This window comes from Lithobates pipiens, unplaced genomic scaffold (assembly GCF_037356315.1).
Source record: "Lithobates pipiens isolate NorthernLeopardFrog02 unplaced genomic scaffold, aLitPip1_a1.2 Scaffold_19, whole genome shotgun sequence".
NCBI classification, from domain to species: Eukaryota; Metazoa; Chordata; class Amphibia; order Anura; family Ranidae; genus Lithobates; species Lithobates pipiens.
Window position 1 is genome coordinate 534,856,295 of NW_027507764.1, and position 72,089 is coordinate 534,928,383.

Genomic DNA, 72,089 nt, shown 5'->3' on the forward strand with positions numbered 1-72,089 from the left:
AGGAGAGGAGCAGGAGGGGACAGAACACTGATCCCCCACCAGGTGTGCGTCATGGATATGGGGATAGATGCCGATCCCCCCCAGAACCGGGAGAAGCGGGCGGCCGCACACTGGCCCAGAAATGAGCCGACGAAGGCTCTGATGGAGGAGGAGGAGGAATTTAAAGCCCTCAGACTCCTCCTACAAATTCAGGCTAGCCTGCGGCCAGCCTTCCAACATATAATGAAGTGGTTCAACTCACCCTAATGCAGAATCAGTGGGAGTCCTGGGCGTGCCATTTGCCACTTCACCTGCCACCTGCCACCATTTGCAGATTGTCACTTGCCACCATTTGCAGATTGTCACTTGCGACCATTTGTAGATTGCCTCTTGCCACCATTTGCTAATTGTCACTTGCCACATCACCTGCCACCATTAGCAGATTGTCACTTGCCACGTCACTTGGCACCATTAGCAGATTGTCACTTGCCACCATTTTCAGATTGTCACTTGCCACCATATGAAAATCTTCATTTTGCAAAGAATTCTGGGGAAAAATTACAACTTAAAAAAACTCACCTTGCTACTTAAGTCACATACACACTATCAGATTTTCAGCTGATTTTTTTCCTTCATATTTACCAAAACCATGTAGTGCAAGGGCCTGCCTGATTGCATACAAATTGAAACTCCTAAGGTTTGACCTCATATTTTATGGTTTTGGTAAATCTGAAGGAAAAACAGCAGAAAATCTGATAGTGTGTATGGGGCTTTACTTAATAACTTGGAATGTCTACTTTCTAAAACAGACTTTTCTCAATGTGTGGGCAAGTCCGTTCATTTCAAAAGTTCAGTCGTGTGTGGGCGTATGTGGGCAGGTCCGCTCGTTTGGAAAGTCCGGTGGACCTCCGCTGCAAAGTCTGGTGGGTTGTCCACCGGACTAAGTCTGCTGGATAGTCTGATTGTGTGTACACGGCATTAGTGTCTCAAGAAATGAGATACACCTGATGTGCTGAAGGCCTGATCAGATGCGATTTGTAGACTAGTTTGTAGACTCTATAACTTTCACAAAGACCAAATAATATACAGTGGTGTGAAAAAGTGTTTCCTCATTTCCTGTTCCTTTGCATGTTTGTCACACTTAAGTGTTTCGGAACATCAAACCAATTTAAACAATAGTCAAGGACAACACAAGTAAACACAAAATGCAATTTGTAAATGAAGGTGTTTATTATTAAAGGTGAAAGAAAATCCAAACCATCATGGCCCTGTGTGAAAAAGTGATTGCCCCCCTTGTTAAAACATACTATAACTGTGGTTGTCCACACCTGAGTTCAATTTCTATAGCCACACCCAGGCCTGATTATTGCCACACCTATTCACAATCAAGGCATCACTTAAATAGGAGCTGCTTGACACAGTAAGGTCCACCAGAAGATCCTTAAAAGCTACACATCATGCCGAGACCCAAAGAAATTCAGGAACAATTGAGAAAGAAAGTAATTGAGATCTATCAGTCTGGAAAGGGTTATAAAGCCATTTCCAAAGCTTTGGGAATCCAGCGAACCACAGTGAGAGGCATTATCCACAAATGGCGAAGACATGGAACAGTGGTGAACCTTCCCAGGAGTGGCCGGCCGCCCAAAATTACCCCAAGAGCGCAGCGACGACTCATCCAAGAGGTCACAAAAGACCCCACAACAACGTCCAAGGAACTGCAGGCCTCACTTGCCTCAGTTAAGGTCAGCGTTCATGCCTCCACCATCAGGAAAAGACTGGGCAAAAATGGCCTGCATGGCAGTGTTCCAAGGAGAAAACCACTGCTGAGCAAAAAGAACATCAAAGCTCGTCTCAATTTCTCCACAACACATCTTGATGATCCCCAAGACTTTTGGGACAACATTCTGTGGACCGATGAGACAAAAGTGGAACTCTTTGGAAGGTGTGTGTCCAAGTATATCTGGCGTAGAAGGAACACTGCATTTCATAAAAAGAACATTATACCAACAGTAAAATATGGTGGTGGTAGTGTGATGGTCTGGGGCTGTTTTGCTGCTTCAGGACCTGGAAGACTTGCCGTGATAAAAGGAACTATGAATTCTGCTGTCTACCAAGAGATCCTGAAGGAGAATGTCCGACCATCTGTTCGTGTACTCAAGCTGAAACGAACTTGGGTTCTGCAGCAGGACAATGATCCTAAACACACCAGCAAGTCCACCACCGAATGACTGAAGAAAAACAAAATGAAGACTTTGGAGTGGCCTAGCCAAAGTCCTGACCTGAATCCTATTGAGATGTTGTGGTATGACCTTAAAAAGGCCGTTCATGCTCGAAAACCCTCTAATGTAACTGAATTAGGACAATTCTGCAAAGATGAGTGGGCCAAAATTCCTCCAGGACGCTGTAAAAGCCTCATTGCACGTTATCGCAAACGCTTGGTTGCAGTTGTTGCTGCTAAGGGTGGCCCAACCAGTTATTAGGTTTAGGGGGCAATCACTTTTTCACACAGGGCCATGATGGTTTGGATTTTTTTCACCTTTAATAATAAACACCTTCATTTACAAATTGCATTTTGTGTTTACTTGTGTTGTCCTTGACTATTGTTTAAATTGGTTTGATGTTCCGAAACACTTAAGTGTGACAAACATGCAAAGGAACAGAAAATGAGGAAGGGGGCAAACACTTTTTCACACCACTGTACACTAATTTGGGTTATTTTGATCAAAAGCTATGTAGCAGTATAAATTTTCGACAAAATGTATGAAGAAAAATTACTAATTTGCTAAATTTTTTTGACAGAAAAAGAAAAAGGTGTTTTTTTTTCACAAAATGTATGGTCTTTTTTTTATTTATAGCACAAAAAAACACTAGTGATTAAATACCACCAAAAGAAAACTCTATTTGTGTGCAAAAAAGGACGCAGATTTCATATTGGTACAGTGTTGCATGACTGAGTAATTGTCATTCAAAGTGTGACAGCCCTGAAAGCTGACAATTGGTCTGGGCAGGAAGGGGGTGTAAGTGTCCTGTATTGAGGTGGTTAAAAGGGCTGGTTTAATGTTCTTCTGAGTCTTATTGTCATACATACTCTTCTAATTAGAGCTAGCTTCCCCTCCCCTCACTGAGGCCTGGCTGTTGAATTACAAGACGAAACAGCTACACTGACATACCATAGGAATCCCTGGAGATTGCTGCCTCCCTAAAATACACGGGCTGCGTTCAACAACCCGTGTTAAAAAAGTAAATAGTTAATATGGGCTACTGGCGCTACCTCAAATTTATTTCTATTCAAAATATAAAAGGATTGAAACTAAACTTATTTTAATCACCGTTCTCTGGCCCTAAGGCCTATGATACACTCAGTGTTTGGTGCTTTCAATCAACTAATGTGTATAGGCTGAAAAATTCCTCACTATTTTACTCGGAGAAACTATATTTTCTCAATATTTTATACCAAATCCCATAAGTGACCTAAAACATCCTCACTCTTAATCTAAACAATTCTGTGACAACAAAAAAGAAAGAATTTTTTTTTCCTTATATAGGGAATATAACAACTAGATTCCCAGTGTTTAAACAAGGCCAACTACATAAAACATTCCAAGTGATAAGTGTACAGAAAAAAATATTCCAAATGATAAGTATACAGAAAAAAATATATATATATATAAACCACAATCCTACACCTTCCTTAGACTACTCATAAAGTAGCAGTGTTGTAATGTGAAATTATATATATGGAAAAAGTATATAGTATATGGTAAAAGTATATATATATACTTTTTCCATATATATAATTTCACATTACAACACTGCTACTTTATGAGTAGTCTAAGGAAGGTGTAGGATTGTGGTTTATATATATATATATATATTTCTGTATAATTATCATTTGGAATATTTTTTTCTGTACACTTATCACTTGGAATGTTTTATGTAGTTGGCCTTGTTTAAACACTGGGAATCTAGTTGTTATATTCCCTATATAAGGAAAAAAAAATTCTTTCTTTTTTGTTGTCACAGAATTGTTTAGATTAAGAGTGAGGATGTTTTAGGTCACTTATGGGATTTGGTATAAAATATTGAGAAAATATAACTTCTCCGAGTAAAATAGTGAGGAATTTTTCAGCCTATATACATTAGTTGATTGAAAGCACCAAACACTGAGTGTATCATAGGCCTTAGGGCCAGAGAACGGTGATTAAAATAAGTTTAGTTTCAATCCTTTTATATTTTGAATAGAAATAAATTTGAGGTAGCGCCAGTAGCCCATATTAACTATTTATGTTCAGCATATACCTATACAATATAACTTTATCTAACATCTAAATCAAATATTACATATACCTATATATATGTATATATATATATATATATATATATATATATGTATATATATATATATATATATATATATATATATATATGTATATATATATATATATATATATATATATATATATATATACACATTATATTCATTGAAAACTCAATATTCTTATTAATATCCTAATCAAGAAATATTGTAGCATAAAGATATACCCCACTCATTAATTTGTTAATACTGTTATTGATAAATAATAGATATTAGATTAAAGAAAACTTCTAACAATTCTTCCCCGCAATCTCTTGAAAGTTTGTTGTTCGTGAATCTTGCTATTATTTTCACCTATTTTGGTTTCTAGTTTGACATCTGCTTTATTACCATCTTACCAGTGTGAATATATATATATATATATATATATATATATATATATATATATATATATATATATAGTGGTATTCTTCCACTAGACTGAGTGCACTTGCCTTTTGGGTGTGATCACCAAAATTCATTTGTCACTCTTTTCTTTTGGCCTGTCCATGGTGCTCCAGGTTTTCACACTGGCCCTTGCCCTGGTCTTGGCTCTGCTCTGTTCCCAGGGGTTGTGTGGCCCCTTTCACATGAGAAGCCTGCTTGGATCCGCATGTCCGTTTTTCTGGCGGATCCGAGCAGGCCATCCATTGACTCCTATGGGGAGACAGATGTCAGAGGAGATGTGTCTGCTGACACCCGTCTGCCATTCAATCCACTCAAAACGGACGTATGGCAATATGTTCACTATCTGTCTTGGCAGATTGGATCAGATGAGATCTGATGAAAATGGACATGCTGTCCATTTTCATCCAATCTCTCCGTAGGAATCAGCAGTGCTCTAACAGGCCCCTCTCAGTGAGCAGAGACGGACCGGATCCACCTCATGTGGAAGGGGCCTTTTTTGGAAAAACTCCTGGTGAGGAACCAGTCAACCCTACCCCTGTCAGCTGATGTCCAGTGGACAGTGCAGAGCTTCAGCTGGACTCTCAAGATTCAGAAGTCGTTGCTGGAACAGACTCACTGATTATATTACCAACAACTGCCAGGACAAATTTTCCCCAGTTAAAAATTTTGGCCCTGCGCTCACATGCCCAGGCCTTTAACTCTTAGTCCTTGTACACATGGTCGGATATTCTGATGGACACTGTCCGATAGGACCGTGTTGTCGGATAATTCGACAGTGTGTGGGCTCCATCGGACTGTGTCCGTCGGAATATCCGATGGACCAAGTTTTACAGCAGCGCTATAAAATTTTCCGACAACATGATCCGATCACGTCCGATCCGATTGTGTGTAGCCTAGTCCGACGGACAAGGTGCCACGCATGCTCACAATAAAATTCGGAGACGGAAGCGCACGCTCAGGTAAAACTACCACTCGTAATCGATATAGCACATTCGTCACACTGCAATGTTAAAAATTCTTTCATGCAGCGCATTCTCTTTTTCTTTACAATGCTCCAAGAATGAAGAATGAAGTTGTTTTGCTGCTCATATTCACACACACTTCTCCCAATTGTATTTCTTTATTCTTTTTACTTATTTCAGCAATACAATATTTTAATTCGTCACATCTCCCCAATCATTTTAATTTTTTTTTTTTTATTTTGTGGTTGGTTTTTTTAATCACCATCTCTTTTTTTGACAGTTTGCAAATTTTTGCATTTTTTTGGTGTGTTTTGTGTGTCAACTTACCACAACACCATTATTATCTTTTTAATTTATTGTTTTCTTTTTTAATCTACAGGAGGTTGTATGGTGATGGTGCCCCTTTTTATTCATTTGACTTTGTATTTTTGAAATGTACCTGCCTACTCACAAATAAACTGTCCTTTTTGAAGTAAAACACATATGCAAGTATTTCTTCAACCAAAAAAAACCTTTATTTAGGTGTCATTAACAAATAAAGAGGGAAGCAGCGCTGGAGAAACTGGGGAGATTAGCAAAGCCTTTGACCCCCAGGGCACACATCAACTATTTGAATGCAAAAATTGGTGGCCTGAGGAGTACATGTCTGAGGGAGAGCAGTCTGGTCCTGAAGTCCAAGAAACCCGGAAAAGCAGCAGATAACATCTATGTTCCCAGGCTGTGGTCCTACAAGAGACTGCATCTTCTGTCAGACCAGACTGAACCAAGGTTATCACACTCTGGTCTTCCTTCCACACTTCCTTCCAGGCTGTGGCTGTGGTGCTGGAGGTGTGGCAGAAGGAGGAGGAGGAGGGGCATGGGCCAAATCACACAAGTGTGTTGCTTGTGTGATTTGGCCAAACAGCCCCTTGTTGAGGGTGTGGAGAATTAGCTCCTCACACAAGATCTGTTGCCCCTCCTCCATTTGCTGGAGTTTGCAGGCAGCCAAGGCCTCTTGATAGGTGGGGGTGGCTTTGAGGGCCGCGGAAGCCTCCCTGATCAGTTTCAGAGCCGACTCCTCCACATCCCCCCCCTTTCTGGCCCTTTTACGTGGAAGGCGGAGGGACCTGTGATTCAGTCAGGCTTCTCCGCCCACCCACTGCTTGGCTGCCGCTTACCCCTGCCTCCTCTTGGCTGCCACTTTCCACAGCCACCTCCTGGCTGCTGCATTCCACACCCTCCTCCTGGCTGATGTCTTCCTGTGTATGAAAAAGGGACATCAATTTAGTTTTTGGTTCATCAAGCACACACACAATTTTCAGCTCAAGACTGTTGCAAATTGTTAACAAATAGAAAAGACTATCATTCTGAGCCCAGCATTTTTCATTCTTCGCCCAAAGGTTTTGGCCACTACTGTCTATTGATATGTGAAACACTTTCTAAAATCAGCAATTAGAGAGCAAAAATCAAGTTAACATCATTCATTTTTACTCCCAAAATATGTAGAACAATACTATACCTGGCTCAAGCTGGGCTCCCCCAGTTCTTCCTCAGTGGAAGGCCCAGGTTGGGCGTCGGAAGACTCAGCAGGTGTGGAATGTAGCATAGAAGGACGCGTGGAAGGAAGGGTAGAGAGGCATTCCCTGACCTCAGCCTGGTCTGACAGAAACTACATACATCATAATACCACAGCCTGGGGACATAAACGTCATCGGCTGCAGCTCCAATTTGCATGGACTCCAGCACCTTCTTCCGCTCCCTCAGATATGTACTCCTGAGGCCACCAATTTTCACTTTTAAATAGTTGATGTTTGCCCTGGGGACCACCGGCTTCACAAACTCAACCAGTTTCTCCATCGCTGCCTGCCTCTTTAGTCTGTTACTGTAATGTGGATGCGTAGATTGTCACAGGCAGGGCAGCTCCCTGTACTTATCGATAAACAGAGGGAGGAAACTGTGGTCATTAAACCCATCCATAATCTCTGCAAGACACAGCACAAGACAAACCCTAATGTCAGGCTAAACTCGACTAAATCTTGTCCCAATGCAGGCCTCAATCTAGAAGCAGTATAGGCTAGTGATGTACCAAGTTAAAAATTGTACCTTCCTTTGCACGATCGGCACGTCAGAGCCTCGCTCTGTTCACAGATCGTACGTACGACACACGCGTGTTGCGTTTTATATACAGTGCGCATGCGTGAAACTCTGCACGCCCTGATGTTCTTTCTAGACTATTTCCCGCCCCTTCTCTTTCGGCGCAGTGGGGAAAGCACATAGTTCCACTAATGAGGAGGAGGGTGAGGAAAGCCTAGAGCCTGAAACGTCCCGATCCCGGGGAGAAGATTTAAGGCCTCAAATATGTCTTTTGGAGAGATGTTGGAGATGGTGGACATATTGAAGAGGAACGACTATGATGGGAAGCAAAAGAAAAGCAAAAGAAAATAAAACCGCACTGAAACCCTCAAAAAAAAGGGGAAACAATTCCTCTTTCTTGTTTTATCGTGCTAGGGGAAAAAATATCAAGCAAAAAAAATAAGTATTTTCCTCAAATGAATATCCCCAAAAAAATTAATCTTAGACATAAATACAAATAATCCAAAAAATCCAAAAATTACAAATGAATGTTTCACAGAATATAAGGCTGCTGCTCCACAGTGGGATACACACACATAAATATAGATAGAAAAAAGAACAAAAGAGCTGCGCCAAATAATATATAAATCAAAAAAATATAAAAAATCAAAGGAACAATTTATGAAGAAAAGTCCATGAAAACTTTATGTTATCCAAGAAAGGAAAACGATCGCACCACAGTGATCCCACACTTCCTTATCGCTATAGTGTCCCACCACCGACAAAACAGTGCGCTTACCAGATGGTAAAAGCACAAGGAGCGTTTAAAGTACCAAGTCACCGGCAGCTCCTCGCTTCCACTGAACACTTTATCCTTAATCCCTCAGGAACGAACGATCCATACACTGTAGCCGCTCCACAATCTCATAAGTAACCCAGGTACACGTTCGTAATATAAAAAGAAAAGAAGCCTCCCATAGTGTAAAAAACGTCAATGCTTTTTTAATTAATAGAAATACACTTAAAAATGTAAAATCAAGCCGGCCGGAAAAAACGAGAGCCCGTCGTCCTCTCGTAACATGTGGTGACATCACAGCGTGCCCTCCCATACGTGTTTCGTCATACGTGACGTTTTCAATGGGGAACGGGCCCGCTGTAACGCACCACCATTAAATAGAGCCAAACCTCGTTCTGAGACTTAGAGGTCTGGCAAATAAAACCATCTTAGTTGTGGGCAAGACGTCTAAATCTCCCAACAGAAAGTAAGGGCAAAAAATGTATAAATAAAAAGAACATAGTAATCTGGATGTCACTCCCCAAAAATGTTCCACGAATTACAGCCCCTGAAAAATTTATAATTAGAAAACAAAAAAGTGTATACTAAAAGATGATTATATATGTATTAAATACCCGAATTGTATAGGTAATGCATCCCATACAGAACTATGAGGATACATTACCAAAAATGTACCTCATATCCCTATGTGTCAAAAATAATAAAATACAAAAAAGATAAAATACAAAAAAAAATTCTTAAAGCTAAACTATCCCCAAATATGTAGAATATACAAAAAATATATATGTATATAATATTTCTGTATTCTCCATGTATATATAAGTAATATACAGAACATAAAAAATCACCCACATATACGGACCCCCTAACAAAAAAGGGGGGGTTAGGTATGTAAACCGGAATCACTTAAATGTGCTATACTAACCATATACACAGCTATCATAATTACCCCTCTAATAAATAAATAAAAATAGTGATGGCCAATAGCCAAAATAGTGCCACCCCATAATTACTATTTTACTTTTATAGCAACAGAAACAAGAAAGACCCCAAAAAAAGGAAACTATTTTTATATAGAAATATAAAAATAAAGATAAAAATAAAAATAAGGATACCCCCAAAGATTTTGAAAGTTGGGCCTCTACTGAAAGAAAAAACGCCAACCTCCATGTCTCAGAAAAAGACATAGCGATGAATATCGTGAAAGATCGCAGAACTTATTAAAGATCCTGGAAAAGGAAGATAAGGAACAGAGGACAAAGAAAAAGAAAAAATACAACAGGGATCTGGCTGATTACAATGGGAACATTGTTTTCGAGTGGCAAAAAAAATTACTGGAGGATCTGGCGAGGGAGAATAATGGGGAGATGGAAATTACACAACCCATTGTGGATAACAGTAGCGTGAATGCACAGGGTATTCAATCTACTATCCCTAAACGTACGCACTCCAGTAATAAGCCCCCACCTAATGGGAATTACTCTAACTATTCCCATCAATCCCCTCGGAGGGGACGGGGCAATAATAGAGGTGCCCCTTCTTATCAGGGTCCCCAAAGGGGTTATGGTTCTCAAAGGCCTAATCAGATACCCTATGATGGGAATCAGGGCTATCAGGGCCCACCTTACCCACCAAATGGGGGTTCTGTACCCCGAGGGAGGGGATGGGGTTATCAATATAACCAACGGGGTAGGGGCTCGTATGTTGAACAACAAGGAGGGTGGAGATACACTAACAACAGGGGTTATGAGCCTAATTCTCCCTCTAACAATTTTTTGAGTGGGCGTCCGGATTGGGAATTTAGTATCCCCATACAGAATTCTTTTTTCCCATTAAGGGATATGTACGGCCCAGATGGGGATCACAATTTCAATCCCCATTCTCAACCTTCAACAAGTGGAACCATGTTTGGTATGGCACCGCAACCTAATAGGAGCGAACATGGAGGGCAGGGTGCTCCTGTCAGGGGGGGACAGAACAATTGGGGTTTTTCCAAAGCCCCGCAGGGCACCAAAAGATTAGGCGAAAGAGGAGAGGAACCCGAGGGGGGAGGCGGTCCCGAGCAACAAAAAAGACCCAGGGTGTAGCGGGTAAGGGAATTTTCAATTTAAGTTCCAAGCCCTTGTCTGATTCAGAAAGACAGATTTTAGATAAGGGGTTGAAATTTGCACCCCCGAGGGGGTTAAACAAATTTCATACCTTTATGGATGTGCATAGATTTGTTAGGAAACTTAGTATAAAAAGGTATATGACCAATAACTCAGGATCAATTTTGAGAAATGGAAATACCAATGGGGATGACAACAGGACCACTGAGGTTGTTCATTCAGGGCTTGCGAATGCTTCCCTGTTTAACCCTCCTGGAACACTTGCACCTTCATTGCGAGTGTTCAGAGATTTAGTTTTGAAAGATTTGGATCTTTTAGAAAGTAAAAAGGTTAGAATGAATAAAACACTACGGGATGGGGTGGAGTCCCTTTGTGAGAGGAGAGACCTGGTCATTAGGCCCGCTGACAAAGGGGGTGCTATTGTGCTAGACAGAGAAGTGTATATGACCGAAATGAAGAGAATTGTCAGCGATCATGATACCTATATTGTTCTACCTTCTGATCCGAAGATCCAATATGTTAAAGAATTGGAAAAAATAGTGTTGAAGGGATATACAGCTGGGATTCTCAACACTAAGGAAAGGTTATATTTGATTCCTAAAGCCCCACGCACTCCTGTGTTGTACTACTTGCCCAAAGTACATAAGGATCCTATCTGCCCCCCGGGACGTCCAATAGTGAGTGGAATTGATTCCCTCACATCCCGGGTGGGCAGATATATTGATTTTTATTTACAGCCCCTTGTGGGTAAGATGCCCTCTTTTATTAAGGATTCCAGGCATGTGATTAATATTTTGGCTGGGATCTCTGCTAAACAGGGTATCTGGATGGTAACAGCAGATGTTACCTCCCTGTACACGATTATCCCACATGAACTGGGTATGGAAGCTATTCATGGATTTTTGGTTCGGGATTCTAATCTCTGAGGAACAAATAGATTTTCTTATGATTTTACTTAGATTTGCAGCTTCCCATAATTATTTTTGGTTCAACCAACAATTCTATAGACAAGTTAGGGGAGTTGCCATGGGGGCCAAGTATCCCCCGAGCCTGGCCAATTTGTTTATGGCCAGGTGGGAGGAGGATGTCGTCTATGCCCAGGAGGTCCCACAGTTGGTCCTGTGGGCAAGATACATAGATGACATCCTCCTCCTCTGGGAGGGTAATTTGTGTGACCTTTCTAACTTTTTGCAATCCCTCAATAATAATCAGAGGGGTATTCACCTGAACTATGAGATGAGTCAGGACAGAATTAATTTCCTTGACCTGAACATCACGGTGAAGGATGAGGTTTTTGTGACGTCTACCTACTTCAAGGAGACGGACAGGATTATTTTATCCCCACAGATAGCTGTCATCATGCCCCCTGGCTCAGAGCAGTCCCCAAGAGCCAATATATGCGCCTGAGGCGTAACTGCTCGGATCCAGGGGAATTCTGCACTCAGGCAGGTGTCCTTACCTCCAGATTTCTAGAAAAAGGATATGAACGCGAGTCTCTGGCCTCCACTTTGGAGGGTGTCCTCAATCTCGATAGAGCTGATTTATTGAGTGAAAAAGGCCCGAGAAATAATGTTGATTTTCGAGAGAATGTTCCTTTTGTCACCACTTATTCCTTACAACATAGGAGTGTAAAACATCTGGTGGAGAAATATTGGCACATTGTTACGGGGGATACTGTGTTGGGGAATATTTTACCGACCAGGCCTAGAGTTATTTTTAGGGGTGTCCCTTCTTTGAGACACCAACTGGCTCCCAACGCGATTGATCCACCCAAGATGGGGAAGGGCTTTTTCGACCAACTAACTGGATACTACAGGTGTGGAAAATGTAGGGTTTGCTCTCTCAATATATGCACTCAGAGATGTACTACCGTGTTCACTTCTACGGTAACACGAAAGGAACATGCTATCAAACCCTGCATTACTTGTTCCACAAAGGGTGTCGTTTACATGCTGCAGTGCCCATGTGGGCTGCAGTATGTGGGACGGACCAAACGGCCCTTACAAATAAGGTTGAATGAGCACATCACAAACATTCTTATAGGGTTCCCCAATCACTCGGTGTCTAAGCATTATTTGCTTAAACAGAACAAAGATCCTTCTAAAACTTTATTTCTGGGCATAGACAAGTTCAAACCACACTGGCGAGGAAGCTCATTGGTCAGAGAAATTTCTAAATCTGAAATGTCCTGGATCCATCGGTTGAAATCTTATGTCCCTTACGGACTCAATATAGGTACAGATGTGAACGCATTTATAGATAATTCCTAGGTACAAAGTTTTATTTATCTACTGGTTAAATTAAATTATCTTTTATTAATTTTAAGGAGTTGATTGATTTAATTGTCCATAAGCCTTGTATTTTGTAAACTTTTTCTGAGACATGGAGGTTGGCGTTTTTTATTTCAGTAGAGGCCCAACTTTCAAAATCTTTGGGGGTATCCTTATTTTTATTTTTATCTTTATTTTTATATTTCTATATAAAAATAGTTTCCTTTTTTTTGGGGTCTTTTTTGGGGTCTTTCTTGTTTCTGTTGCTATAAAAGTAAAATAGTAATTATGGGGTGGCACTATTTTGGCTATTGGCCATCACTATTTTTATTTATTTATTAGAGGGGTAATTATGATATCTGTGTATATGGTTAGTATAGCACATTTAAGTGATTCCGGTTTACATACCTAACCCCCCCCCTTTTTTGTTAGGGGGTCCGTATATGTGGGTGATTTTTTATGTTCTGTATATTACTTATATATACATGGAGAATACAGAAATATTATATACATATATATTTTTTGTATTTTTTGTATATTCTACATATTTGGGGATAGTTTAGCTTTAAGAATTTTTTTTGTATTTTATCTTTTTTGTATTTTATTATTTTTGACACATAGGGATATGAGGTAAATTTTTGGTAATGTATCCTCATAGTTCTGTATGGGATGCATTACCTATACAATTCGGGTATTTATATATATATATATATATATACATATATAATCATCTTTTAGTATACACTTTTTTGTTTTCTAATTATAAATTTTTCAGGGGCTCTAATTCGTGGAACATTTTTGGGGAGTGACACCCGGATTACTATGTTCTTTTTATTTATACATTTTTTGCCCTTACTTTCTGTTGGGAGATTTAGACGTCTTGCCCACAACTAAGATGGTTTTATTTGCCAGACCTCTAAGTCTCAGAACGAGGTTTGGCTCTATTTAATGGTGGTGCGTTACGGCGGGCCCGTTCCCCATTGAAAACGCTGTGATGTCACCACGTGTTACGAGAGGAGGACGGGCTCTCGTTTTTTCCGGCCGGCTTGATTTTACATGTGAAAAACGTTCGTTTTTATGTAAGTGTATTTCTATTAATTAAAAAAGCATTGAAGTTTTTTACACTATGGGAGGCTTCTTTTCTTTTTATATTACGAACGTGTACCTGGGTTACTTATGAGATTGTGGAGCGGCTACAGTGTATGGATCGTTCGTTCCTGAGGGATTAAGGATAAAGTGTTCGGTGGAAGCGAGGAGCTGCCGGTGACTTGGTACTTTAAACGCTCCTTGTGCTTTTACCATCTGGTAAGCGCACTGTTTTGTCGGTGGTGGGACACGATAGCGATAAGAAAGTGTGGGATCACTGTGGTGTGATCGTTTTCCTTTCTCGGCGACTATGATGGGAAGTATGGACCTTACCCAAACCCAAATATCAGAAAGGCCAAGATCATGACTAAAGTTGTGAAGAGTCTTTTGGGGTACAAAGTCCAAGGATCCAAGGATCACCTGAGAAAACGCTGGTCAGACCTAAAACTGAGGAAGCACGATCAGTAAAGAAGGATCAAGGGAGTTCTTCAAAAAAGTAAGTAGTTGTGTGTTCATATTATTATTTTTGCTTGCTTAGTACTCCATGTGTTTTGATTTAATGTTGTACAGTTTAAAATGGCCACTTTCAAGTTCATGGGTTCAATCGTTTGTAATAAACATAGTTCGTTAGCCCACTCCCAAAACGATGTTTTCCCAAATTACTCTTCACTACATTTGTTCACACTGCAGGTAAGTATTCCAGCTTTAGAAAGTGTCCAAAATAATAATAAAAATAAATAAATAAAAATAATAATAATAGGAGAGATTGTTGAAGTTGGACAAATTGTCACCACAACAGGGGAGTGTCGGAGACCACAGCTTCCGGTAAGCTAATCAATGTATGTTTGCATATTTATAATACATGGTGTGTTTATTTTTTTGTTTTAGGTGATGTGGAAGAAGAATCACATTTTACCAGTGAAAGTGCCCAGATCCTCATTGGGGTGATAATGGGGTGCAATCGCGATTTAGAAAACATACAGAAAAACATCAATGATGTTCAACAGAAAATGAAGAACATCATTGATGTTTTGGGGAGAGTCTGAAACACCCCAAACTAGCTAGCATAGTTTTTTATTTTTTCCAAAAACGTTTATATTTTTCAAAAAGCCAAATTTGGAAGATGCACACAGTGTGTCAACATGTACTATCTTCCATCATGGGGGATCAATGTACGTATTTTGTGGAAAGTGGCTGAGATAAAGGGGTTGCACCCCCAAAACATGTACATTGATACCCCATGATGGGAGATAGCACATGTTGACATTAGGCATGGGATCAGGAGGAAAATGGCCACTTTTGTATTCTCAGTGTGTGCATCTTCCAAATTTGTCTTTTCCAGGGGTGACACCCCATCTGATGAAGGCAATATCAGCACAGTTTGTACATACTCATGTCTGATATTGTCTTCACTTTTCAAAGTTGAACTTTGTAAGTTCCTGTGTACTGTATGTTATGCTTTGATACATGCCTGTTTACACAAAAACGCCAAGTTATAAAAATGTTACCCAAAATTATGTTTTCTATACACAAAATATGTTGGTTTGTTGTAAAACCCTTTTCTAAACGCACATGTGAATGTGCTTTGAGTAAAAAGTTAAATTATCAACAATGTGTGGCTTCCTTTTTCAATGCGCAAAAGCAGTATTTGGAGTAAAGTTGTTGGTTTCTGTGGCAATGGGTGTTATTTACTAAAGGCAAATCCACTTTGCACTCCAAGTGCAGTTTCAGGTGCACTTTTGCAGTGCACTTGTAGTGCATAGTGGATGTGCCTTTAGCAAATAACACCCACAGTGATGTTTACATTTCCACAATCACGCCATTTTCCTGACCCCACATATTTCTGCCATGGTGCTGAAAATGAGCAATATTTTTGTCAGTAATGCACTACATACATTAGCAACAAAAACAAGGTGTATGTAGCAGACCCACAACATAATAAGATTATCTGAAGAAGAGACTGTCACCTCATCTTGGTCAGAACTTGGGTTTGCACCGTTGTAGAAAAAGGCCCAAAAAACTGCAAAAATACTTAGGAGACACCTAAAACAAAGCCAAGCAGTAAATGAAAACAAAGATTATTGTAGTTTCAAAGAAAAATGTATTAAAAAAATACCTCTCAGACATTGTCTGGCATATCAATGGCCCCCCTACCCACAAAGTACTCCATGTATGGGGTTCTGACCTCGCGGGCGCTTTGGGGGGAGGGGGGGCAAGCCAGGACGAGCAGCTTCAAGGGCCGTGAGATTGTCATTTTTCGGCAAGTCTGCATCTGGGCCAACTGAGACCACATAGTTTGAGGAATGTTTTTTCAAAAAATTGTGCAGAACACAGCAGGCAAGCACTATGTGATTTAGTTTATATTCCGCCATGTGGATTGGCATAAAAAATAGGCGGAAACGGATGGCCAGTATTCCAAAAGTGTTCTCCACGACTCTTCTGGCTCTGGCTAGCCGGAAATTAAAGATCCTCTGATCCGGGGGTGAGGGTCCTCATCGGGAAAGGCTGCATCAGGTGGTTTGCCAGGGCAAACGCCTCATCCGCGACAAAATCGAATGGGAGTTCTTCTACATTCTCCTCTGGGGGTGACAAGCCCAGACTGCCACTCTGGAGACGTCAGTAGAATTCTGTCCGTGCTAACACTCCACCAATCCGACATCCGGCCATTTTGCCCCACGTCCACATAAAGGAAGTCATAGGTCGCTGACACCACCGCCAACATCACGATACTATTAAACCCCTTGTAATTATAATAGTACGACCCCGAGTTGGGGGGTGGGACGATGAGGACGTGTTTCCCATCAATTGCACCTCCACAATTGGGAAAGTCCCAACGGCTGGCAAAGTGGGAGGCCACAGTCTGCCATTCCTTTAGCGTTGAAGGAAACTGTGGAGTGAAACAAGAAAAAAAATTAGTAATTTGGCACATCAACATTGCAAGCAGATTAGACACAAACATTTTTGAACAATATCAGTATAACATTTTGGGAAATGAGTATTTAAAGCCTAAAGTATAAGGTCCCCTTATCAGAGTCATCAGAACTTGAGGTCCTGAAGGCTTCTCCCTGTCGCCAAGTAGCGCAGTGATGGCTTGCCGCATGCAGGTAACCTGCCTGCTGATATAAGGGGACAGCAAAGCCAGCAGATGGTGAAAAACGGGGTCCATCATCCGGAGATAATTCCTGAAATCATCAGGATTATTCTCCTGGATCTCACGGAGCAAAGGCATGTGCGAGAACTGGTCACGCTGGCGCAACCAATTCTTGGTCCACAAACTCCTCCTCGCCCTGTTCATGGACCGGGCTTTTGTCAAAGCTAAAAGCCCAACACCAAGCACCTGCACAGCACAAACTCTACGATGAGTACGTACACGAAATATGGCTTAAAACGGTCGGCTGGTCAGAACGGACAACGGAAAGCACAGATAAACAGCAATGCCTGAAAGCACAACCTGAAAAGCAGAAACGTGCAGACAATAAGCAATGCAAATCAAAGCGTACTATACCAAGATATAGTCCACAATGAGCAACAAATGCTTACCTGACTACACGCACTGATAATCAGATACGCACCGACAAGCACAAACTGAAGAGAAGTAACGAACTGAAGCACAAATCTGAAAAGCGCGAATCGTCTCTAACCAAACTTCTACTAACACACGATAAACACGAGATCAGCAGAAGGAGCCCAAAGGGTGCCGGACGTGGTGCTGAACTTCCCTTTTCTAGTGCCGTCGTACGCAGCTTACGTCACCGCGTTCTTGGCAACTGGAAATTCCAACAACTTAGTCCGACCGTGCGTATGCAACACCACTTCCGGACCACTTCCAGACTAAATCGGTCGGAATTTATCCAACGGATTTGGTTGCCGGAATGTCCGACCGTGTGTACAGGGGCTTAGGGTTAACCCTCAATTCATGCTTTTATGCCTGATAGAATGTCTTATGTCTTAGGCCTGATGGTAGACTAGACCATGCCATATGCTCACTTTCACTCCAGACCATTGCAAGTTAACATTAATGGAGAATTGTTATCTTCTATTTAGTGACTGCTTTTTATATACCAAATTTTTAGTGGTTACATGTATTCTTAGGGTATACATTAGATAAGATTTTTAATTTATAAAAATCACCCTAGTTTTATATGATCAAATGTCATTTGACATTATTTTATTGTGCATATATAGATGTATTTACTTGTGTCAGTATTTATTAAACTATATTTTTAGTGAAACTCAAGATATACTATTAATGGCCTCCCCTCTAGTATATCATCACAGCGCTCAATCACCCCTCCCCCCAGCTGCCACTTAAATGTTTGAATATATATCACAGAAGGTGAAAAAAAGAGGAAAACTGACAATAAAATTACAGCAATCACCTTGTGGCGCTTAAAGAAAAAAACTGCTAGAATGTACTAAAATGTACTAAATGCACTAAATGTACTAAATGTACTAAAATGCAGTGTACTAAAATGTTCAAAAATAAACCACGTGAAAATTATAAACACATGTGCATAAATAAAGTACAATAAACGTTGAAGAAAATTGTGATTAAATATCCAAAAATAATACTAAGCAAAATGTGGTCTATTGTGGCTAAATAATTTATTTCCACACAAGTGTCCTTATCTGATAATAGTCAATTACACTGTGTTTTATATTGTAAGGTAGGTACTCCAATCTGTGAGAGTATCACTGTAGCTCTTTAAAGAAATATGAGCATTGCTCTGGACTGCAGAGTAAACATTTGAAATATTTGGCTATAGTAAGAGGCAGTTTGTTCACCGAAGGGCTGAAGAGCGGTACAATGAGTGTCTGCAGGCAACAGTAAAGTATGATAGAGGTTCCTTACAAGTTTGGAGCTCCATTTCTGTTTCAATATATTTACTGGAAAGTTTTTCCCCCAAAGGGGACACAAAAATCGTAGGCAAATAATGACATCAAGAATAAAGGTACACAACGCAGGTGTAACATATCAAAACATCAAGGATGGATATGAAAAGGATCCAAACTAGTCATCTTCAACATAAAGATAAACATTCTTATAAAGCATACAACAATCCTAAGCTGGAGCTCCATTTCTGCAAATGGAGTTGGAGATTTGGTCAGGATCAATGGTGTCCTCAATACTGAGAAAATACAGGCAGACACTTATTTATCATGGCATACCATCAGGGAGGCATGTGCTTAGCCCCACATTTATTCTGCAGCAGGTCAAGAACCCAAAACATACAGCCAATGTTAAGTGTTACTAAACCCAGTAATATGAAAAAAGTTCATCGACCCCCTGCGGTGCCCACAGCTTATAAAAATACTGCCACTATATATCTTTTTGTCTTATCTGTATACCATGGTCAGGTGATAAACTGCAGGGTTTGTCTGAGTGCTGAGTGTTCAGGTAAGAGGATATTTCCACTACAGCCTGTCCTCATGCTGTTATGAGAGGTGGATCATCCATGAATCAAGATGTTACATCCCACCCACTGTGATCTTTTTTTAGTTACTAGGCATGGAGGAGGCAGGAGGCAGTCTTTGTGACATGTGTGATATGTGTGATGTCATTACCATGTGACCTAAAAAGCTCAGCTCAACAAGGACATGTTCTCTCCAGCAATAGAGACCAAACTGAGCATGTGCAGCTTTACTAATCTGACTGTGTCTTATCTGGCCTTTTTACACAATACGGAGGATTAACCCCTTAAATTCCAGAGTGAGTATAACAAGCATGCTATTCTGCATATACAAACATATTTTACTGTTGTGGGTTTAGTAACACTTTAAGAAATATCTTCAGCATAAAAACAACAAGGAGTCCTGGAGGTTATGGTTTTGGCCCCACAGAAGCCTGATCTCAACATCGAGTCTGTCTGGGATTACATAAAGAGACAGAAGGATTTGAGGCAGCCTACATTCACAGAAGATCTGTGGTTAGTTCTTAAAGATGTTTGGAACAATTTACACGCCAAGTACCTTCAAAAACTGCGGGCAAGTGTACCTAGAACAATTGATGCTGTTTTAAGGGCAAAGGGCGGTCACACCAAATATTGATTTAATTTCTTTTTTTCATTTACTTTCCATGTTGTTAATTGATAAACTATTAACACATTTATTTCTAAAACTATTCTTTAATTTGAAGCATTTTTTCCAATTGCCTTAAACGTTTGCACAGTAGTGCATGTTTCCATATACTGCATATACTTTTTTTTACTAAATGTAAAAAAAAATTCTCCTATCGCATCTATTTTTCCCCCAGAACTATTCAATGGGGATAATAACTCTCGCCTACTGAATCATTCAGGAGATCTCTCTGAACTGGAGTCTCTTAAAGTAAATCTGTTAATTCTCCAAAATGTTTGGAACAACCTACCTGCCAAGTTCCTTCAAAAACTGTAGTTAACCTAGAAGAATTGATAAAAAGATAGAGGGGGACAGAGCGGGATTATTGCGGTGCTAGTCACTTATTTTGAAAGAAAAACCCCAAGTAGGGGGTGCAAAGACACAGATAGTATATTGTTGTTAAAAATAGAAAAACTTTTTATTTATTAATTAAACATAGTTCTTAAAAATACAGAACAAGTATTCGAGATGGCAAAGGAACCACTTTGATGATTCAGAATTAAATATCCACATTTAATCAATTAATTCAATTGAAGTTACACTTGGCTATTCTGATGGAGTCCCAACATGTTTCATCTAAACAAAGGCTTCTTCAGGGGAGCCAGTAATTGACGTGGAGTGGTTACAACAAATACATGTTTCACTGTAGATAAAGCAAGACAAAACTGTAAGATAGGTCTCAAAAACCAGTGCAGCCCAAACCCTTCATATTAACATGGATTATGAAATTAAAACAAAGCTTAATATTGAAAATAGGATGAGTTTAGAGAAGCTTTTGTATAATTGAAATATGTATGTATATATACCTACCCCTAACCAAGGGCCCTGCCACAGCGGTTGATTAGAGAAGCCTTTGAGACATGGAAAGCGGACCAATTAAAGAGTCCCCAAATGGTGGCTGCAGGGGATAAATAGAATAGACAATTGCCCACTGATATTAAAATATATGGGGTCCATTTTGCCCCAAGTGCGGGCTACATAGCTAGAGAAAGGTATGTGTATAAATTTATTGAAGGTTTTTGAATACCTGCCTGAGTGAATAAATCTTTAATGGGTATCAGACATAGGACTTAGTGCCCAAATAAGGGATGAAAAGTTCCCTATTGGCGATAGAATTGGAGTACAGAAACCTAAAATATATTAATAAAGAGGGTCTCAGTAACAATCAAGTGTTAAGATAGATTTAAACTTTAAATTTACAAGCAAGGACATAGTGCAGTGGAGTTAGTGCATGTGTCATACTATAGATTTGGCACTATGCTCTATTTGCTTCGATAAGTATCAAAGAGGCTTACCTAATGCCAACAGACATTAAGGGTACAAATGCTCCACTTTGATCCAGTCTGATACGCAATACAGCTGGAAGGTCTATCAGTAGGTCAAGTGCATGACAAGGTCCTGCAACAGGTTCGGACCGATCCTATTAGACATAAATATAATTAAATAGGGTTAAAAGCTCAAATTTCCAAAATGTGGGGAAGAAGATGTGGAAGGTGTGGAGCAATCCAATCTAAAACCCTTAAATTAACCTTCGATAGAGCTATCCAGGCGACAGTGTCCTGCAGAGCCAGCACAGGCTCGCAGCGTGGGCGTTCCATTTATCCCCCATTCACTTGGCGTCACGTCACGTCCGCCAAGTGAAAGCGGACTGGAGAGCAGCGCTGCGCATGCGCGCCGAGTGGTGGAGCCTACAAACCCCACGATGCCCCGCGGCGCAGGCTCCGTATCCACAGCAACCCCTACGCCGCTACGGGCATTAATGAGGCTTGCGGAGATAGCAGCATAAGAATATTTGCTGTGAAGCAGCAAATTGCTGCAAGTAGCCAACCATCCGGGACATGCTGATTGTTATAGCAGCGTGCATATTAACGGGTCGGGCTTCCACACAGCCCGACCCGTGCGTCCATACAGACACCGATCATGGAGAAAAAAAGTCCGCTCTCAAAGAGTTCACAATCATGAAGCCGGGTACACGGGGGAGAAAAATGTTGACAGTAATACTGATGTGAATAAATAAAAATTATTTTGGGTCGAAGTACAGAGTAATAATGATAAATAGATTTAATCAATTAAAGCAACAGAAAAAGTAGTGGGCTGCATTTAGTTTCCAAAACCTACACGGTTACAAAAACAGTCAATGGGGGAATTTACAACATAGTTACAATATGAAATTATAAAAATTTCACATATAGTTTGATATATCATAGTTATAAAAAAAAATCATAGAAGATAAGAAATGTGTAATATTTATACATTTAATTAAAAAAAAACACAAATATAATCCATAGATGAACATGAATATAGCAGGAGAAATTAAGACACTAACATGATGATGAACGTACTAGATACTAATTTAGAATCATGTAACAATATTTATAATAACTTAGATCTTATTAAGAAAACACAAGAGTGGGAAGATGGGGAAAATTAAGGGGAAGGGGATGATGGAATGCGGGTCTTATTTCAAAATTGCTTAAAGAAAATGCTTATATGTTATATACTCATTTAATCCTGGATGCCTTGTGGCCTCCAAGGTATATATCCATCTGGTTTCAAGTTGTAAAAGACTAGTGTCAATTTCACCCCCTCGAACATGAGGGGGTACATGTTCAAGGGAAGAAAAGTGCACAACATTAGGGTCAAAGTTATGAAAATTATCTATGTGTCTGTTCAAAGCTGTGGTGCATAACCGTTTAAATAATGGAAGCATATGGTCTCTGATCCGTTTGAAGAATGGACGTTTGGTTTTTCCGCAGGAGCAGCTTGCAAAATAGACTACTCCTACTGTTTTACATGTTGCATTGTGTTTAATAGTGTGGCAAGAACCATTAGGTAATGTAATATTTGAAGAGTTGGAAACAAAGCGGCATACATCGCAATGGCCACAAGGGTATGTGCCATTGCGTGTTGATTTGATAGATTGTCGCATGTCAAAATGGCTAGTCACTAATCTGTCTTGAATGGATTGTGATCTTCGATAGGTGAGTTGGGGATATGGTTTGATGTATTTTTGAATTGTTTGGTCAGCCAAAAGTAAGGGCCAATACTTGGTGAGAATTTCCTTCATCTGATTATGCTGCCGGGAGTATTTAGTAATTATACGTATGGGTGAATTCGTAGTGGATTTTGGTTTAGGATAGATTAAATCATTTCTATTACCGTAAGTTTAATTACTCTGTTGAAGGTACGTTTAAGTGATAGTTTGCTATAGCCCCGCTGATTTAATCTGATTAACAGATCTCTTGCAGCCTGTTGGAAGTCCTGATCTTGGGTGCAATTTCGACGAAGACGTAAGTATTGGCTATATGGAATGCTTTTCGGTAATGATCGGGGGTGTGCACTTGTAGCGTGCAAAATGGTATTACCCGAAGAGGGTTTGCGATAAAGGGATGAACTAATCATTCCCCTATGGTCAAGTTTAATGCATAGATCAAGAAAATTGACTTGAGTCCGGCTATACTCCATTGTAAACTTTAGATTCAAGTGGTTAGTGGCTAGTCCATCAAAGAACTCTTGCAGTTTGTCACAGGTGCCTGTCCAAAGGATCAGGACATCATCAATGTAGCGATGCCAACCCAGGATAAGTTGACTCAAATCCCACGGTTGGTCGCTTGCAAAGATTTCTCGTTCCCACCCCCCAGGTACAGATTGGCGTAGGAAGGGGCACACTTTGTGCCCATAGCTACACCCTGTACCTGGAGGTAGTGGGAACGATCAAACATGAAAACATTATGAGTGAGGATGAACTCCAAAAGTTGGAGCACAAACTCATCATATGCTTCAGAAGATGGGCCTCTTTCTCTTAAGAACGACTGTATCACTTGAATACCTTTATTGTGTGGGATAGAATTATAGAGGCATTCCACATCTAGGGCTACCAGCCAAGTGTTCAAAGGAAGCTGTTTACCATCCAATATTCGTAGCAGATCAATAGTGTCCTTGACATAAGATGGTAGTGATAATACATGTGGGAATAGATGTTTATCCACTAATGCGCTGGCATTTTCAGTTAATCCCTGGCATCCCGACACTATAGGTCGGCCCGGGGGATTAACTAGTGATTTGTGCAGTTTTGGCAATGAGTAGAAAGTGGGGATTTTTGGGTTTTTTACATTGAGGTATTTCCAAGTATGTAAGTCAATGGTGCCCTGCCGGTAGGCTTTGAAAATAAGTTGATAATATTCAGTATTCAGTATTGAAGTTGTCAATTAGTAGGTTAGAAATGGGGCGGTAACAATTTCTGTTAGTCAGGATGTCGAGGCACATATTTTTATATGCCTGGGCATCCATAACACAGACATTGCCCCCCTTGTCTGCAGGTTTTATTATCAAATCCAGATTGTTCTGGAGATTTTGAAAAGCCAGACGATGTTTGCGAGAAAGATTATGGGGTTCCTGTTCATCAGGTTCAAGATTCCTGATTTCAGAAGTAATTTGACTCACAAAGGCCCATATATTGGGGTTACTTTGAAGCAAGGGAAAAGATTTTGATTTCAGTTTAAATGTTGCTGAGGGAGGGAAGGACACTCCCGGCACTGAGACCTGGGGTGTGTTAAATTCAGATAGCTGTTCATCTCCAGTGTCTCCTTCATCCCACAGTGACATCAGGTCATCCATGGCCTGAAGTTCACTGGATGAGAATTCCATAGAGGAAAGATCAGAGTTGTTCTTTTCTTGAGGTTTGTCATAAATGACCTTAAATAAAAGTCGTCTAGCAAAGAGATGTATGCCCTTGACAAATTGAAATTTGTCTAAATTTGCTGATGGACAGAACGTAAGACCTAATTTAAGTATCTCGATCTGTTCCCCAGTCAAGGAGACCGAGGACAGGTTCACCACCTCTAAACCTAGTGCATTTGTGATTGGGGTAGTGAGGGTGGGTGTGATTTGTGTTCCGGAGTTTGAACTAAAAAAATAAGTGCAATACGAGGATCAGTGGATTGTGAGTTGGAAGGAAACATGGAGGGAAGTGTAGGTTCACTTACTCTCCGAACTAAAGATCCAAGGTGAGTGTTTAAGGGATGCAGGTGTGAAATTGGTGCAGGAGTGTCCGGTGCGAGGTGTATTGAAGGTTCTACTGATGTGCTCGGATGTGAATTGACTAAGGACATAGGAGTGGAGGCCTGTGTTCGAAAGCTTCTCTAAATTCATCCTATTTTCAATATTAAGCTTTGTTTTAATTTCTTAATCCATGTTAATATGAAGGGTTTGGGCTGCACTGGTTTTCGAGACCTATCTTACAGTTTTGCCTTGCTTTGTCTACAGTGAACCTTGTATTTGTTGTAACGACTCCACGTCAATTACTGGCTCCCCTGAATAAGCCTTTGTTTAGGCGAAACATGTTGGGACTCCATCAGAATAGCCAAGTGTAACTTCAATTGAATTAATTGATTAAATGTGGATATTTAATTCTGAATCATCAAAGTGATTAATTTGCTATCTCGAATACTTGTTCTGTATTTTAAAGAACTATGTTTAATTAATAAATAAAAAGTTTTTCTATTTTTAACAACAATATACTATCTGTGTCTTTGCACCCCCTACTTGGGGTTTTTCTTTCAAAATAAGTGACTAGAGGTTATTCTCCCAAGAGTTTTTCAAGGAGTCACTGATTTTATTTATATTGGGGAAGATCTGGATTCTTAAACCCCAAGGAACGACTTGATGTTCTGAATATTTTTCAAAATAGGTTTTATGCCAATATGTCCTAGCTTTTTGTTCTAGAAGACGTTGTAATCTCATAAAAGACCGATCTAATTCAGCATCTGTGATGTTTGCGTCTTTTCTAGAAGCCTGAACTTTTGTCATAAGACCCTCCCAAGCACTCCCACAAAACGCTGCCATGCTGGAAAAAATAAAAAGAAAAAAAAAAGGGAGGGGGGAACAGAGTTTACTTATTCCACAAATGAAATATTAAAGAGAGGGACACATGGTATTGTGCCACAGTTATACTAAAGCACGCAGATTGTTTGATTGTTGGTAAATTCAATCTTAACCCAGAAAAACAGCTTCACATGAGGAAGAAGGGAGAGGATTAAGAAAAAGGAAAGGAAATCACTGGAATCCTAATAGTCTAAAGATTAAAATAATTATGCCGCGCCTGATTGGAGGTGTGTTTTAGACACCAAATATTTGTAAAAGCAAAAGAGAAGAAAAATCAGGCAGAGCAAAAAATTATCAAGGCACCTCATCCCAGAGTGGTTAGATAAAAAGATAGAGGGGGACAGAGCGAGATTATTGCGGTGCTAGTCCCTTATTTTGAAAGAAAAACCCCAAGTAGGGGGTGCAAAGACACAGATAGTATATTGTTGTTAAAAATAGAAAAACTTTTTATTTATTAATTAAACATAGTTCTTAAAAATACAGAACAAGTATTCGAGATAGCAAATGAACCACTTTGATGATTCAGAATTAAATATCCACATTTAATCAATTAATTCAATTGAAGTTACACTTGGCTATTCTGATGGAGTCCCAACATGTTTTGCCTAAACAAAGGCTTCTTCAGGGGAGCCAGTAATTGACGTGGAGTGGTTACAAAGGCTTCTTCAGGGGAGCCAGTAATTGACGTGGAGTGGTTACAACAAATACAAGGTTCAATGTAGACAAAGCAAGACGAAACTGTAAGATAGGTCTCGAAGACCAGTGCAGCCCAAACCCTTCATATTAACATGGATTATGAAATTAAAACAAAGCTTAATATTGAAAATAGGATGAGTTTGGAGAAGCTTTTGTATAATTGAAATATGTATGTATATATACCTACCCCTAACCAAGGGCCCTGCCACAGCGGTTGATTAGAGAAGCCTTTGAGACATGGAAAGCGGACCAATTAAAGAGTCCCCAAATGGTGGCTGCAGGGGATAAATAGAATAGACAATTGCCCACTGATATTAAAATATATGGGGTCCGGGGCGTGTCCGGCAGCCGACCTGGAAGGACGCACATTGTGAGTGCTCTCCTCCAGCCCGCCGCTACAAGGCACTAAATCGGGGACTCACCTGCGCCTTATGGGGAGATCGCGGGCCACTTGTTCCTCCTCACTCCGGGGAACGCCTCAGCCTCCGCCGGGACCCGCCGCGGCCTTTAAAAACTACTTCCAGCCGCCCGAGGCCTTGCCGGGCGGCGGAAGCAAGATGGCGCCGGACGGCGCGGAACCTCACGGACGGACACCTCCGGCCCCCTCTGAACTCCGGACGGATGCCGCACATCAGCCCCCGCTCCCCCCGGAGCCCGCGGGGGAGCGGGAAGCCTTCTGTCACCCCTCGGACCCTGCTCTGGACTGCCAGGAGGCCCCGGAAGGGCCGGCCAGGGATCCACTCCTCGCGCTAGGCCGCAGCGACAAGATGGCGCGGATCGGGCGCCCGACGTCCTCCCAGGTATGCCAGCCCTCTCCCTTGCCTGCAACTGCACAGCCCCTGTCCCAGCCTGCCTTCTCCCAGGACGTTTTGCAGGGCAGGCAATGTTCAGGAGAGGCCATCCAGGGTTCCCCATCCCCCACTCCCCCCTCTGTGCTCTGGGGGGAGCGGGCCGCGGATCCACCACCCTCCCTGCTGTATACCCAGTGCTCAGAGGCCTTCCCCCGCCTTCTCCGCTCAGCTCCTCTCCCGAGCACGGCCCTCAGCTCATCCCTGTCCCCCACATCCCTGGGCACTTTGGAGGACTCTCGGGAGTGCTCGGACTGTCTCCCTAGTGGGGATGCTGGAACGCCCCTGGCGGCTGTGGGGGGGGCCCCGGTGACATGGCCGCGGCCTGCCTCTCCTAAGGCGCAGAGGCCCCCCCGTTCTCGGGACTCTAGCGAAGTCAGGGTCCGCTCAGATGTCACCCCCTCCTATGCCCAGGTGGCCCGGGCCCCTGGCCGCCTCCGAGGAACTGCCCAACTGGACCCCTCACCCTGCCCCCCCCATGCTACCTCCTGGGCTGACCCCAGGGGACCTCTGCCATCGTGGCCCCCCTCTCCCACCCGGGAACTGCAGCGGGGTGAGCCGCCTCTCCACTCTCAGCCCTCCTTGTCTTCATCCCAATGCCATGAGGCCGTCCGCCCTGACTGGCAGATATACCTGCAATCTATGCCGACGAAAGAGGACTTTAAACAGCTTATTACGGAGGTACAGGCCACTTGCTGCGCTGAGATCCAGTCCCTGCACAGTGGCCTCAAACATCTATCTGACCGTGTGGAGATGGTGGAAGAGGAGGTCCAGGAGACCAAGCTGGCGGTCCACCGTGCTCAGGTGGAGACCTCGGACCACCGCCTCCTGCTTCGGGATATGCAACGCCACGTAGAAGACCTCGACAATAGAGGCCGCAGAAACAACATCCGCATTCGCGGCCTGCCTGAGTCGGAGGGCGCCGAGGACCTTCAGTCTTCACTGCAAACGCTATTCAACGAGATGTTGGGGGAAGACCCGGACAAGCACATCGAAATGGATAGAGCCCATCGGGCCCTGAGACCCAAAGGCCCGGCCTCCAAACCCAGGGACGTTATCTGCAGAATTCACTCCTTCCCGCTCAAGGAAGACATTATGCGCAAGTCCCGCACCATCCGAAATCTGGCCTTCGATAACTCACCGATTCAGCTTTATCCGGACCTCTCCTGGATCACACTCCAAAAACGGAGGCTGTTGCAGCCTCTTCTCAGAGCCCTGCAAGATAAGCACGTTTTATACAGATGGGGCTTCCCCTTCAGCCTGACCGCGAGACACCAAGGAAAATCGGCAACTCTCCGCTACCCGGAAGATCTTGTCCCCTTTTGTGACACTCTTGACATCCCTGTCCCTCATCTGCCTGATTGGGATCTGGTCGCCTCTCCCCCTCCGATGCCGGTGATCTGGCAGAAAGTCCCTTCAGCCAAACGGCGCAAAGGCCCGGATCCCCACCGCGGGTCACCCAAGCGTGACTGAAGTACTGGCCCTGTCCAACGGACGTCTCCCCTCTACGGTTTTTCCTTTTCCCCTATTTTTGGGGTTTTGCTACTTTTTTCCCCCCGATTGCCGGAGCTACATGTTTTCCCAGTTTTTTTTCCTCGGGCTGGCCTAGGTTGAGTCTCGAACCGGATCGACTCCCGGGTTACTGCCCCCCCCTGTGGTTTTTTACTTGTTGGTTCCTTTGGTGGAGTGGACTGTTGGTGCCTCCCTAACCCGACTTTTATTTTATTTTTGGGTTGGGGAGTCGATAAGGAACCGTGCGGATCCGGTGTCCCTATAGGACCTCCGGACCTGTTACTTGAAAATGTTTTCTTTTATCTTGTACTGTGTTTCTGTCTCTCTTTTTTCCCCTCTCTCTAGGCTCTTTCCTCTTCTTGTTTCCTCAGGAGTGCCATGCCAGTGGTCCTCTCGGTCGCCGTCTCTCCTCCAGTGGTCGCCGCTCCTCCCGAGGCACCTGGGCCTCCAACGGACCGAGCTAAGTATGCCCTATGCTCTACCCCTACTTGACCATGGCTAAGATCCTGTCCCTTAACGTTCATGGCCTCAACTCCAACAAAAAGCGGCACCTGGCACTCAGGGAGTTCCGACAGGCGGGAGCGGATATAGTAATGGTCCAGGAGACGCATTTCAACCGGGGAGACTCCTTTGCGTTTGCCTCCAGGCATTTCCCTCAGGTTTACCAGGCCTTCAACCCGCGGAAGAGAGCAGGAGTAGCCATTCTTTTCCGGCAGGGAGTCCCCTTTACTTGTACCTCTGTGCACCTAGACCCACGGGGCCACTACATTATACTCCGTGGTCTGTGGCGCACGCAGGCACTGACCTTATGCGTCCTCTACGCCCCCAATGTTCATCAACATAAATTCTTATCTAAGGTGTTTTCCCGTTTGTTTAAGACGCCCCCCGGGCTCCTGGTGATAGGGGGGGATTTTAACCTTACTCAGTCCGCACTCCATAATCGCCTGGTGGTGGGCCTCCGGACGCCTCAGGCTAGGACCTTGAGAGACTCCAGGCTCTTCCGCCAAATTACCAGACGGCGGGGTCTTTTTGACGCCTGGCGAGCTTTGCACCCGCAAGACCGCCAGTACACCTTCTTCTCCGCTCCCCACGGCACGCACTCGCGCATTGATCACTTTTTTGTTAATAACACGACACTGCGGGCGGTCCAATCTGCAAATATACTCCCCATCTCCTGGTCAGATCACGCCCCCATAACTCTGACTCTAGCGCTGGACTCCCCCCTTTACAAGCCCTGCACCTGGAGGCTGAATAACTATCTCTTACAGCATGCTCCGGCAAAGGCAGAGCTGGAGTCTTCGCTCCGGCACTACTTTGTTGAGAACGACACCCCAGACGTTTCCCTTACTACCTTTTGGGCCGCCCATAAGGCTGTCATCCGGGGGCGCTGTATAGCTCTGTCTTCAGCCTTGAAGCGGGACGCACGGACCGCCAGGTTGCTGGCGGAAAAGCGACTTAAGACCCTTGAGGCCCGTCTCTTGGTCTCCCCCTCCGTCCCCACCCTTAAGCGAATCGTCCAGACTAGGCAAACACTTCGGGACCTGGCGTTGGGATCGGTTGAGAAAGCTCTGGTCCGCTTACGACAACTGTACTATGACAAGGGGAACAAGGCACAGTCGCTACTGGCCCGGAAACTGGCGGACCGTACGGCGACCTCTGCCCCGGCCCAAATTAAAAACAAGGGGGGGGGACCTTTTGACTCACCCCCAGGCGATAGTGGATGCGTTCGCGGACTATTATACTGACTTGTACAACAGACCAGACATCCCCCACAATCCCCCGACCTCGGACCAGTCCGCCCGCATTACCCAGTACTTGGACAATATAGTCTTACCCCGACTGCAAGCCGCGGACCTCCGAGAACTGAATGCCTCTGTTACTGAAGAGGAGCTCTTGGAGACTGTGAAGACCCTCCCTGCCCACAAGTCCTCGGGACCGGACGGGCTCCCCTATGAATACTACAAGGCGTTTATACCCCTCTTAAGCCCGTACATGACCAAGCTTTTTAACTCCTTTCTCCAGCAGACCCCGGTCCCGACCGACATGCTAGGCTCGTTTATCTCCCTTATTCCCAAGCCAGACAAAGACCCGACTGTTTGCGCTAGTTACCGACCTATAGCCCTGCTGAACGCTGATTTGAAAATTTTTACGAAGCTCCTAGCGAATCGCCTTAACACAATCCTCCCTTCCCTAATACACAAGGACCAAGTGGGATTTGTCCCCTTGAGACAGGCAGGGGATAACACTAGAAAGATCATTGATCTTATTGACGTGGCGAATAGGGATAACCTAGGATCTTTGGTTCTCAGTTTGGACGCCGAGAAGGCGTTTGACCGCCTTAGCTGGCCTTTTATGGAAGCCACGCTACACCGCATGGGCTTCCGGGGCCCGTATCTGCGAGCGGTGCGGCACCTCTACACCACCCCCTCCTCGCAGGTTAAAACCCCCTTCGCCACGTCCTCTACTTTTACTATCACTAATGGCACCCGCCAGGGCTGTCCGCTCTCTCCTCTCCTTTTTGCTCTATGTGTGGAGCCTCTGGCGGCTGCCGTTAGAAGCAACCCCAATATTCGGGGGATCCCGGTCAGGGGCAAGGAATTCAAGATTTCGCTCTTCGCAGATGACGTTATCCTTACCTTGGCTCAGCCCGGGATCTCACTCCCCAACCTCCACTCCGAGCTGGACCGCTATGGGGAACTCTCCGGCTACAAAATTAACCCGTCCAAATTGGTGGCCCTCCCCCTAAACATGGGGGCGTCTGAGACGACCCGCCTACGCTCCGCTTTCCCGTACAAATGGGAAAGCTCTTCCCTTAAATATCTGGGGGTCCTCCTTACACCATCATTCCACTCCCTGTATCAGGCTAATTTCCCCCCCCTCTTTCGGGCGATTAGGGATTTACTACGTAAATGGAAGGCCCACCACATATCGCTCATAGGACGGATCACGTCTATTAAAATGGTGATCCTCCCCAAGCTCCTGTATCTGTTCCAGACATTGCCGATCCCAGTCCCGTATGCACAGTTATGCGCGCTCCAGAAGGACCTGTTGAAATTCGTATGGAACTACAGAAAACACCGGGTCCCGAGCTCTGTCCTGACGGCCTCGCGCTCTGACGGCGGTTTGGCGTTCCCCGACCTAGTCCGCTACTACCAGGCCACTCAGCTGCGGGCCATAGCTTCCTGGTTTCCGCAGAAGTCTTATAATAGGTGGTCGGAGATTGAAAAGATCTGGCTGGCTCCTGTACACCCGAACAGTTTCTTATGGGGAGCGAGGATTGATATAGATTCGGGTCGACTACTGGGGCCGATGGCCCAGCTTCGTCTCCTCTGGCGGAAGCTCTCCCGCGACCACAGCCTCCACTCGGAGTTCTCCCTACTGACCTCCTTCCTCTATAACCCGACTCTACCGACCAGCTTGACCCACCAGATGTCCTGGCCTTGGGCCTCGCGTGACCTGTTCCACTTGGGGCACCTAGTGGACCCCAGAACACGACGGCTGTTGTCCTTCTCGGAGCTCCAGGCTAAGCATGACCTCCCCCATCAGACGTTCTACAGCTACCTACAAATTAGGCACTTTGCACAATCTAGGGCCCCTCACCTACGGTTCTCCCCGCCCTCTCCCTTTGAACAGACAATCCTGGCAGGACGGGATCGCAGAGGGTTGATCTCAGATATATACCGCGTCCTCAACGCATACCACTTTCAAACGAAGGGGAAGCACTCCTACATGAAACGCTGGGAGGGGGAATTGGGTGAGGAGCTCCCCCTTGAGACCTGGCAGGGGGTGTGGCGCCAGGCAGCCAAATCCTCTCTGTGTACATTGTACAAAGAGAATTTCTACAAAATTCTTTTCTTCTGGTAACAGACCCCGGATATTCTCCACAGGATATACCCCTCTACCTCGGATCGCTGCTGGCGATGTCTGAGGGAGCGGGGCTCCCTGTTCCATATCTACTGGGCCTGTCCCCTGATTGCCCCATACTGGCTTACGACTCGTGAGCTGCTCCAGCGTCTATTCGACGTTCCCGTACCCCACTCCCCCAAATTTTTCTTGATGGGCCTGTCCCAACCCGCTCTGACTAGGCCGGGCCGGAAGCTCCTTAGGCACATCCTGACAGCGGCCCGCTGCCTGATAGCCCTTAACTGGAAGAATCCATTACCCCCGTCTAGGGAGGCCCTTTACTCCAGGATCAAGGATGTTGAGCTCATGGAGAAGATGACTGCCAGGGTGAGGGACAGGCTTGAAGAGCATGACCTGGTCTGGGGGAGATGGCGGCTGCTGGAGGATTGATGGTGAACCGGTGTGGACATGGTGAAGTGGACCGTTGGCACTCTATTTCCTTTTCTCTGTCTTTCCCTCTTTCTTCCCTTCTCTCTCCTCTTTTCTCCTCCACTCTTCTCGTTCATACTACTGATGGTCCTTATTTTGTTTTAAGTTTGGCATGTAAGCTACGCAGCAGACCCCGGGTGGCCTCTCGGTTTCCAGCACGGATAACTGACTCTTGGTGTCTTCCGTCCTGCTGTGCACCCTGGGTCGGTTGGTCTGATCCCGCTGTATTTCCCGGTACTGTACTTTTCTGCACTGCCCACTTACGTTGGGCCTCCTGTGTTTTGGAAGCCATGTTACTATTGCTGTATGCCTGCACTACTACTTTTGTTATGCGACCACGAACACTTAATAAATTGTTATTTGGATAAAATATATGGGGTCCATTTGGCCCCAAGTGCGGGCTACATAGCTAGAGAAAGGTATGTGTATAAATTTATTGAAGGTTTTTGAATACCTGCCTGAGTGAATAACTCTTTAATGGGTATCAGACATAGGACTTAGTGCCCAAATAAGGGATAAAAAGATCCCTATTGGCGATAGAATTGGAGTACAGAAACCTAAAACATATTAATAAAGAGGGTCTCAGTAACAATCAAGTGTTAAGATAGATTTAAACTTTAAATTTACAAGCAAGGACTGAGTTAGTGCATGTGTCATACTATAGATTTGGCACTATGCTCTATTTGCTTCGATAAGTATCAAAGAGGCTTACCTAATGCCAACAGACATTAAGGGTACAAATGCTCCACTTTGATCCAGTCTGATACGCAATACAGCTGGAAGATCTATCAATAGGTCAAGTGCATGACAAGGTCCTGCAACAGGCTCGGACCGATCCTATTAGACATAAATATAATTAAATAGGGTTAAAAGCTCAAATTTCCAAAATGTGGGGAAGAAGATGTGGAAGGTGTGGAGCAATCCAATCTAAAACCCTTAAATTAACCTTCGATAGAGCAAATTGCTGCAAGTAGCCAACCATCCGGGACATGCTGATTGTTATAGCAGCGTGCATATTAACGGGTCGGGCTTCCACACAGCCCGACCCGTGCGTCCATACAGACACCGATCATGGAGAAAAAAAGTCCGCTCTCAAAGAGTTCACAATCATGAAGCCGGGTACACGGGGGAGAAAAATGTTGATAGTAATACTGATGTGAATAAATAAAAATTATTTTGGGTCGAAGTACAGAGTAATAATGATAAATAGATTTAATCAATTAAAGCAACAGAAAAAGTAGTGGGCTGCATTTAGTTTCCAAAACCTACACGGTTACAAAAACAGTCAATGGGGGAATTTACAACATAGTTACAATATGAAATTATAAAAATTGCACATATAGTTTGATATATCATAGTTATAAAAAAATTCATAGAAGATAAGAAATATGTAATATTTATACATTTAAATTAAAAAAAACACAAATAAACACAAATATAATCCACATATGAACATGAATATACAGTGGTGTGAAAAAGTGTTTGCCCCCTTCCTCATTTCCTGTTCCTTTGCATGTTTGTCACACTTAAGTGTTTCGGAACATCAAACCAATTTAAACAATAGTCAAGGACAACACAAGTAAACACAAAATGCAATTTGTAAATGAAGGTGTTTATTATTAAAGGTGAAAAAAATCCAAACCATCATGGCCCTGTGTGAAAAAGTGATTGCCCCCTAAACCTAATAACTGGTTGGGCCACCCTTAGCAGCAACAACTGCAACCAAGCGTTTGCGATAACGTGCAATGAGGCTTTTACAGCGTCCTGGAGGAATTTTGGCCCACTCATCTTTGCAGAATTGTCCTAATTCAGTTACATTAGAGGGTTTTCGAGCATGAACGGCCTTTTTAAGGTCATACCACAACATCTCAATAGGATTCAGGTCAGGACTTTGGCTAGGCCACTCCAAAGTCTTCATTTTGTTTTTCTTCAGCCATTCGGTGGTGGACTTGCTGGTGTGTTTAGGATCATTGTCCTGCTGCAGAACCCAAGTTCGTTTCAGCTTGAGTACACGAACAGATGGTCGGACATTCTCCTTCAGGATCTCTTGGTAGACAGCAGAATTCATAGTTCCTTTTATCACGGCAAGTCTTCCAGGTCCTGAAGCAGCAAAACAGCCCCAGACCATCACACTACCACCACCATATTTTACTGTTGGTATAATGTTCTTTTTATGAAATGCAGTGTTCCTTCTACGCCAGATATACTTGGACACACACCTTCCAAAGAGTTCCACTTTTGTCTCATCGGTCCACAGAATGTTGTCCCAAAAGTCTTGGGGATCATCAAGATGTGTTGTGGAGAAATTGAGACGAGCTTTGATGTTCTTTTTGCTCAGCAGTGGTTTTCTCCTTGGAACTCTGCCATGCAGGCCATTTTTGCCCAGTCTTTTCCTGATGGTGGAGGCATGAACGCTGACCTTAACTGAGGCAAGTGAGGCCTGCAGTTCCTTGGACGTTGTTGTGGGGTCTTTTGTGACCTCTTGGATGAGTCGTCGCTGCGCTCTTGGGGTAATTTTGGGTGGCCGGCCACTCCTGGGAAGGTTCACCACTGTTCCATGTCTTCGCCATTTGTGGATAATGCCTCTCACTGTGGTTCGCTGGATTCCCAAAGCTTTGGAAATGGCTTTATAACCCTTTCCAGACTGATAGATCTCAATTACTTTCTTTCTCAATTGTTCCTGAATTTCTTTGGGTCTCGGCATGATGTGTAGCTTTTAAGAATCTTCTGGTGGACCTTACTGTGTCAAGCAGCTCCTATTTAAGTGATGCCTTGATTGTGAACAGGTGTGGCAATAATCAGGCCTGGGTGTGGCTAGAGAAATTGAACTCAGGTGTGGACAACCACAGTTATAGTATGTTTTAACAAGGGGGGCAATCACTTTTTCACACAGGGCCATGATGGTTTGGATTTTTTTTCACCTTTAATAATAAACACCTTCATTTACAAATTGCATTTTGTGTTTACTTGTGTTGTCCTTGACTATTGTTTAAATTGGTTTGATGTTCCGAAACACTTAAGTGTGACAAACATGCAAAGGAACAGGAAATGAGGAAGGGGCAAACACTTTTTCACACCACTGTAGCAGGAGAAATTAAGACACTAACATGATGATGAACCTACTAGATACTAATGTGGAATCATGTAACAATATTTATAATAACTTAGATCTTATTAAGAAAACACAAGAGTGGGAAGATGGGGAAAATGGGGAAAATTAAGGGGAAGGGGAGGGAAAAAAAAAGGGAGGAAATAAATATAAATATAAGGCAATAAGGTAAAGGGGACCAGATAGCAGTCAGTGAGGAGAACTGGTTATTAGTTTGATGGAATGCAGGTCTTATTTCAAAATTGCTTAAAGAAAATGCTTATATGTTATATACTCATTTAATCCTGGATACCTTGTGGCCTCCAAGGTATATATCCATCTGGTTTCAAGTTGTAAAAGACGAGTGTCAATTTCACCCCCTCGAACATGAGGGGGTACATGTTCAAGGGCAGAAAAGTGCACAACATTAGGGTCAAAGTTATGAAAATGACCTATGTGTCTGTTCAAAGCTGTGGTGCATAACCGTTTAAATAATGGAAGCATATGGTCTCTGATCCATTTGAAGAATGGACGTTTGGTTTTTCCGATGTAAAAACAGCCGCAGGAGCAGCTTGCAAAATAGACTACTCCTACCGTTTTACATGTTACATTGTGTTTAATAGTGTGGCAAGAACCATTAGGTAATGTAATATTTGAAGGGTTGGAAACAAAGCGGCATACATCGCAATGGCCACAAGGGTATGTGCCATTGCGTGTTGATTTAATAGATTGTCGCATGTCAAAATGGCTAGTCACTAATCTGTCTTGAATGGATTGTGATCTTCGATAGGTGAGTTGGGGATATGGTTTGATGTATTTTTGAATCGTTTGGTCAGCCAAAAGTAAGGGCCAATACTTGGTGAGAATTTCCTTTATCTGATTATGCTGCCGGGAGTATTTAGTAATTATACGTATGGGTGAATTCGTAGTGGATTTTGGTTTAGGATAGATTAGATCATTTCTATTAAGTTTAATTACTCTGTTGAAGGTACGTTTAAGTGATAGTTTGCTATAGCCCCGCTGATTTAATCTGATAAACAGATCTCTTGCAGCCTGTTGGAAGTCCTGATCTTGGGTGCAATTTCGACGAAGACGTAAGTATTGGCTATATGGAATGCTTTTCAGTAATGATCGGGGGTGTGCACTTGTAGCGTGCAAAATGGTATTACCCGAAGAGGGTTTGCGATAAAGGGATGAACTAATCATTCCCCTATCGTCAAGTTTAATGCATAGATCAAGAAAATTGACTTGAGTCCGGCTATACTCCATTGTAAACTTTAGATTAAAGTGGTTAGTGGCTAGTCCATCAAAGAACTCTTGCAGTTTGTCACAGGATCAGGACATCATCAATGTAGCGATGCCAACCCAGGATAAGTTGACTCAAATCCCACGGTTGGTCGCTTGCAAAGATTTCTCGTTCCCACCCCCCCAGGTACAGATTGGCACAGGAAGGGGCACACTTTGTGCCCATAGCTACACCCTGTACCTGGAGGTAGTGGGAACGATCAAACATGAAAACATTATGAGTGAGGATGAACTCCAAAAGTTGGAGCACAAACTCATCATATGCTTCAGAAGATGGGCCTCTTTCTCTTAAGAACGACTGTATCACTTGAATACCTTTATTGTGTGGGATAGAATTATAGAGGCATTCCACATCTAGGGCTACCAGCCAAGTGTTCAAAGGAAGCTGTTTACCATCCAATATTCGTAGCAGATCAATAGTGTCCTTGACATAAGATGGTAGTGATAATACATGTGGGAATAGATGTTTATCCACTAATGCGCTGGCATTTTCAGTTAATCCCTGGCATCCCGACACTATAGGTCGGCCCGGGGGATTATCTAGTGATTTGTGCAGTTTTGGCAATGAGTAGAAAGTGGGGATTTTTGGGTTTTTTACATTGAGGTATTTGCAAGTATGTAAGTTAATGGTGCCCTGCCGGTAGGCTTTGAAAATAAGTTGATAATATTCAGTATTGAAGTTGTCAATTAGTAGGTTAGAAATGGGGCGGTAACAATTTCTGTTAGTCAGGATGTCGAGGCACATATTTTTATATGCCTGGGCATCCATAACACAGACATTGCCCCCCTTGTCTGCAGGTTTTATTATCAAATCCAGATTGTTCTGGAGATTTTGAAAAGCCAGACGATGTTTGCAAGAAAGATTATGGGGTTCCTGTTCATCAGGTTCAAGATTCCTGATTTCAGAAGTAATTTGACTCACAAAGGCCCATATATTGGGGTTACTTTGAAGCAAGGGAAAAGATTTTGATTTCAGTTTAAATGTTGCTGAGGGAGGGAAAGACACTCCCGGCACTGAGACCTGGGGTGTGTTAAATTCAGATAGCTGTTCATCTCCAGTGTCTCCTTCATCCCACAGTGACATCAGGTCATCCATGGCCTGAAGTTCACTGGATGAGAATTCCATAGTGTTGTTCTTTTCTTGAGGTTTGTCATAAATAACCTTAAATAAAAGTCGTCTAGCAAAGAGATGTATGTCCTTGACAAATTGAAATTTGTCTAAATTTGCTGATGGACAGAACGTAAGACCTAATTTAGGTATCTCGATCTGTTCCCCAGTCAAGGAGACCGAGGACAGGTTCACCACCTCTAAACCTAGTGCATTTGTGATTGGGGTAGTGAGGGTGGGTGTGATTTGTGTTCCGGAGTTTGAACTAAAAAAATAAGTGCAATACGAGGATCAGTGGATTGTGAGTTGTAAGGAAACATGGAGGGAAGTGTAGGTTCACTTACTCTATGAACTAAAGATCCAAGGTGAGTGTTTAAGGGATGTGAAATTGGTGCAGGAGTGTCCGGTGCGAGGTGTATTGAAGGTTCTACTGATGTGCTCGGATGTGAATTGACTAAGGACATAGGAGTGGAGGCCTGTGTTCGAAAGCTTCTCTAAACTCATCCTATTTTCAATATTAAGCTTTGTTTTAATTTCTTAATCCATGTTAATATGAAGGGTTTGGGCTGCACTGGTTTTCGAGACCTATCTTACAGTTTTGCCTTGCTTTGTCTACAGTGAACCTTGTATTTGTTGTAACGACTCCACGTCAATTACTGGCTCCCCTGAATAAGCCTTTGTTTAGGCGAAACATGTTGGGACTCCATCAGAATAGCCAAGTGTAACTTCAATTGAATTAATTGATTAAATGTGGATATTTAATTCTGAATCATCAAAGTGATTAATTTGCTATCTCGAATACTTGTTCTGTATTTTAAAGAACTATGTTTAATTAATAAATAAAAAGTTTTTCTATTTTTAACAATATACTATCTGTATCTTTGCACCCCCTACTTGGGGTTTTTCTTTCAAAATAAGTGACTAGCACTGCAATAATCCCGCTCTGTCCCCCTCTCTCTTTATGTCTAAAAAAAGCCTACGGCACCTGCTATGCCCAGGCGGTCTCCCATCCAGGTACTAACCAGGCCTGACCGCGCTTAGTATCCGAGATCAGACGAGATCGGGCATATTGATGGTGATATGGACGTAGGCGATCTTGCTGACCACTCTCAACCCTCTTGACAAATGCCAAGATGGTCACCTTGGGAAACAAGCAGAAAAATAAAACAGGTCGTCGACGCCAACAACATATTAAAATACTGCCTACGGCACCTGGTATTCCCAGGCGGTCTCCCATCCAGGTACTAACCATGCCGACCCTGCTTAGCATCTGAGATCAGACAAGATAGGTCACATTCAGGGTGATGTGGCCATTGGCTATCTTGCTGGTCACCCTCAATCCGCTTGACAAACGCCAAGATGGTCACCTCAGCAAACAAGCAGAAAAATAAAACAGGTCATCGACGCCAACAACATATTAAAAAAAAGCCTACGGCACCTGATATTCCCAGGCGGTCTCCCATCCAGGTACTAACCAGGCCCGACCCTGCTTATTATATGAAATCAGACGAGATCGGGCTCATTCATGGTGAGGTGGTAGTAGGCGGTCTTCCTGGCCACTCTCAACCCTCTTGACAAACGCCAAGATGGTCACCTCAGCAAACAAGCAGAAAAATAAAACAGGTCATCGACGCCAACAACATATTAAAAAAAAGCCTACGGCACCTGATATTCCCAGGTGGTCTTCCATCCAGGTACTAACCAGACTCGACCCTGCTTAGCATTCGGGATCAGATGAGATGGGGCGCATTCAGGGTGATGTGGCCGTAGGCGATCTTGCTGGCCACTCTCAACCCTCTTGACAAATGCCAAGATGGTCACCTCGGGAAACAAGCTGAAAAATAAAACAGGTCGTCAACGCCAACAACATATTGAAAAAAGCCTACGGCACCTGATATTCCCAGGCAGTCTCCCATCTAGGTACTAACCAGGCCCGATCCTGCTTAGCATCCAAGATCAGGCTCATTGATGGTGCTGTGGCCATAGGCAATCTTCGTGGCCACACTCAACCCTCTTGACAAACGCCAAGATGGTCACCTCGGCAAACAAGAAGAAAAATAAAACAGGTCGTCTACGCCAACAACATATTAAAAAAAAGCCTACGGCACCTGGTACTCCCAGGCGGTCTTTCATCCAGGTACTTACCAGGCACGACCCTGCTTAGCATCCGAGATTAGACGAGATTGGGCGCATTCAGGGTAATGTGGGCGTAGGCGATCTTGCTGGCCACTCTCAACCCTCTTGACAAACGCCAAGATAAAAATAAAACAGGTCGTTGAGGCCAACAACATATAAAAAAAAAGCCTACAGCACCTGGTATTCGCAGGCGTTCTCCCTTTCAGGTACTAACCAGGCCCCACCCAGCTTAGCATCTGAGATCAGACGAGATCAGGCTAATTCAGGATGTTGCTGGCCACTCTCAACCCTCTTGACAAACGCCAAGATGGTCAGCTCGGCAAACAAGCAGAAAAAAAAACAGGTAATCGACGCCAACAACATATTAAAAAAAAGCCTGTGACACCAGGTATTCCCAGGCGATTTCCCATCCAGGTACTCACCATGCCCGACCCTGCTCAGCATCTGGGACCAGACAAGATCGGGCGCATTCTGGGTGATGTGGCCATAGGCGATCTTGCTGGCCACTCTCAACCCTCTTGACAAATGCCAAGATGGTCACATCGGGAAACGCGTAGAAAAATTAAACAGGTCGTCGACACCAACAACATATTAAAAAAACACCTACGGCAGCTGATATTCCCAGGCGGTCTACCATCTAGGTACTAACCAGGCTCGATCCTGCTTAGCATCCAAGATCAGACGAGATCAGGCTCATTCAGGGTGAGGTGGCCATAGGCGATCTTGCTGGCCACTCTCAACCCTCTTGACAAATGCCAAGATGGTCACATCGGGAAACGCGTAGAAAAATTAAACAGGTCGTCGACACCAACAACATATTAAAAAAACACCTACGGCACCTGATATTCCCAGGCGGTCTCCCATCCAGGTACTAACCAGGCCCGACCCTGCTTATTATATGAAATCAGACGAGATCGGGCTCATTCATGGTGAGGTGGTAGTAGGCGGTCTTCCTGGCCACTCTCAACCCTCTTGACAAACGCCAAGATGGTCACCTCAGCAAACAAGCAGAAAAATAAAACAGGTCATCGACGCCAACAACATATTAAAAAAAAGCCTACGGCACCTGATATTCCCAGGTGGTCTTCCATCCAGGTACTAACCAGACTCGACCCTGCTTAGCATTCGGAATCAGATGAGATGGGGCGCATTCAGGGTGATGTGGCCGTAGGCGATCTTGCTGGCCACTCTCAACCCTCTTGACAAATGCCAAGATGGTCACCTCGGGAAACAAGCTGAAAAATAAAACAGGTCGTCAACGCCAACAACATATTGAAAAAAGCCTACTGCACCTGATATTCCCAGGCAGTCTCCCATCTAGGTACTAACCAGGCCCGATCCTGCTTAGCATCCAAGATCAGGCTCATTGATGGTGCTGTGGCCATAGGCAATCTTCGTGGCCACACTCAACCCTCTTGACAAACGCCAAGATGGTCACCTCGGCAAACAAGAAGAAAAATAAAACAGGTCGTCGACGCCAACAACATATTAAAAAAAAGCCTACGGCACCTGGTACTCCCAGGCGGTCTTTCATCCAGGTACTTACCAGGCACGACCCTGCTTAGCATCCGAGATTAGACGAGATTGGGCGCATTCAGGGTAATGTGGCCGTAGGCGATCTTGCTGGCCACTCTCAACCCTCTTGACAAACGCCAAGATAAAAATAAAACAGGTCGTTGAGGCCAACAACATATAAAAAAAAAGCCTACAGCACCTGGTATTCGCAGGCGTTCTCCCTTTCAGGTACTAACCAGGCCCCACCCAGCTTAGCATCTGAGATCAGACGAGATCAGGCTAATTCAGGATGTTGCTGGCCACTCTCAACCCTCTTGACAAACGCCAAGATGGTCAGCTCGGCAAACAAGCAGAAAAAAAACAGGTAATCGACGCCAACAACATATTAAAAAAAAGCCTGTGACACCAGGTATTCCCAGGCAATTTTCCCATCCAGGTACTCACCATGCCCGACCCTGCTCAGCATCTGGGACCAGACAAGATCGGGCGCATTCTGAGTGATGTGGCCATAGGCGATCTTGCTGGCCACTCTCAACCCTCTTGACAAATGCCAAGATGGTCACATCGGGAAACGCGTAGAAAAATTAAACAGGTCGTCGACACCAACAACATATTAAAAAAACACCTACGGCAGCTGATATTCCCAGGCGGTCTACCATCTAGGTACTAACCAGGCTCGATCCTGCTTAGCATCCAAAATCAGACGAGATCAGGCTCATTCAGGGTGAGGTGGCTGTAGGCGATCTTGCAGTGTGAAACTGGGCTAAAACTTAAAATTACAGGTACTAAGGCAGAAAACTAAAACGACATCTATTAAAATGAGTTCTATGATTTGCATATTTTGGGAGAATTGTTTTTGCGCGTAAAGAGATTAGACTTTTATAACGTGACAATTATGAAGCAATTTGAGAGTCAGATGTCTGTTTCAGTAGAACGTATACATCAACATTGAAGAGCAATACTGAACAGGTGTGATATATAGGTATATTTTTTAATGCTAATGAGGCATGATGTCCCAGACTTGTCACAGACAAAGGTGGAGACGAGAAATCAAAAAAAGATAGACTCAGACCTTAAGGCTTCTCATTTTCAGACATCAGTGTAAAAAGGGCTTAGCCAATCATTGGTAGTATATAAAAAAAGAAAAAGTCCTATTGGTTGTCCGCAATTCCAAACCTCTATAAATTCTACAGACACAGCCATTTTAAGCAGAACTCCTGATCCTGAGATCGCTTGAGATATTGGATTGCAATTTTGCAGATTGCTTCTTTTGAAAATCTTTGATTTTTATCCTTTTAATATTCACATTTGCATAGATTTATCTTGTCTTTGTCTATCCCTTTTTATAGTTATAGATATTGTGTAGTTTATTATTATTGTTTATTATTTCCAGTTACTGTGTACTGCATTAACCACTTAAGGACCGCCGTATTGCCATTGTACGTCATTACAATGGCAAAGGCAGGCACAAGCACGTACATGTACGTGCCTGCCTTCCAGCGGGTGGAGGGTCCGATCCCGCTGGATACGGTGGTCCGGTTCGCTCCAGGAGCGATCCGTGATGCGGGGATGGCCGTTGGTTTCTAGCCACCCCCTCTGGATCGCTCCTGGCCAATGAGAAGCTTCCTCCCACTGTGTATTGTTTACACAGGAAGGAGGAAGTGATGTCATTCTCCTCGGGGCGGTCTTTTTGACCGGACTACGAGGAGAAGACTAAAAGTAAGTGTGCACCAACACTACACTGACATGTAGGTACACACAGGCACACAAACCCCCCCCCCCCGATCCCCCCCTGATCGCCCCCCCCCCCAGTCACAGTGTCACTGATTGCATTGATCATTTCTTTACTGATCACTGCATTCAGTGTCAGTTGTAACCCCCTGATTGCCCCTAGAGTTAACCCTTTCACCCCCTTTTGCCAGTGTCACTAAGCGATCATTTTTCTGATCGCTGCATTAGTGTCGCTACTGTCGCTAGGTAGCTAGTTATTTTTTTAGGTTCACCGCCAGGTTTTTATATCGCTAGGTACCCCGATATACTACCCAATAATGGTTTTAACCCCCTGATTGCCCCTAGTTAACCCTTTCACCCCCTTTTGCCAGTGTCACTAAGCGATCATTTTTCTGATCGCTGCATTAGTGTCGCTACTGTCGCTAGGTAGCTAGTTATTTTTTTAGGTTCACCGCCTGGTTTTTATAGCGCTAGGTACCCCGATATACTACCCAATAATGGTTTTAACCCCCTGATTGCCCCTAGTTAACCCTTTCACCCCCTTTTGTCAGTGTCACTAAGCGATCATTTTTCTGATCGCTGCATTAGTGTCGCTAGTGTTGCTAGGTAGATAGTTTTTTTTTAGGTTCACCGCCTGGTTTTTATAGCGCTAGGTACCCCGATATACTACCCAATAATGGTTTTAACCCCCTGATTGCCCCTAGTTAACCCTTTCACCCCCTTTTGCCAGTGTCACTAAGCGATCGTTTTTCTGATCGCTGCATTAGTGTCACTAGTGTCGTTAGGTAGCTAGTTATTTTTTTAGGTTCACCGTCAGGTTTTTATAGCGTTAGGTACCCCCATATACTACCCAATAATGGTTTTAACCCCCTGATTGCCCCTAGTTAACCCTTTCACCAGCGATCACAGTATAAGTGTCACTGGTGACGCTGGTTAGCCAGTTAGTTATTTAGGTTCCCCGTCAGGTTTTTATATAGCGCCAGGGACCCCCATATACTACCTAATAAAAATTTGAACCCCCTGATTGCCCCTAGTTAACCCTTTCACCACTGATCACCGTATAAGTGTTACGGGTGACTCTGGTTAGTTTGCTTTTTATAGCATCAGGGCACTCACCATTTATTACCCAATAAAGGTTTAACCCCCTGATCACCCAGCGGGTGATATCAATTAGGTTTTAGGGTCAGGGTCTGCATCGCCCCAGGCAGCGCTAGGTTAGTGCCAGTACCGCTAACACCCACACGCAAAGCATAAACCTCCCGTAGTGGTATAGAATCTGAACAGATCAATATCTGATCTGATCAGATCTATACTAGCGTCCTCAGCAGTTTAGGGTTCCAAAAAAACGCATTGTTAGCGGGATCAGCCGAGATACCTGCTAGCACCTGCATTTTGCCCCTCTGCCCAGCCCACCCAAGTGCAGTATCGATCGATCACTGTCACTTACAAAACACTAAACACATAACTGCAGCGATCGCAGAGTCAGGCCTGATCCCTGCGATCGCTAACAGTTTTTTTGGTAGCATTTTATATTTAAATCCGGAAGGCAGTGTTTGGTTTTCGGGGTCCCGTACGTGGCTAGGCTCCCAAAAAGTCCCCCACATGTATCCCCGTACTCGGGAGAAGCAGTAGAATTTATTTTGGGGTGTAATTTGACTTATGCCCATAGCATGTATGAGCAATATATCATTTAGTGACAACTTTGTGCAAAAAAAAAAAGTTTGTAATATTCCCGCAACTTGTGGCAAAATATAAAATATTCCATGGACTCAACACGCCTCTCAGTAAATAGCTTGGGGTGTCTACTTTCCAAAATGGGGTCATTTTGCGGGGTTTTGTGCTATTTTGGCATTTTATGGCCTTCGAAACTGTGATAGGTAGTGAGGAGTGAAATCAAAAATTTGCACCCTTAGAAATCCTGAAGGTGGTGATTGGTTTTCGGGGTGCCGTGCGCGACTAGACTCCCAAAAAGTCCCACACATGTGGTATCCCCATACTCGGGAGAAGTAGCGGAATATATTTTGGGGTGCAATTCCACATATAGCCATGGCATGTGTGAGCAATATATCATTTAGATTTTTTTTTGTCATTATTCAATCCCTTAGGACAAAAAAAATAAATATTCAATGGGCTCAACATACCCATCAGCAATTTCCTTGGGGTGTCTACTTTCCAAAATGGGGTCATTTGGGGGGGGGTTTGTACTGCCCTGCCATTTTAGCACCTCAAGAAATGAGATAGGCAGTCATAATTTAAAAGCTGTGTAAATTCCAGAAAATGTACTCTAGTTTGTAGACGCTATAACCTTTGCGCAAACCAAAAAATATACGCTTATTGACATTTTTTTTTACTAAAGACATGTGGCTGAATACATTTTGCCCTCAATGTATGACTAAAATTTAGTTTATTCGATTTTTCTTATAACAAAAAGAAGAAAATATCTTTTGTTTTCAAAATTTTCGCTCTTTTTCCATTTATATCGCAAAAAATAAAAATTGCAGAGGCAATCAAATACCATCAAAAGAAAGCTATATTTGTGGGAAGAAAAGGACGCAAATTTCGTTTGGGTGCAATATTGCATGGCCGCGCAATTACCAGTTAAAGCAGCGCAGTGCGAAATTGGAAAAAGACCTCTGGTCCTTAAGGTGTTTATTGGTCCGGGGCTGTAGTGGTTAATACTGGTTAATATTTTTTATTTCCATTTGAACTTCTGTTTGTGCTATAACCTGTTTTTGTATTTTAGGATTTCTAAAAAATCTACCATGGCATCAGAGGGGTAAGTGCATTTGATTTTATACTGTTCTTTGAATCTTCATTTAAGCCATTTATCTTCTATGCTAGCCATCATTGTTTTGTCCATGACATTTGATTGAGGAACATTCTCTGCACTATTGAGCTGCAGCCACACATACATGGACATGATTTGTGGGTCCCATAATTAACTTTTTTTATTTTTTTTTATATATATCTTGTTTCATGTGTATTTTATATTGGGTTAGATACACTTATGCACTGGTGGGTATTTGTATTTTATATTTGGTATATTTTTAATTGGGCCATATTTACATATTGAGCAACTTGTGGATTATGTGTTTTTTTTCCCCTTTCCTTGTTCCCCCATAGACATATCTGTATTGATGGGGAATTCCACCCACAGCGCTATTGCGCTCTGCCGGCTGGAAAGGATCCTTGCCAACAGAGCACAATTGGGTTATATTATTAAAACTGGAGAGTGCAAAATACAGTAGACAATCTGCTTTAAAACTTTCGCTTGTTCAATCAAACTGACAAACCTAGAAGCAGATTGGTTTCTGTACAGAGCTCCACCAGATTTTGTGCTCTCCAGTATCAGTAAATAAACCCCAATGATTACTGCTAGCTGCTATAGTCGCAGTAGAAATTGCATCTAAAAACTCTGAAAGGCTAATTGCCCCAAGTCGATCAATGGATAGGCTTGGGTACAACCAGCCTGCCCATAGATGAATTGAATCTCAACTGGTCTCTGCTGAACCGTTAACTTATGTGCCATGGATGGATTTTAATTTGAGTGTTTGTTTTTTTTTGTTTTTTTATTCTCATTGATGGGTTGAAAGGAGGAAAGTGGACGGTTCAGCAGGGACCAGCTGAGATTTTAATGAATTCAACACACTCTGGCTGCGCTATTGTATTCTGAAAGTGGGGGGTTCCCTGTCAGTAATATAATCACTGCAGTGACCATAAATGCTGTCTGTACCAAAGTTGATTGACAACTGGTTGTACCGAAATCAATCGCTTTCATTACAAATGGCTGAGTTGCAATAGTCTGTGGATAGCGTTAACATATTGATCCCCAGCTGCTCAAATGTTCCACTGGGATAAATTATACCCCACCTTACCAGCCCCTTAACTCTAGGAATTGCAAACGATTTTACTCAATCTGATTCAAGGGTGGATTTGATTTGAAGAGCAACTGTCTTCTCTATCCTACAGTAGCTCCTCCTCTGACCCGCTGTTGAATCCCCGACAGTCCCATTCACTTCAATGGGATGGTTGGTGATGCAGCAGACACGGGACACGGTGGCAGCAGGTGAGTGGATGCCTGCTAACAGGTGCTGCCATAATGGATCTAAATGACAGGTTCTCTTTAAATGTTTTGTTCTTGCTGGTAGTTAAAATCTTTAATATCTGCAAACAAATTTAATAAAACAGGAGTCTAGGGGGCCAGTCGGTGTCCCTTTTTTTTATTTTTTATTTTTTTTGTCTGCATTAAGGTGAAAAAACAGGAGGGGTTACAACCCCTTTAACCACTTGCTTACTGGGCACTTAAACCCCCCTCAGTCCCAGACCAATTTTCAGCTTTCAGCGCTGATACACTTTGAATGACAATTGCGCGGGCATACAACACTGTACCCAAATGAAATTTTTATCATTTTTTTCCCACAAATAGAGCTTTCTTTTGGTGGTATTTAGTTACAGCTCGGAGTTTTATTTTTTGCTAAACAAACAAAAAAAGATGCAAAAAAATAAAAATAAAAATCATGTTTTAATAGTTTGTTATAAAATTTTGCAAACGGGTCATTTTTCTCCTTCATTGAAGTGCGCTGATAAGGCGGCACTGATAGGCTGCATTGGTGGGCACTGATGGGCTGCATTGGTGGGCACTGATAGGCTGCATTGGTGGGCACTGATAGGCTGCACTGGTGGGCACTGATAGGCATAGTTAAGGCGGCACTAATAGGCACAGATAAGGCGGCACCGATGGGCACAGATAAGGCGGCACTGATGGGCAAAGATGGGCACAGATAAGATGGCACGGATGGGTGGCACGGATAAGTGGCACGGATGGGTGGCACGGATGGGCACTGATAGGTACCACAGATAGATGGGACTGATGGGCACTGATAGGTGGCACTGATAGGTGGCTCTGATAGGTGGCACTGCTGGGCACTGATGGGCGGCACTGCTGGGCACTGATGGGCGGCACTGGGGTGCAGCACCTTTGAGGCAGATTGGGTGGCACTGTGGGTGGCACTGTGGGTGGCACTGTGGGGTGGCACTGTGGGTGGCACTGTGGGTGGCACTGTGGGCACTATGGGCACAGACGGGGGGCACTTACTTTTACTTTTATTTATCCTTCAGGATGGCACTGCGGGAGGCAGGTGGGCACTGGCAGGTGGCATGTGGTGCCTTGCATTGCTGGCCGTGATCGGGACTGATGTCCCGATCACGGCCGCCGGTGATCGGCTTTTTTTTTTTCTCCTCGCGCTGTCAGCGCGAGGAGGAATAATAGCCGATTACCGGCTCCGTTCTATCACATGATCAGCTGTCATTGGCTGACAGCTGATCACGTGATAAGGGGTCGGGATCGACCCCTTGCACGGATCGGTGATCAGGCGAGTCTCATAGACTCGCCGATCACAGAGCGCGCCGCGCGCGCCCCTCAGCGGGCGCGCAGGCCGCTCGTAACCGGGACGACGTCAATAGACATAGTCCCGGAAATCTAGGTCCGCGCTAATGCCGTCATTCGGCAATAGCGCGGTACCCAAGTGGTTAAGGTTTCCAATCAGGTCCGCCTGTTGGTTTTTCAGATGGACCTCATTGGAGCCTCCATTCACTACTATGGAGCAACAGATTTCAGATTGTAGAAAATATCTCATATCAATATCATTAATATTCCATCAACCCCTTATATACATAAAATGACAAATGGCACTTCCTCGTAAACTATGTGCTATGATTCAAACTTGTGTCAGTGTTTAGGGCCCTTCACTCTTAAAAACAATGTGCTTCACTGCTAAAAGCTTCCAAATCGCTGTCGTGCTTCACTGCGAAAAGCTTCCAAATCGCTTTTGTGCTTCACTGCGAAAAGCTTCCAAATAGTATTAAATTAGTATAAACGCCTATTTGGAAGCTTTTCGCAGTGAAGCGCATAGTTTTTAAGGGTGAAGGGACCTAAACACTGACCCTTGTTTAAACCTGTAGAACATTTAAGAGGGAGTGCTACTTTCAATCTATTGATGATTTTCGTGTTTTGGAAGCACCTATGTGGTGGTGGAACACATAGTTTGTAAGGGTGAAGAGCCCTCAATACTTGCACCTTCCTTTTTTTTTCTTTTTTTTTAACTTGCTGTCATGTTTTTTGGATTTTTTTTTATGTCATTAAGTGTAGGGCTTGATGTCCCATGAATATGATTTTGATATAAAAGAATTTCTGTAATATGTTTAAGCACCAATGATTATACCAGAGGTTGGTCATACAATTAGGCAATCTGTTTTAAGCAGCGCAAAATAAAAATTTTTTTTTTCAATCAGCACTTACCATTGTGGGAACGGAACAAAATTTGTATTTGTAGAAGCTTAGAGGTCAATTTTAAATAAGGTCACTGCATTTTATGTATCGTTTTGGCAGCATGCAGCTCCAATTTTCTTTTATGTGACATGTCCGCTAACACCCGCTGCTGTCCAATCCTGTCAATGAAATCCAGAGGGATGGTGACCTATTTTCGATCCATCCATCTGGCAGATCAGCTGAAAACAGAAAAACAGACGGGTGATCCATTTTCATCTGATCTCCCCATAGAGTAGAGCAGTGCTCTGACAGGTCCATCTCTGTACAGTGAGCCGAGATGGACCTTTTCACCCACCTGCTCAGTGAAGCAATTCTCCCGCTAAGCAAAGTGGAGTTTGCCGGGTGGAGTGGCTGTGTGAAAGGGCCCTTTTTAGAATGAGTTGTCAGGTTAGTAAAACCACAATATCGGAACCAATTCAACCATACAGTTTGTAGTGCACATAGACTTGCCAAACAATAGGATAAAGGAATGTTCCCGAGCTTTTATCTCATGGTTGCTTTTAAATTGTGTGAGTGCATGTCATCTCAGCTTGCATAGCTTTGATTTATTGAATGAGTTTACCAAAAAATTAAATATTGAAGAATATACAGCCTCATGCTACATAACTAAGCTTCATTACATGCTGAATAAACTAAATTTTCTTGATCATACATCATGGGACACAGGAGCTCATTACATAGTGGGTTATATAGGTCACCTCTGGTGATTGGACACTGGTTAACCCCAATTAAGGAGAATTCCTCCCCTATATAACCCCTCCCATATGGGAGGCACCTCGGTTTTTTCGCCAGTGTCTATGGTGGTTGGTCACGTAAAACATGTGCTCTGTGCAGGTCCCTGCGGGGGCCTCAGGGCTACAACAAACCGGACCCATATCTCAGGCCGATATTTGACTCCCAAGATGGTATGTTACCCGGGCCTCGTCAGCCGAAGAAACGAGGTTTGGCCTGTAAGTCCTCTCCTGTTGGAAGACTGGGCTCTGGGAAAACCAGACTTGGTGTACTGTTTACACAGAGCGCACAAAAGTTTCTGGCAGAGTCTTTTACAAGGTCCAGGTAGGAGGCTCTTCTGAGAAAGAGCCCCAGATAAACCTGAAGGTTGGCTAACACTGCTCGCCGTGATGGGTGAAGGCTGGAATTGGTCTGTTTCAGCAATTCCTGCGGCGAGGACAGGTAAGGGAAGTTAATCCTATATATATAATTATATGATGGATTTCTTCATTGTGAGTAGTTGTATGTCTTACCTGGTTTCCACCACTAGAGGGAGTAAGAGCAGCCTGATGCATACTTAAATGCCTTTCAGTACACACACTCAGTGAAGCCTGGTTCTCCAAAGGTCTCACGTCTCCACTGCAGTCCCTGCCACAACAAGGTAATACAGGGGTCCCTCATAGTCTGGGGGTCCCACGCATCTCTGATGAGACTCCTTTTCCCCCCTGGATTCCGGCGGTCCTCTTGCACGCGCGCGGGCACGAGCTGCGCGCCACGCGTGCTCCCGGGCTAATGGAAGAGCAGGAAGAGTGGTAGTGAGCCGTGCATGTTGGTGTGCACAGCGCTGTACTGCGCAGGCGCCAGTTTTAAAAGCCCAGAGCGTCAGGTGACTGTAAGTGAGAGACACAGGAGCTGTGGGCAGTAAGCATCCCAGTGGATTGGATCCAGGCAAACCTTAGACACCTACTCAGCATCAGGTTGTACAGTATTAAGCACATATATGTTATCGTGAGACTTTTAGCACAACAGTGATTGCACTTTGTACTAGTACCTCTGCTTTGTAGCTTAGGACTATGTCTCCTCGTAAGAGGGTCTCAGGGAGAAGTAACAAAGGCACTGGTAAATCACCCCTAGGTCCAGGGGTTCTAAAAATGCCTGTAAGTTACCATCCCCCCCCGCAAGACTGGAGCCAGCCTCACAGGAAGAGTCAGTGCCCCTGTCAGGTTTTGCAGCCTCTCCTAATGTCCCAGCCCCGGTATATGTCACTGAGGACTCCCTTAGGGCTACATTGGAGGGTTTTGAAGGGAGAATAATGGATTTTATTTCTGTTTCCCTGAAAGATAGCAGGAAAAGGGGTAGATCCCCTCCCTCTGCTGAGATTCCTCTCTCAGATGATTCTTCTGACAATGAGGAGAGATTCCTATCTTGGGACAGGGATCTTGAGCAGTCGGAGGAATCAGAGGAAGAGGAGAGAGTCCCCTCCTCCCAGGCGCTCAGAAAACAGGTGCAGTATTATACTGAATTGGTGCGTACCACATTCAGAATGCCTGCTGCTGAAGTCGCTACATCCTCTGTTTCCTATCTAGGAGTCAGGAAAATCCCACAGACTGCTTTTTCCTTCCCAATTCATCCCTTAATGGATAAATTGATGTATGAGGATTGGGGACATCCCGATAAACTGTTTACTCCTCCTAAAAGGTTTTCTATGCTTTATCCTCTGGAGAAAAGTTTCACCAAGATATGGGGGGTCCCATCTGTCGATGCGGCTGTTTCTTGTGTGAATAAAAACCTGACCTGTCCGTTGGATAATGCTCAGGTGTTTAATGATCCAACTGATAAGAGGTTGGAAACATTATTAAAAGCCTCCTTTTCCATGACTGGCGCTGTAGTGCAACCTACAGTCGCAGCTGTGGGGTTGTGTCAGTTCCTCAAGGAACAGGTTAAGCGGATGCTTGGCCTCCTTCCCAGTGAGGAAGTGGAGAATTATGCAGAAATACCTCAAATTCTGTGTTTCATGATTGATGCGATTTTGGATTCTGTCCAACAAGCATCTCGTTTATCTCTCCTGTTGGTACACATGCCAAGGGCCCTATGGCTAAAAAGTTGGGCAGCTGAGCTATCGTGCAAGAAGCATTTGATTGGGTTCCCGTTTAAAGGGGAACGTCTGTTTGGAGAAGAATTCGACAAATTCGTCCAAAAAATTTCAGGGGGTAAATCTACTCTCCTTCCAGTCAAATAGAGCAAACGTCCGTCATTTAGGCGTTCTCTCTCTCCTGGAGCATCAAGCTCTAAACAGTGGCGTCGGCCTTTCCCAACCCTCCTCTACACGAAAGGCTCAAGGCCGGGCCCAAGGGCAGAAAAAGACTTGGGGGCGGAAGCCTGCCAAGCAGAGCCCGAAAGGGGCGCCCCCGCTCGGCTGAGTGGGGGGAAGGCTTCGGCAGTTTGCGGAAGCCTGGCGGGAAGAGATCCGGGACAAGTGGGTGATCTCTTCGGTGTCTCTGGGCTACAAGCTAGAGTTTCAGGAGAGTCCACCTTCTCGCTTTCTAAGGTCAAGGATCCCCATGGATCCAGTAAAGCAAAAACTGCTATTTCTGGCCTTGGATCACTTACTATCCCAAGGGGTGATAGAAGTGGACCCAAAAGAACAGGGTTCAGGGTTTTACTCGAATCTCTTCACCGTTCCGAAGTCAAATGAAAGTGTCAGACCTATCCTGGATCTGAAGGATCTGAACCGGTTTTTACGAATCCGGTCCTTCCGAATGCAGTCAATTCGCAACTGTGGTCTCCTCCCTGCAAGGGGGAGAGTTTATGGCATCAATAGACATCAAGGATGCATATCTCCATGTGCCAATTTTCCCCGCACACCAAAGGTATCTAAGGTTTGCGGTAGAGCTGCGCCATTTTCAATTTGTGGCCTTGCCGTTCGGGCTCGCTACGGCCCCTCGAGTCTTCACAAAGATTCTGGACCCTCTCTTTGCAAACCTAAGAGCTCAGGGTATAGCCGTCATGGCTTATATAGACGACTTCCTTCTCATGGAGAAAACAGTAGCGTTCCTGAACCACAGTGTTTCCAGAACACTAGAACACCTGGAACGTCTAGGTTGGATTATAAACCTAGAAAAGTCGTACCTACAGCCTGCTACCAGGTTGGAATACCTGGGTATGTTTATCGACACCGCTCAGGGCAAGGTGTTTCTTCCAGGACCAAAAGCCTTGGCCATCGGGGATCTGGTGCGCCTAATTCTGGGCAGGAAATCTTCCCCCATTCGGTTATGCATGAGACTGTTAGGGAAAATGGTCGCCTCCTTCGAGGCCATTCCATTTGCCCAGTTCCACTCAAGGCCTCTGCAAAGATGCATCCTTGCGGCCTGGAACTGGAAGCTCCAATCCTTGGATCTTCCTATGCGTCTATCCCCAGGGACACGCAGGAGTCTCGTCTGGTGGTTACAAACCGAGAATTTGCTGAAAGGCAAAACCTTTCTTCCGCTTCCATGGAAGGTTATTACGACAGATGCCAGCCTGATAGGCTGGGGAGCAGTGTTAGAGGAGACATGCTCGCAGGGGAAATGGTCTGCGATCGAGAGGCTATTGCCCATAAATGTCTTGGAGATCCGGGCAGTTTATATGGCTCTCATAAGGTGGTCTTCCAGACTACGGGGTCTCCCTGTTCGGGTTCAGTCCGACAATTCCACAGCAGTGGCCTATATCAATCACCAGGGCGGTACCAGGAGTCTGGTAGCGCAAAAAGAGGTGAATCGCATACTTGTCTGGGCAGAAAGGCATGTTCCATGCCTTTCTGCAGTCTTCATTCCAGGAGTGGAAAATTGGCAGGCGGATTTTCTGAGCCCCAGCAGTTGTGCCCAGGAGAATGAGCTCTGCACCCCGACGTGTTTTTGGACATATGTCGCAGGTGGGGTACTCCAGACGTAGATCTGTTTGCGTCCAGGTACAACAGAAAACTGGACAACTTCGTGTCAAGAACAAGAGATATACTTGCTCAGGGGTCAGATGCTCTGACAGTTCCCTGGGATCAGTACAATCAGATTTATGCTTTCCCCCCGTGCCCGCTTCTGTCGCGGTTCCTGGGAAGAGTCAAGAGGGAAACAAACTCGGTCCTTTTGGTAGCCCCGGCTTGGCCCAGGCGACCGTGGTACGCAGAGATCATGAAGTTGGCCGTAGGCAAGCCATGGATCCTCCCTCTCCGGCCAGATCTGCTCTCACAGGGTCCAATCTACCATCCTGCTTTACACAGTCTGAATTTGACGGTTTGGCTGCTGAGACCCACATTCTGAGAGACCGTGGGCTTTCGGGGCCAGTCCTTTCTACTCTGGTTAATGCCAGAAAGCCGGCCTCCAGGCTTATTTACTACAAAATCTGGAGGGCATATGTTTCCTGGTGTGAACTCAGGGGATGGCATCCTAGAATCCTAGATCCTAGAAAGTATGTCATTAGCAGGATCTTGGCCTTTCTCCAGTCAGGCCTAGAAATGAATTTGGCCGTAAGCACTATCAAGGTGCAGATTTCGGCCTTGTCAGTATTTTTTCAGAAGCCACTTGCATCGTATTCCCTGGTGCGGGCTTTCATCCAGGGGGCTATGTGGATAAGGCTGCCAGTCAAAGCTCCGGTATGCCCATGGGATCTAAATTTGGTTCTCTCGGTTTTGCAGGGGCAACCTTTTGAACCTTTGCATCTGGCTTCATTAGTTCTTTTGACCAAAAAATTGGTTTTCTTGGTAGCCATTTCCACGGCTAGAAGAGTGTTAGAACTAGCAGCTCTCTCCAGTAAAGAGCCGTATCTAATTGTTCATAAGCACCGGGTGGTCATGCGCCCCAACAGGTCCTTTCTACCTAAGGTGGTTTCAGGATTCCATTTGAATCAAGGTGTAATCCTACCATCCTTTTTTCCGTACCCACAGGCCGCAGAAGAAGAATCCTTGCACACTTTGGTTGTGGTTAGGGCAATCAGTATCTATCTTCAAGCAACGGCTCAGATAAGGAAAACTGATTGCTTATTCATTTTGCCAGAAGGCCCTAGAAAGGGCCAGGTGGCATCAAAATCCACTCTCTCAAGGTGGATCAGACAGATTATTTCTCAGGCCTATAGTGTTAGAGGAAAAATCCCTCCTTTTCAAGTGAAAGCGCACTCTACTAGGGCTGTAAGTGCTTCTTGGGCAGTGCATCACCAGGCCTCCCTGGCTCAGATCTGTAAGGCTGCAACTTGGTCATCAGTCCACACATTCACCATATTCTATCAGGTGGATGTCAGAGGGCAAGAGGATATCATCTTTGGGCGCAGTGTACTGCAGGCTGAAGTTTAGGTCCTCCGGCCCATGGCAGTCTATAATTATGATCTGTGTCTTCCTCCCCTCAATCTGAGCATTGCTTTGGGACATCCCACTATGTAATGAGCTCCTGTGTCCCGTGATGTATGATCAAGAAAATAGGATTTTTATATACAGCTTACCTGTAAAATCCTTTTCTTGAGAGTACATCACGGGACACAGGACTCCCGCCCCTCTTGGGTTTTACGTGGTTTCCTATTGCTTTGCTACAAAACTGAGGTGCCTCCCATATGGGAGGGGTTATATAGGGGAGGAATTCTCCTTAATTGGGGGTTAACCAGTGTCCAATCACCAGAGGTGCTTATATAACCCACTATGTAATGCGCTTCTGTGTCCCGTGATGTACTCTCAAGAAAAGTATTTTACAGGTAAGCTGTGTATAAAAATCCTATTATTAATGTATCTAAAAGAATCTTTACATAGCTTTTTTTTTCTTCAAAAAAATAAACTTTTATGAAAATAAAAGCTACTTTTTTAAATTAAAACTTTTTTAATATTGTGTATGTATATATATATATATATATATATATATATATATATATATATATATATATAAATGTATTCATTCATGTAATCCCCCCCTCCCCCCCCCCCCCCCCCCAGGAGTACCAGAATTCCACTGGTCTGCAAGTTTTGTTCAAAACTGCAGGATGTCCTCTCGGTGCATCTTCGGCGAGTGTGTAGAAAAAATGATAGTGAGGACGAGATCAAGAGGCTTGTGGAGGAGGCACGGTCCAACATGCGGCACCTGGTTGGGAACCTCGGTGTTGTCCAGTGTGCTGATCTCAACCATGCTAGCAGTTCTAGCACACTGCAGGATTTTTTGGCACACTTTATTGAGTCCAAGGGAAGTGTCGTTATTCGTCAACCTGCAGGACGACAGCGGTAAGTGGTCAACATTTTAAATGGTTATAACGTTATTTTAACCTGTGACCCTATAATGGCATTAAAAAGTGAACCTCAAGCCTCTGTTTTTGACACCAATTTCTTCAACTTTGGTGAAAAGTGCCCCGATCTGGAGCTATGCTAAATGCGCTACAGCTTGAAGTTATAATTATTCCGTTCAGACCCAAATGGGCTATAGCCTACCTCAACTGTAATTACCGTTATAATTTATTTTTACATTACAGCTATATTTATCAGACATTTGCTCACCTTTTGCGAGTTCATGGATCTTTCTGTACTGATACTTTTTTTTCCCCAAGAAATGTGTAAAACTTTGCAATAAAAAAAGTTTGCAAACAAGTTAAACCTCTCCTAAAATATATTCTAGATCTCAAGTTCCAGTGGAGGAAGTCCAGGACGATCCCACCGGAGGGGATGAAGCTCTGGAAGGAAGAAGACATCCAGGGTAAAATTGCTGTGGTTTAAATAGGGAGTTCTAGTTGTGCAAATAAAAAATAAAATTCAGAAGCTACAAATGTAGCTGCTGACTTTTGATAGGACACTTGTTTGTCCAGGGATCCAGCATCATCCTCACCCTGGCTAGTTCTTCACTAGCCTACAGGTTTCTGGCACCCTAACTGTGGGCAGGCACTTATGCAGCTTTTGGCTTTAAAGCTAACTGTACACTACACTCTGTGAATGGTCCTGCAGTCTTCGGTAATGTGTCCCAGAAGTCTGCAGGGAGGGTGGAGGGGAAGGAGCACTTCTTTATTGTCAATACTGGGTACCTGTAATTCCCCCCCCCCCCCCCCCCCAAAAAAAATCAGATGCCAAATATGGGAGAGGAGGGCTCCAAAGCAAAATTTCCCCTTGGTGCCATTTCCACTTTAAGGAGTGATGAATATAAACTAGCTTGTTTTTGATTGGATTACAGAGCTCAAGGTCTGGCAGAGGTAGTCAATTTTTTTACCTATATTTTGTAGCCTGCCCATTTGGGTGGCATCCCGTTTGCTGGGATCTCAGTAAATTTCAATCTGTCTACGAGTCCGGATATTATAAAATCAAAAGATGGCAAAAATGTCAATATCCAAAAAGGAGGACTCCACTCAAATCCAATTGAGGTTTCGTCCAAAAAATACAGCACTGGACTCCATGGAGTGAGGGATTTCTTAAGTGTCAGTAGCTACTGTACATGTAGCCAATTTGATTTTAATTTTCAAACCTTGGGTGAAGGTATATTAATAGGGCTGGCCATACATTATAATTTTTTTTTTCTATCAATCAAAAAAACCTAATTGCTAAAATGTTTTCTCCCCAGAACCACAAGGATCCCCTTGGTCTGCAAGGTGTGCTTGAAGATTCAAATCACGCTTTCAACACACCTGAGAAGAGTTTGCGTGAAGAATGCGGATGAGGCTGAGATCAAGCAACTTGTCGAGGAGGCCTGGTCGAAGATGCGACACGTGACCAGACGCCTTAGTATCATCACATACGAAGACCTGGAGCATCCAAGTGTGGTCAGGCATTGTCGGTTTTGCGTAGGTTTTCTCGAGGCCAGGGGAAGCATCGTCCTTACGGAGTCAGGAAGACAGCGGTACGTATTAAACCAAGCTTTATTTAAAGAACGTTTTATAATGCCATAAAACTACATAGACTCATTCATGGCTCTATTAGCAGACCTGAAGAAGCACAGGAAATGGAGATAGAAGAGGAGCAGCCAAGGTAAAAAAAAAAAAAATATATATATATATATATATACACAGTAATGCATCTTCTCATTTCCTATGCCTGATGTACAAACCTTTATTGTACGTCCTCTTTCCCATCCCCTAGCACATCCACTCGTCGGAGCTTAGAAGAGGCAGGACTCTACAAGCAACATTCGGTGGATTCTCCCTTGATCCGAGGATTTCAGAAGTATTTGGAGACATCGGGATCAAAGGAATTCATCAGACGGCAGGTAAAAATGTTAAACGTTACACACTGCAAGGTTAGTTAAAGCGGAGCTCCACCCTAAAGTGGAGCTTCTGCTCATTGGAACCAGTACAGGTATCTGCACCCACTTCCGGCATAAATATCTGCAGAATCTACGGATATTTACGCCCCTTTCCGCAGGTCCCCCGCTGTCTGCTGGGAAACACACGGATCCCAGAGACAGCGGGGACCATCCTTATTGCGCAGCGTGACTCGCGCATGCGCAGTAGGGAACCGGGAAATGAAGCCGCAAGGCTCCACTTCCTGATTCCCATACCCAAGATGGCGGCGGCGGCAGCACCCGAGAGACAATCGAGAGATCGGCTTCGGGTGCCGACATCGCGGGCGAGCTGGGCGGGTAAGTGTCCTTATTTTAAAAGTCAGCAGCTGCAGTATTTGTAGCTGCTGGCTTTTAAAAAAAAAACGGCGGAACTCCCGCTTTAATCTAGATACTTTAAGACTGCCAATTTTAAGTTTCTGATCTTAATCAATTTTAACCCCCATTTGTAATAACAAACATGTCATACTTGCTTGCTCTGTGCAATGGTTTTGCACAGAGCAGTCTTGATGCACTTCTCAGGTTCCCCTGACGCTTGTGGCTCCCTCCTTCACCGACTGCCTATCATGGCAAGCTGCTTGCTGTGGGGACGCTCCTGCAGACTCTATTCCAAGCCAGCTCTGTGTGTCTATAGCTACAGCACATGGCTGGGCACCATCCCACTCCTCAGTGGCTGTGATTGACTGTAGCCTTAGCCAAAAGGTTCCCACTTCTGTCACTGAGCCTAAAAGAAGGGAGAGAGCCAATCTGCACAGCGCTGGATCTAGATGGGGCTCATGTAATTTTAGGAGTGGCTGGGGAGAGCTACACATGTTGTTTACTTCAATGCAGAGAAAGCATTATCGTAAAAACAAAATTCAGCCTTTGGAAGCACTTTAAGATGTTTTTATTATCCATTTTTAGGTAAACTTTGTGACCAGGTACCTGTACTTCATGGACAGCCAGCAGGTTTCGTTGAAGTGTCTTGACCAGCCAGAAATGACCGTCGATTTCTTCAATCAACTGGAAGCCTCCGGAGTCAGCCAATCCACTGCGATCAACCATCTGGATAGCATCCAGAAGTATGCAAGGCAAATCTCCATGGAACCAAGATGCCTGGACGATCCTTCTGCCAATCAAGCCGTATCAAGATTTGTAGAACTTCTGAATGACATCCGTAAGAAGATCAACAAGAAAGCTGCCAAGGGCAGAAAGGAAATGGGGTAGGCAATTGTCACGTACCTTCAAGTAGCGAGCCCGGATTGCGGAGAGAGGTCTCCTTTACAACTCCCACCACCGATTTCCTGGCAATGTAACAGGGAACACGGGAGTAAGGAGGGGTACAGGTGCCTGGCAGGATCAACAGATGGGTAGGCGAAGTTCAGTGGAGCAGGTAATCACAGTGAAGGGATCAGCAGGAAGTTTATAGCAGATACACAGTTCAATGGAGCAGGTAACCAGTTGAACAGGTAACCAGTGAAGGGATCAGCAGGTAGTTTATAGCATATACACAGTTCAATGGAGCAGGTAACTTGGTGATAAGCAGTGCAGGAAAGCAGGCCACTTGTAGCAGGTGAACAGTGTAATATACACAAGTGCTTGCAGCAGATAAACAGTCAATATGAGCAGGCACTTGAAGCAGATGAACAGTGCAATACTAGCAGGTTACTTGTAGCAGATGACACAGTTCAGTATAAGCAGGATACTTGCAGCAGATGACACAGTTCAGTATAAGCAGGTTACTTGCAGCAGATGACACAGTTCAGTATAAGCAGGTTACTTGCAGCAGATGACACAGTTCAGTATAAGCAGGTTACTTGCAGCAGATAGGTAGTTCAATATGAGCAGGCACTTATAGCAGATGAACAATTCAATACTAACAGATTACTTGTAGCAGATGACACGGTTCAGAATAAGCAGGTTACCCCTTTAGCAGACGGATGGTCAGAGCAAGCCGGATCGGATACCAGACAGGAACAAAGTACAAGGGAACAGGCAGGAGAATAGTCACAACAAGCCGAGGTCGGGTGCAGGCGGATAGCAGATGGGTCACAGGCAGGCCGGGTCAAACAGGAACAAACAATACGGATCAGGTCTCACAGATATAACGCTGTAGAGCAGACAGCAAAGACTAATGGCAAGAGGCTGGTTTAAATAGGCCGTTTGGCGCCAACACGGACGCACGCACGCGACCGTGCGCGTGCCTGCGCACGCGCACCTGTGTACGAATGTAAGGGCGTTCGTACGATCGTGCGTACCTGCGACGATCGTAAATCAGAAGACCTGGAGGACAATCTCTTCATGCGATTTTCATGACATTGCCCCCTCCCAAGGGGCAGCCTCCGGATGCCCTTTCGGGCAAACTTTTCCGGATGGGCCCTTTTTTTTTTGAAAACTGACATTTTATTGAAATTTCAAGGGAAACAAAGAAATCAAAGAAGGAACAATAAGGCACAAGTAATAAAAGCAAACGGTCACAGACCACAGCAAGCAAAGGCATAGAGTACAGCATTGCATCAACTCAAGCAGTACATTACAATGACACTCCGTTACCTGGAGAGTTAGATTCCTGCAGCCTGCTACTGGTCAATTAAACAAACCTTTCAAAGACTAAAAAAAGAGGGGAAAAAGAAGGGAACTTAAGGAGAAAGAAGAAAAATAGGAAAGGTGAACAAAAACACGAAGAGTCGTGCGAACAGCCCTAGAATGGGAGAGAAATGGTGCAGATTAGAAAAAGAACAAGAAAGAAAAGAAAAGGGAAGCAAAAGAAAGGAGACTAAAGTAAAGTAAAGGACGCCCCCTCCGACCCCACGCCCCCCCCCCCTCTGCACACAAAAGGCGGGTGCCTCCATCCTATCCCAAAGTCCCCATACCTTGTTATGTTTGTCAAGCGTATTATTTAGAGAAGCTGTAAGATACTCCATACGCCTGACGTCCCTAATTCTAGTGTGTAACTCAACTAGTGAAGGGATCTCCTGTTTCTTCCATTTTAGGGCAATTAGGCAGCGCCCAGCCGTCAACACATGGGCTAATAGGGACTGGGAGGATCGGGAGAATGTGGCAGGAGGGAGGCCCAGGAGAAACAGCTTGGGGTCTAACGGCACTTGTGCCTCAAAAATGGTACATAATAAGGCCCTAACCATTTCCCAATAGGGGACAACTCGTGGACATGTCCAATAAATATGGAACAGTGTCCCAACTGCACTACGGCAGCGCCAACAGCGGGAGTCCGCGGAGGGGTAAATAGAATGGAGCAGGGACGGAGTTTGATACCAATGCAGCATAACCTTGTATTGATTTTCCTTATATAAAGTGCAAACAGAGCTTTTGGCTGCACGTGACCAGACCCGCTGCCAGGTCTCCAAAGGCACGGCCTCCCCCAAGTCCCTGTCCCATTTATCCATATACGCGTGCCGCGGTCCCGTCATAGAGGAATCCGCTATTAGAATTTGGTAGGTACGTGAGATCATACCCTTCGGAGACGAGCCCTCCAAGCATACCTTCTCAAACTCAGTTAAAGGGGAGAATTGTAGGGTTGTTGTAAAAGATTGTGCAAAATGGCGGATCTGCAGGTAGCTATAGAATGCTTGTTTAGGTAAATCATATAAATCCTGTAATTCCTGGAAAGATCTAAGTAACTTAGTCCTAGTGTCCACCAGCTGACCAAAATGAAAGAGACCTCTACTAAACCAGGGTTGGGACATTCGAGATGTCAGACTATCCGGAACAGCGGGAGTAAACAAAAAAGAGGTGGCCAGGGAGGCTGGGGAGGACAGTGGATACACTTTTTTGGAGCGGAGCCATAAAGTGCGAACCAGCGCTATTGGTCCCAGTAATTGATATTTACTAAGGCTAATGTCCGTGCTCCACAACATGGAGTTAGGATGTGTAGGGGCCAACCACAACTTCTCAATTTGGGACCAGCGGTTATAGGCGTGTAGAGTACTCCACGAAGCTATTGGTCTAAGTTGGGCCGCTAAATAATATTTGGTTATATTGGGGAAGGCTAAACCCCCCTGATAGCGTGGGGCAAATAGTACAGACCGTGCCAGCCGGTGTCTTCCATAGTTCCAAAAGAACCGTAGAAGGTCACCCTGGAGCGACCTAAGGTGCGCCGGAGGGATAGGGATGGGTAGAGTCTCGTAGAGGTAGAGAAGTCTAGGGAGGATGTTCATCTTAATGGTCGCTAACCTGCCAAAGAGGGACAGTTTTAGTAATTTCCATTTGGCCAGGGATGTCCTAATGTCCCTAAAAAGTTGGGGGAAATTAGCTTTATATAGAGTCTCATAGGACGGAGTAAGATGTACCCCCAGATATTTCAGAGAGGATGTCTTCCAAGCGTAGCGAAAGGAGTGGGATAGGGTGGACAAAGTCCTCGGGGCCATATTAAGGGGAAGGGCTTCCGTCTTTGAATTATTAATTTTGTAGCCCGAGAGAAGGCTGTAGGCGTCCAATTCTTTATGGAGATTCGGCAGGGAAACATGTGGCTGAGTCAAGGATAGGAGGACATCATCCGCAAACAGGGACACTTTAAAGTCCATGATGCCATGAATGCTCGGGTTTAGCCTTATACGGGCAGCAAGGGGTTCGATGCACAGGGCATACAAAAGAGGGGATAGAGGGCATCCCTGCCGAGTTCCATTAGTAATAGGCAGCGCAGGAGAGAGGGCAAACTGGGTCCTAACCTGTGTCCGCGGGGACGAGTAGAGGTGAGAGATAGCCTGTAGGAAAGGGCCCTCCACCCCCGCCCTCCGGAGCGTGGCGAACAGGAAGGGCCAGCCTAGCCTATCGAAGGCCTTTTCTGCATCTAAACTAAGGAGTAGTGCTTCCGTATTGTTCCTGTTCGCCACCTCCACAAGATCAATCACTCTCCTGGTATTATCCCCTGCCTGACGGCCGGGGATGAACCCCACTTGGTCTCTATGTATCAATGAGGGCATAAAAACATTCAGTCTGTTAGCCAATAACTTAGTAAAAAATTTTAAATCCGAATTTAGGAGAGCTATTGGCCTATAACTAGAGCATAGAGTGTGATCTTTCCCGGGTTTGGGAAGCACGGTCAGGAAGGACGTTTGCATATCCCTCGGGATGGCTGTCGCGCCCATGAAAGCATTAAATAATGAAGTAAGTCGGGGAAGCAGGATCGGCAAAAAAGATTTATAGTAAAGGTAGGGCAGGCCGTCAGGCCCAGGGGCCTTGTTGTTAGGGAGGGCTTTAATTATGTCCTCTACTTCCTCATCTACAACTGGAGAGTTAAGGCTAAGCAGGGCCGTGGGAGACAACCTTGGGAGGTCACAGTCCGACAGATATTCGTCAATTGCTTGGGTCAAAGCGGGAGTTGGAGGGTTATGGGGAACGCTCGGGTCATTGTAAAGGGTGGAATAATAGTCATGGAAAAGTTGGGTGATTTTAGAAGGGTGTGAATGCAAAGTGCCAGATGCATCTTTGATGGAAACGGGTGTGGTGACCGCAGTCCTCTCACGGAGTTGCCTTGCTAAAAGTGTATGGGATTTGTTCGCTTTATCATAGAAAGTTTGTCTCAGACGGAGAAGAGCTTTCTCCGTCTTCCCAACCTCTAAGTCTCGTAAGCTCGCCCTAGTGCTCACTAAAGCCCTAAGCGTATGAACCGCAGGAGATCGCAGGAGGCTGGCCTCCAGATCATGCAGCCTGCTGAGCAGAAGCTGTCTCGCCTTGTTTGCGTTCCGCTTCAGGGCCGTAGATAGTGCAATACACTGACCTCTAAACACTGCCTTGTGGCCCTCCCACACCGAGGTCAACGATACCTCAGGAGAGGCATTTTCGGCAAAGTAAAGCCTCAGAGTACTCTCCAGTTCAGACCTGGAAGGATCATGTTTAAGTAAAAATTCATTAAGCCGCCAGTGGCAAGCACGGGAGGAGCCTGAGGCAAGGGCCAGTGACAGAGTAATTGGTGCATGATCCGACCACGAAATCGCCTGGATGTCCGAACTCGTACATGTGCGGAGCGTGGGGGCGTTAACAAAGAAATGATCAATGCGGGAGTGGGACTTGTGAGGGTGAGAATAAAACGTGAACTGTTTAGCGGAAGGGTACATCGTACGCCATGCGTCAAACAGGGCATACTTTCTAGTCAGCTGGCGGAACGAGGTAGATTTCCTATCATCCCTAACACCGGCCCTCCCCGTGCCAACTGAAAGCCTATCTAAGGTCGGGGAGAAGGCCACGTTGAAGTCCCCTCCAACCACCAAAAATTGGTGTGGCGAGGAGTACAACCGTTTGAACACTTTGGAGAGGAAGGGAACCTGGTTGGTATTGGGCGCATAAATATTACATAAAGTTAAATTAGACCCCTTCCACGTGCCCCGCAAAATAAGATAGTGACCCAATGGATCTACATATTGTGAGTGTAGTTGGAAGGGGGAGCCTTGTTTAAAAAGGATCGCTACGCCAGCCCGTTTGCGTATGTTGGAAGCAAGGTACGTTTGTGGAAAGTGTCTGTGGGCAAACGACAAGGAGCCTGACTTCAGGAGGTGAGTCTCCTGGACGAAGATAATGTCTGCCTTTGAGCGATTAAACTCACGGAGGGCCAGACTACATTTAATATTGGAGTTCAGGCCCTTTACGTTTAACGACAGAAGCTCAATCATGGTGTAGACCAAAAAAGAACAAAAAGCATCGCTTACCCCTCCTACCTCTCCCGAACCAGAGCGGCGGAGGTTCCTGCCAGAAATCCATCCAAGAGAGCCCGGGACGTAGGGTCGGAGCAAACCGGAAAGAGTCCAAGTCTCTAGGTAAGAAGGCGTCCAAAGAAAGGAGAGAAAATGAAAGCAAAGAAAAAGGGAGGTTGAGCACCAGAAAAGGGAGAGAAAACATAACAATAAACCAAACACATAGCGTACTAGCAAGCAATAGCATCTCAGCCGACATAAATACGCCAGCATGTAATCCACCCAAAACCGGTGGCATTGAGGGGCTTCCCGAGGGGCCCTCCCGCACGCGCGCGTATTCTACACGCCCGCCGAAAGGTGGCCCAACTAGCAAAATCGCCAGATAGGAGGCCAGTCGGGAAACCCCCAGGGGGGTGAAATAGATGACCAAGGAAGAGATATGCAACTCCCCGGCCTGCCTACAGATAAAGCTAAAAAACAAAACAAAAGGGAGAATAGGGGCCGGCACCTGGCCCAAGTAGTATACGATGGGCAGCACCGCACTTACCACCCTTGGGTAAGCCTGTAACCACAGTCCCACACCGCCAAACTAACAAACAGTAGAACCAGGGAACAGTACAACAGGATGGTAGTCCCCCCCCGGGGGGAGAACTACGAAAGTTGGGGAAAAAACCCAGAGGGGCCCGGGACCTCACAACAGAACATAAAGGAGTCCCCCGAGCCCGCGCCCCCCAAGAGGAGCGCCGGCAGAGGAGGATACCCCACAAAATAACCCCAAATAAAGTGACTCCCACCCGCGGGGTAGTGGTTGTGGTAAGGGTATCCCACGCTAAAAAATAAAGAAAAAGGGACAAAACAAGTGGTAATTAAAAACGCCAACAGCCCCCCCCCCCAGGACAGCACCCCTCAAGGGGGGGGACCACCCCAGGAGGGGAGAGCTCACAGCGTCAAACCCAGCTTAAACCTGCAAAAAGACCCAGCGTTAAGAAGACAGCAGACAGTCCATAGTACCAGTTCCAGGATATGATAATGACCACGTTAAGGGCCTAAGCCCGTCTTCCCCGAGACGATGGGGGGGTTCCAGCCGGACCAGGACCCACACGTTTTCGGCCCACCACCTGGGTCCAAGGAACTGGACGTGGCGGCGGGACCGGAAGAGGCTCCCAGCCGGGAGTGGGTGGGACGGGAATGTCCAGGTCTCTGCAAAAAGACTGAAGTTCTTCCGGGAATCGGAGAGTTGTTGACCTCCCATCTTTCTTGGCCGTGAGACTAAAAGGAAAGCCCCAATGATAGCGGAAGTCATTTTCACGTAATAGGGACAAAAGAGGCTGCAGGGAACGTCGTTGCTGGAGAGTTAACCATGACAGGTCTGGGAAAAGTTGAATGGAGGCTCCATCAAAATCAATAGCGTGCATGTTGCGGGCCTTACTCATAATCTCTTCTTTAAGAGAGTAATTATGAACTCTACAGATCACATCGCGTGGTTTAGAACCCGGCCCCCGCGGCCGGAGTGCTCTATGGGCCCGATCAAGCTTGATCTTTTGGCGTTCCGGGCGGCCTAGGATATTGTTAAAGATGGCTTGAAGCGTGATGGATAGGTCCTCGTCTTGGGTCGCTTCCGGGAGGCCGCGGACTCTGATGTTATTCCGCCGGCCTCTATTATCTAGGTCCTCAAGATGGCGCTGAAAGTCGCGGAGGGTACTCGCCTGCGAAGCCAGCTGGGAGTGAATGTGGGAGATCTCAAGTTTAGTGCCCTCGTTCTCATCTTCCAAGGAGGACACCCTGGTGGAAAGCTGGTGCAAGTCCGTACGTAGCATACTAATCTCAGACCTACAAGTTTCCCGGACCTCTTGGATAAGCATACGAAAATCCCGCTTCGTGGGCATACAACGAACATAGTCTCTCCATGAGGCGCACGGTTCAGGATCAGAGTCATCTTCCTGAGGGTCTCCAGCATCCCCCGGCAGGCCCGTGGGAGCCGCCCGAACTGCACCAACCCCCGGGGCCGATGGGCTAGGGGGAGGGCGACGGGTCAACCGGGCAGAAGGACCATGGGTCTGATCTAGCAAGTGGGGGGGGTCAGTGTAGCCCACAGGCCGCGATGCCCCGGAGTGGGCCCGAGGCCGAGACTGCGGTCCGTGGGGGGGCTCCGGGGGCACAGAAGGTGCCCTGGTCCCTTGGGACCGCTGGGGAAGGGGGGACGGATCCCATGCTGGAGTGGGGGAGTCCCAGGAGGAGGCAGAATGTGAGGTGAGATCCGGCCGTCCCTGCGTGGGTGACATAGGAGCTAGCAAGCAGGGGGGGAACGACTGGGACAGGCTATCAGGTGGATGGGCTCCAAATGATGTCCCCTCACTCCCGCGGGTAATAGGAGGAAAGTCAATTGCATAGCTGGTGGTCTCACCTCTATCCACGGAACTGCAGTCAGCATTCGGGGCGTCAGGTCCCGCAGAGGAGCCTGTAGAAAGCACTGGCTGTGTCACTTGGGATAGGAGCTGCAGCGCCGGCCGGTCGTCTGCTCGGTAATCTCCGGCGGGGGAACGAGCAGTGCGGGGTTGCGGAATGCCATCCAAGCCTCCCGGGGACACCGGGAGCCCCCCCGAATCATTGCCCGCAGCGCCAGGCCCCTCCGATGTGCGCGATGCAGGGAAGCTTGCTGTCGGCACGTCCGCCGGCGCCATCTTGGCCTCATGGTGTCCGGCCGCCTCCGGGCTAAAATATCCTGTAATAAGCGGTGGAGGCGCCGCAGAGGACCTCGTATTCAGTCCCTGGGAGCTGGGCTCCCTATGGCGTTTCTGTTTGCCCATATTATGTCGTGGAAGGTGCCGGCGATCAGCTATGCAGGCAGGCCAGGAGAGGAGCTTCAGTGCCGTGCGTCTCTCCCCGTTGCCATCCAGACCACGCCCCCCGGATGGGCCCTTTTAAAGGATCGAATCAAGTTTTTCGCATGAATGTTGTCCTCGGGCTCCCAGGAGTTCTCTTCAGGACCATATCCTTTCCATTTGATTAAGAACTGGTTCTGGTTTCCTCTTCTTCTGGATTTTAGGATGGCTTCAATTTCAAATTCTTCTTCACCATCAACCAAGATCGGATCAGGAGGAGTGGTTTTTCGGTTAGGAAATGGATTGGGAGTGAAAGGTTTCAATAAGGATACATGGAATACCGGATGAACCTTTAGTGAGTCTGGAAGTTCTAGTTCAAAAGCAACTTCGTTAATCTTCCTTTTGACTGAGAAAGGTCCTAAAAACTTGGGACCTAGTTTCCTTGAAGGACACGCCATCTTCAAGTTTACCGTGGATAGCCACACCAAATCACCAGGTACCAGTACTAACTCCCCTCGTCTCTTCCTGTCAAAGGTTGCCTTGTTGTGCTCTTGAGTTCTAGTCATTGTTTCTTGCAGAAGTTTGTTGTTGGTTGAGAAAAAGTTCATCTTTTCCTGGACCGCTGGTACTGAACATTCAGGAAGGGAGTTGGGTAAAAATGAAGGGTGGAAGCCATAATTGGCAAAAAAGGGTGTTTGTTTGATGGCGGAATGGAGAGAATTATTATACGCAAATTCAGCTACTGGAAGCAGGGAGATCCAATCATCTTGTGCAAAAGAGGAAAAACAGCGTAAATATTGTTCGAGAGTTTGGTTTGTCATCTCAGTCTGCCCATTGGACTGAGGATGATAGGCGGATGAGTAAGATAGCTCAATATTCAAGGCCTTGCAGAGGGACTTCCAGAATCGAGAGGTGAACTGTACTCCTCGATCTGAAACTATATTGGCTGGTACCCCATGGAGCCTAATTATTTCCTTGATAAACACTTGTGCAGTTTCAGAGGCTGAAGGGGTACCCTTCATGGGAATAAAATGTGCCATCTTTGACAGACGATCGACCACCACAAAGATAGTGGTATGATCGTCTGCCGGAGGCAATTCAACAATGAAGTCTAGAGATAGCATTTTCCATGGCCTGTCCGGAAAAGACAACGGTTTAAGGAGGCCCCAGGCCTTGGTTTTACAGTTCTTACTCCTAATGCACGTAGTGCAGGTGTTCACGTATTTCCTGCAATCCTCCCGTAACTGAGGCCACCAAAAAGTACGCTGTACCAAATCAATGGTTCTAGTGATACCAAAATGTCCGGCGAGTGCGTGGTCATGACACAGCTCTAGAACAGATACCCGCAGAGTTTCGGGGATGTAGATCTTGTCTTTATACCACAGTAACCCACCTCTGGTTTGTAATTCTGGTTCTGAGAAAGGTCTTTGTCCCATGGAGGCTTGTCTAAGCTGGGAGAGAAGATCTTCCTGAAGCAACTCCCACCACCGGTTTCCTGGCAATGTAACAGGGAACACGGGAGTAAGGAGGGGTACAGGTGCCTGGCAGGATCAACAGATGGGTAGGGGAAGTTCAGTGGAGCAGGTAATCACAGTGAAGGGATCAGCAGAAAGTTTATAGCAGATACACAGTTCAATGGAGCAGGTAACCAGTTGAACAGGTAACCAGTGAAGGGATCAGCAGGTAGTTTATAGCAGATACACAGTTCAATGGAGCAGGTAACTTGGTGATAAGCAGTGCAGGAAAGCAGGCCACTTGTAGCAGGTGAACAGTGTAATATACACAAGTGCTTGCAGCAGATAAACAGTCAATATGAGCAGGCACTTGAAGCAGATGAACAGTGCAATACTAGCGGGTTACTTGTAGCAGATGACACAGTTCAGTATAAGCAGGTTACTTGCAGCAGATGACACAGTTCAGTATAAGCAGGTTACTTGCAGCAGATGACACAGTTCAGTATAAGCAGGTTACTTGCAGCAGATGACACAGTTCAGTATAAGCAGGTTACTTGCAGCAGATAGGTAGTTTAATATGAGCAGGCACTTATAGCAGATGAACAATTCAATACTAACAGATTACTTGTAGCAGATGACACGGTTCAGAATAAGCAGGTTACCCCTTTAGCAGACGGATGGTCAGAGCAAGCCGGATCGGATACCAGACAGGAACGAAGTACAAGGGAACAGGCAGGAGAATAGTCACAACAAGCCGAGGTCGGGTGCAGGCGGATAGCAGATGGGTCACAGGCAGGCCGGGTCAAACAGGAACAAACAATACGGATCAGGTCTCACAGATATAACGCTGTAGAGCAGACAGCAAAGACTAATGGCAAGAGGCTGGTTTAAATAGGCCGTTTGGCGCCAACACGGACGCACGCACGCGACCGTGCGCGTGCCTGCGCACGCGCACCTGTGTACGAACGTAAGGGCGTTCGTACGATCGTGCGTACCCGCGACGATCGTAAATCAGAAGACCTGGAGGACAATCTCTTCATGCGATTTTCATGACAGCAATATTGATGGCAGTAAATATTGTATTGCCTTTTATCCATTTTATTTATTTTTTAATGCATTTGATTTTGCTAAATATGCATGCAATCATTTTTTTTCTCTTCCCCACAGAGATTGGGCTCAGGATCAAGAGGTAAGCCAAAGGATTCTGTCTCTTGCAAAACCTCATTTTCTTACCTTGATAGGTAGGGCAAATGATGGACTGGAGCTGGAAGACCGAGACCGGATGACCGTCCTGTATTACCTTGAAGCTCTACTCACACTGGAACATTCAGCGACCAACCGTCATTCAAAACATGACTGTGAGTGTTTACATGAGTCAATAGTGTTTTACACCGAATGTAAGGAGTGACACTTGCAACAACATCTGTTTTGTTATCCTTCAACAGGTAAATGAATGGCTGCTGAAGACCCACGAGACCATCCACGTCGACACAGAGGCTGTGGATGCAACGATCATCAAGGTGGATGACGGAAGTGCGGAAGCTCCTTCACAGATGGCTAAGGTGGTCTTGGAAGGATCTGAGGAAATGTGGTTCACCACCTAT

At 44.9% G+C, this 72,089-nt stretch overlaps 6 pseudogenes; all 6 read right to left on the minus strand.

Moving 5' to 3' along the window:
- Positions 1 to 39,877: 39,877 nt before the first annotated feature.
- On the minus strand, positions 39,878 to 39,996 carry LOC144000135 (5S ribosomal RNA; annotated as a pseudogene).
- Positions 39,997 to 40,557: 561 nt separating this feature from the next.
- LOC143999922 (5S ribosomal RNA) lies at positions 40,558 to 40,676 on the minus strand (annotated as a pseudogene).
- Positions 40,677 to 41,000: 324 nt separating this feature from the next.
- LOC143998925 (5S ribosomal RNA) lies at positions 41,001 to 41,119 on the minus strand (annotated as a pseudogene).
- Positions 41,120 to 41,640: 521 nt separating this feature from the next.
- LOC143999378 (5S ribosomal RNA) lies at positions 41,641 to 41,759 on the minus strand (annotated as a pseudogene).
- Positions 41,760 to 42,094: 335 nt separating this feature from the next.
- Positions 42,095 to 42,213, minus strand: LOC144000080 (5S ribosomal RNA; annotated as a pseudogene).
- A 324-nt stretch (positions 42,214 to 42,537) lies between these two features.
- On the minus strand, positions 42,538 to 42,656 carry LOC143998462 (5S ribosomal RNA; annotated as a pseudogene).
- Positions 42,657 to 72,089: the final 29,433 nt, after the last annotated feature.